A 72,089-nucleotide genomic window follows, 5' to 3' on the forward strand; every position below is an offset into this window, starting at 1 on the left:
TAAACTTACAAATTTCATTTGCAGTCATTATAAAATAGAGAAAAACAAAACTCAAAAACGTCCTTAACGGAAGATTTTAAAAGGGTTGAAGGATCGATTGCATTGAGCCGTGTTGGGCTTTCTTTCCGGATCCTGCTTTTTCAGGAAACCAATTAAAATGACTTTAAAACCGTGCTCCATATTTTATCGACGACAGTTATAATTGGTGTAGAAAATGTTGTTCTAAGGACTCTCCCGACTTAATGAGGACAAACAAATCTTACACCCATTTAGCACCATTAATTAAGGCATAAATTATTAGCTGCTTTTGATAGCGTACACGTTACTTATAATCTAGAGCCTTCGTCAGACATAATGTACGATAATCGTGAGAAAATTCTCACCTGGTGCCTTCATGCCAATAATTTCCTTTCAATATTTATATCCAAATACTAGTAGACGTAGTTAGTGTACTGGATAACTTTAACCAGAACTTATCATTGAAATAGTTTATTGTAAACAATGGTACAATTTTTAATTTTGTTACATCGGTAAATGTGTTCATACGTTGGTTGACATTGAACCTTAAATGTGACACGGGTATGCCATTCCGTATTATCCCCGGAAAAAATTACTTTTGCCCTTAACAAAACACTAGATACAAAGTGGAACTAAAAAAGCAGAAAAATGTTTTGATAAACAACAAAATGTGTATTTTTCTTTTAAGAAAGAGTTTCTTTTATTTCGTTTTCAAGAATTTTCTCTTATGTGGCAAAGTGTCTGTACTTACCTATTTGTAGATAATTATTTCTGAAGCACATCTGACAACAACATTATAATAATGACCCAAAGTCTTATTAGTCAGATTATTCCGTCGGTCTTTCTATTCAGATTTGATTAATTAGGTACTTTCAATGAAAATATATCTGACAACCATTTTTAATATAAATAAGCCCACTGATGTACAAATATATAAACAAATCCGACATAATGTCAACAGGTAAACATTTAGTTCTTTCGGTTTCTACAACCATAACAATATATAAAGAATGAATGAAATTGAACAGTTTACTTTCATATCTATGAATTTGACTTTTACTTGGTAAATAGGAAAAAAACTTGTCAACAATTCCCAATATTGAAATACTATTCGTTTCGTAGCAAAGGTTAGACCGAAATATAGTATCCGTTCTAGATTCGTACTACTGTGTTCGAAGTCAATATCCAAAGACTGATGGAAAGGGCCGAAAAGGATGTCTTTTCACGCAACAGTATCATCGAAGAGAAAACTGGATCCAGAATCGCTTAAAAACACCCAAAACTGCAATACTGAACGGAATATTGTGCATACACTGCTAAAGCTTTTAAAAACCGATTGAAGCGGAATGCAGCATCTTTAAAACCTCCTTCATAAGGAATAGAAAAATAAAATAATGTTTTTGTGTCAGTGTGCAGTTTGTAACGGCATTGAATTCTCTTGTTTGATATTATTCTTGGCTTCTTGTACTTGCCGGTGGTCCTGTGTTTGGGGATGCGTTCATTGAATACCGCCCTTCCTTGTCAATCTTGTTCTTCATACTTTGTTAACTTATTAGAAATTTACACTTTACAAACAAATGGCAAACCTTTCAATATTTTTACTTGCCAGTTCTACACTATCTTCATCGTAAGGAAATTAATAAAATGAAGCCAAATATGATACTTGTTTTCAGACGTTACAAAGAAATCTAACAGAAAACAATAAAACTCAAATTTAATCAATCCCCAAATTCTCGTAATATCTGTTCAATTTTTAACTTAATGATCACAATGCTTCACTAGATTGCTATCTGTCCTTCATTAAATTCAATAAATAATGGCACTATGATATCTGTAAATGGATTCACTTTCCACAGATAGGAAAAAAAACAAACAACCCATGATTTCGTGCAGTTTAAATTGATGACAAATTATTCAAAGTAATCTTTTATTTCGATATAAAAGACCATTTTCTTATTTAGTAATTTAATTTCATTAAGAAATGAATGCTGGGCTTTCTTAAGGGATTATTATTTTCTATATTTTATTGTATATCACCCTTTTTTGTTTCCATATGTTAGCACTGTATGGTCCTGATTATAGGTGGTGAATCCTTTTTTACATCTAGGTTGTAAAAACGGTTTATGAGAAAGTGTAATAAAATAGTACATATAGACGTATACATTGTACTTCAAATTTGTAAATAACTCAATAGAAGCAATTGTGACATTACATATTAATTTGTGTTAAAATAAATAGTTGAACTTTAGTTTCAATATTTGACATGAAGTTTGTAAATATATTTCCTAATAACTCATGCATGAATCCGCATGCGACTACTCAGCAATAGCAATGTTTATGTCACTGTTCACTAATTAGTTGAGATAGTGTGTAAACTGCTTGATAGCTCAGTCGGTAGAGTTGCAGTACGGTATTCCGAGGGTCCGGGCTTCGATTCCCGGTCAAGCTGAAAAAATATTTCAGAATTAAGTTAATATATATTTAATTACATCTGTATAAAAAGTGTCTTATTTACCGTTGAATTTATGACATTGATTAAATCTTCCTTTCATACAAATACTTTCAAATAGATAATAATAAGAGTACATACTTTTAATTATATAATTTCCTTTTATAAACATTGTATATTTTAAAATAGTTATACAATTATAATTGTTAAATTAAATTTTTGGAGTATGGGCACTGAAAGAATACTAATGTCTCTGTTCTTTGATCAATATATCGTTTGCACAAAATATTTTAAAGCATCAATTCCAACATTTTTATTCCGTACTTAAATGTATGTCAACGTCATGTTCTCAAATAAATACAAGAGCCTTCATTAATCTATAGAAAATCCACGTATGTACACACGCTTGCATGTACGTACACATACAAACACTCGCCTAAAACGAATGTTTTTAAACAAGCATTTAATGCTGATTGAAATGATTAAGTAAAAATTTTACAAAATAAATAATTAAAATATTTCTTGATTTCTCAAAAACCAGTAATTTTCAATTGATAAGAAAAAGACCGTGGCAGCTGTTTTATAATTAAGGCAGATTTATATTTCATTCCTAATATTTTCAAATATCAACTATTGGTTAATCACCATTAAAACAGTCATTTAAAAATATAGTCAATTTAGCTTAGTATCTTGACAAAGAAAAGTGAGCATAATGGCACTTTAAGTTTGCTTTTAAAGTGGCTAAAACGGTGCTAGATCTTACGTCGCCAGAAAGAATGTTCCAGTTACCAGAAAGAATGTTCCGATCGCAAGCTACAGAAGACATAAGTGAGTCCTTGTACAGTTGAGATCTAGCACGAATGTTCTTAATATCCTTCGTATTTCAGAGTTGATTTCTTGTTTGTGTTTGTTGTGGAATAAGGTGTGAAAAGCATTCCGGTCTGAGGATGTTTTCATTTGATCAAATGATTTCAATTTATTTTTTGCTACGTTCTAATAAAGTTTCCCATTAGAAATCATTATATAGACTGCATTGTTTCCTTGCACCAGTGTCTTTTCTTTCAGCTTTGACTTGTATAGCTTCGATACTTAGTTTTCCAGTATTCGCACAATTGTCCCATACTGTGTTGCATTATTCAAATTAATAAAAGTAAAATTTTCAAAGATTTTCTATTTACTAGTTACAAATTTAATCGATCGTAGAATTCCAATACGTTTCCATACTTTCGAGACAATCAATGATATCTGGGTATGTCATTTGTCCTTAAGGTCAAAGCTCAATCCAAGATGTTTATGTTGGCTACAATTTTGTATAAATAGTCTTGATACATGCTAAAAACGATGCAAAAGAACGATAATATTCTAAATCTGTCACTTTGTACTTGTTTTGTTTGTTTGTTTTTCTGTGTTTATCACCGATATAAATGCAGTTTTTTGTCACATCTCGGCAGTTGCTCCACTTAACCTCCTTCCCTGGCTACTTAACCATTATTTACCACTGTCCGCAAGTAACCAGCTACTTATCCTGAATAATTTATGAACAAGCTGTGAAGGCAAAGGACTAGAAGTATACTATGTTTGCGATCAATTTCACTATCAATTTTCACGAAGATATTACTCCTCGCTCGAGGAGCTCTACTTAAGAAGTACAAATTGAACAAACCGCACTGTTTGAATAAAAAACTAATTAGCAATTAGAAAATACAGTATGTACCTGATATCATACAATGTTTGTACTTTATTGTTACGTATGTGACAGCGTTTTGGTATTCTATGAAAATATGAAATAAAAAAGAGAATAAGTTTTGTTATACGTTGTTACTTTATTAAATCCGGAGGTTAATGGTTTAAGTACTTGTGTACCTATACTATTTTAATAAACTGTTCAACAATATGCAGTTTTAATAATGCAAATGTGGGACAAAGAAAAAGCATAAAAACATATAAAGCCTTATGTTAAAAGGTCAGATAATACAAATTACAAAAGTAATTACAAAATGAGTGTGTCTTTATTAATATAAAAAAATATGAGAAAAGACTATCATTATCCTCCAAGAGAGCTATTAAGGACAACAAAAGAAATAAACTAATACTATTTTCGTAATTGACATTTCATTTTCTTCACAATGGACGTGATATGTTACTATGTAATAGTACCAATAATATTAATATTATCAAATAATACCGTTAAAGTGTATACTTTTAATTATTTTTTCAATAAGAGAAAACTTTTCATTTGTAGGTGAAGACTGATATCTAAGTGTTAATAAGCACTGTGATTTTAAATTCATACATTCTTAAAGATCTTGTAACTCAATTTTTAATCGTTTCATATCATAAATATCATGCTCAAATGAAGATTTGTCAATATTGTAAGTTCCAAAAAGCATTGTTTGTAAAGATATAACTGAATTTACCTTACATGTTTATTAAGGGAGGTAATTAGAAATGTATAATTCTTTTATAAAATCAAATCTATCATTTTTTTCCAATAAGAAATGAATGCATATATTAATGATTACATAAAATGTGGACAAATATTTGTGGTACATATATTTTACATATTCTTCAATGTTTGAAAACTGTTTTAGAAACATAATTATATACATGTATAAAATTTCACTTAAAGTGTGGAAACAACTTTAATTACAACATACAGGATCTTTAAGTATATTACCAGTTAAAGGATGTGGCAGAATTTGGCCAGGACCTGTTTATGTGAGGTTGCCCAAAGTATTTTATTATAATAACCAATTCATTTTAGGTTAAGACTAGTTTATTTTAGTTTGATTGTGTTGGAAGCTATTATCTTATTAGACCACTCTAGAATCTGTTCCTGGAAGCAACCGGTTCAGCAATTTGAAGCAATGAGTGTAACTTTCTTGCTCACGGAAAAAACGGCTTGCTCCTGATTGGTTTGAACCCACGCTGCCACTAGTCCGACATGTTAACCACTCCGCCATGCCGCCACTCTTTGGCAACAACTGCACATGTTGCAATAATAAAACAATAACATCAACCAAGAAAACCCCCAAAAATAAAAACATCAACAATAAACTAACAAACAAAAACAAAACAACATCAAAAAATATAATCAATAAAAAAAGCTAAGTGGAAATTAAAAAAATTTAAAAAAAATCAATTTAATAAATTAAAAAAGAAAACAGAAAGAAAAGAAAAGAGAATAGAAACCTTGGAAAAATGTTAACATACGTATCATCTTTTCATCGAAATTCATTTTAAGCATTTTAGGTTTATTTCCAGTGATTACAAAGTTCACACTATGTTCTTAATGTCGCAAAAAATATTTGCTCATTCCCACTTACTATACAGGTACACTATTGTTACAGAAAAAAGAATTCAATTACTTCTTTTATGAAAAGTTGTTAATAGAATCCATCCAATTAGTAACATGAAATTTCATATTGAATTATAACTAATTTGTATTCGTAAAAATGGTTTCAGTATCTATAATTTCTATTTACTCAATCAATTGCTTAAAATGCTACATTCGAGTGACAATATACTAGTATTTAAATACGTGGAGGTTGTATTGTTAACCTATATTGTAACAAAAGTTTGAAAAAGTGTTATTTCTATCTAATCGGTTTTGGTTAAATCTAGAAAAAAGCGCAAAGCGTTCGTATTTAATTGCTATTTTGATGCACTGATTTTATTGCTCTTTTTCGAAAACAAGAATCATATTATATTCATTATTATTTTCGTATTAATTGGAATGTTTTGTATTCAAAAATGTTTCCTAATCATCATAAACCTTCACTTTTTTCGTTTTGGTTTGGATTGTTTAAGAGTCATTAATTGAAATACTCAGAATTTACTGGAATATAAATCTAGATTAATTGACGCATATGTCATATAATGATATTTGTTCAAAAAGCACGAAAATAGCAATGGCTCAAGAACACTCCAATTAAAACTGTATTTCTATTCTATATGGAATTTAATTTTATTGTGTCGAAATATCATTTGATTGTTAGTAAAATGATACCACGCCTTAAAAGTTTTTTGATCGAAATAATGACATGAAAAGATTAAATAATTTAACATGTTTTGCATTTAATTTATTTAGTTGTTAACAAAGGAGATCGTTGAGTTTTGTTTTTAAATTCTGTTGTATACATTTAGTTAATTTTTATATTTTTATGTCTTTGTTCTGTATGTACATGCGTTTGTGAACAATAAGTAATAATTTATTATCTTTGATACTATACAGTAACTTTGTTGAAGTAGCGAAGTTGCATAGCTGTAATTAAATAAACCAGTAATTGAATACATCGGCTTATGAAGGTGGCTGAAATAAATTATCTGAAGAAACTAAGTTTAATGCATATCTTATTGTGTATATGTATTTAGTAGGTTTAGTTTCCTTTAAATGGCCTATCTGGAGCCGGTATGTACAGAAAAGAGCGAGGATATATGAGTCGCTGGGGTCAAAGGTCTGAACGGTGTTTATCGTCTTTTTAACACCTACACTGGTAGACATTCTCAATTGTACATAGTTAAATGATAACTGATTATATATGTTTATATTTTTCCATGCTCTTCCCCAATATTGTAACCACCGTCATCATATTAAAGGCGACGAACATGTTATTGTTCAAATGCTGAGTAAATAAATTGAATCTTGAATTGTCATTGAATACTATATCGTTTATCAGTGCTTTAAGAACTTATTCAAACATAGTTTTAATAAAAAAAGGCATAATAATAACAAAATAATAATGAGCAAAATAAAGATACTTCAATATTATATATTTTTATAGGTTCATGCATAAACTATTAATTTTTTTCTGATAAGCATTTTAGGGTTGGAAGTTGAATGTAATGAAAAATGCATGCATAGTACCGTATACTTAATTAAAACTGGTCATATAATTTGACTTAAAACTTAGATTTTTGACAAGAAATGGAGCCTGATAATTGAAGACGGTAACTCAAGCCATAGTTTGCAGGCAACATGAGCAAAGGATATTTTACCAAAAAACCTTTGACCCCAGCGACTCAAATACCCTCGACACCTCGTATTGTGACTGTGGGTATCCTAAGTTGGAATGAAATGCTTACTCATATATTCGAGACCATGCCTGCTATAACTTTACAAAACTTGGGTCAGAATAATCCGATTAACTCACTTGGACAACAATTTAAGAACTAACCTCACTATGAACATAGTACGAGAAAGAGAAAATAATACTTCGATTGACTAATTAAAAGAAATAAACTTATATTCTAATATTTAACTAACTAATTAATTATATTGCATGAACCGTTCGTTAAGTTTAACAATTTTACGTTAACAAATATAGTGTCCGACGCGGTAAAGCCAGTACTGTGTCAATGTGCCGTTAAACAAAACAAACAAACAAAAAAACAAACTAATTTACAAAAGTTAAATAACCTGAAACATCTACCAGATGCTGTCGGTCAGTAAGGTACGACTTGAGTCACCCTAAGACATCAGTACAAATACCTTAAGCTTTAATTTTCATTATTTTATACTATGATCTACAGAATCAAATGCATTTGGAAGACCTTACATGATCACACTGACTCGATCACCTAGATCCAGGTAAAACCTATTAATAGAATCTGATATATGAACAAGACATGTATCAGTTGAGAAACCTCGTCTAAAACCAGACTGCAACTTATGAATTATGATATTGTAGTAGGCATTGAATGTTATAACATATATAACATATATAACAATACCGTACCACCTATTATACAAAAAATATCAGTGCATAATATTTTGTTATATCTAATGTATTATATTTTCTTTTCACATTTTCCGTAAAAAAGTGAGTAATATTTTCAAGAAAAAATTCCCTAGCAATATTCAACACTGTAGTTTATCGCAAATGAGACGCTATAAAGATTGATTTACTAACATTAATTCAAACCACATGCCCCTCACCGATGTGGGTTCGAATCCCGACAGGGACCTTTGATTATGTATGGAAGCTATCAAGCTAGCTTACGGAACGTCGGTGGTTCTACTCTACTGAGGTGCCCGTTCGTGCCTGAAAAATGCACAGAAGGGCATCTGAGATCCTCCACCAGTAAAGCTGGAACGTCGCCATATGACCTATACTGTGTTGGTGTGACTTAAAACCCTATTAAACAAACAAACAAACTAACTAACATCAATTGTAGTTTCAACAGAGGTTAAATTTTTAATCATAAGCGTAATAAACCTTTGTATTGAAAGCCAATAAAAAAAACTAAAGGCTGAAAGAGGTTTTCTTAAATCGTTGTATTTTGGACACAAATGGACATTACATTACATTATATTACATTACATTATATTATATTATATTATATTGAATCATTGTTACCAAGATTATCATAAAAAACTTTTCCATAAATCTTAGAAATAATACTAAGTTCAGATCAATAGTTGTCAACTTAAGATTTATAATTCGTTTCAAAAGTTTGAAAGGTACTTCTTTTGACCGGGATTTATTTTTTGGATAAAAACAAGAACATTCTATTAACGTGCTCGCTTGAAGTTTATGCTATATGCATATGTTAAAACCAGTCAATTAATTTTGAAAAAAATGGTAATTATAGATTACAAAAAGAAGATCATTCGTCGAGTATTCTATTACAAAAGTTGTTGCCTTCCTTTTATTAATACGATCGTACAGTGGGTATAATCCGTGCTAAAAAAATATAACAAATAGTTTTTATATACGTCCGGCAAATTTCTTCAAAACCATCACTTTTGAAGATAATTGTGTTACCGTAATGCTCACTTGGAGATCCCTAATAATAATGATAATGATAATTTAAAAATCATCATCCAAAAGAAATAGAACAAGGAGTCAAAGATGAAAAAAGGGAGAAGAAAAATAAATAATTATAAAAGTGATGATGATGGTGATTGTGATAAATAATAAAAATAAAAAAAAAATAAAAAAAAGTAATGATAATAATAATAATGATAAATAATAATAATAATAATAATGATAAATAATAATAATAATAATTATAATAAAAATGATGATGATAATTAATTATAATGATGATAATGATGATGATAAAAATGATGATGACGACGATGAAGATAACGACGACGATATGTTGATAGCAATATAATAATAATAATAATAATAATAATAATAATAATAATAACAATAATTATAATAGTAATAATAATAATAATTATAACAAAAAAGTAAAAAGTATGATAAAAATAGTTGTAATGTTGATGACAAATAAAATAATGAGAATTATAATCATTATTATATATAGTACGATAATAAAAATAAAACCATAGTTGTGATCATTATAATGGTACTGATTTGCCATCACACGTTATTTTGAGATAATATCTTATTTTGTCATTAAATACCACTCCCCCTTTAATACATATATAGTTAATTAATATAAATATGATAAGGTGAAAAATGAGCATACAGTTGTTGTCCTTGTCAGCTGCAGCATAAAAACTGATAAAAATCATAGTCAATAACATTAAGACTCAAAAGTGGATAAAGTTTTATTTTCAGTTGAAAGGTCAAACATGAATTTATATAAATGCATGTAAAACGTTATAATAATGGATAAAGAACATGTTAGATACCTATCATCTTAGTAATAGATACATATATATGAATATGAAATGATTTGTGGTGAAGGTAATTATAACTATAGCACTAATTATAAATGAGTCTTTACTAATTTCCAAATGCAACAGAAATAATACATGTAATAATAATAATAATAATAATAATAATATAATATAATAATAATAATAATAATAATAATAATAAAACAACAAATAAAAAGGCTTTAAAATAGCATGAATTAGGCGCAATAGGCCTTTAAATAAAAACAACAATATGAATTGGTACACTAAAATATAATATGATAATGTATGGTATTGTGTGGTGTGGTGCGGTGCGGTGCGATATGATACGATGCGATATGGTACGATACGATACGATAAAGTACAATACAATGCAATACAATATAATTACCACCAGGACACAATTCTTCTCTGTAGAAAAAAAGTAATTAAATGTGATAAATGATGTATCGCTATATCTTTAAAAGGTTTGCTTCCATGATTGTTTTACATATATCATTATATCTATTATTCATTGTATGTTAGGACTTCTTTTCAAAAAGATGTTTAACTTTTATTTTTGCTTAGCATGCACTCGCGTCTCTTTGTGTATCTAAGATTGTATTTCTATATATCGTCTGCAAATAAATATCGTCTGCTAATGACATGTTTTGAAAGCAGAGTATTGAATGTCCCCGGTTCCGATTCACCTTGTTACAACTTTCTACATCCGCGGCGCCAGTGATGACTTGTAAATTTTAGCCTGGATAATTAGTAGATAAAACCCAATATAGTTCTGCCAATTTCCTTACCGCGTGCGTTGTACACTTGTTACTCCCTTTATACCAACAGGAATTATTATTAATTAGCACCCAAAAGCTAAATAACATTAGCTTGATCCCGTTAGAAAAGGAATCATCCCCGCTAATTACGTTTAATCAATTAAATCCTGTATAGAATTGAATCCGATTCCTCAAGGTATAAACCTTTTATAGGTAATTTATGAGAACTTATTCTGTATGGGATGAGCGTATTAATTTAGGATTAAATATCATCCGTTTTTAAGGGAATAATCTTAGACCGCAATTACATCAGAAAACGCGCATGCGCAAAGAGAAAACAAACCAAGAGCTGTTTGATCATTTTCCTTATTTTGAATTCATCTTTCATTTATGAAACTATTTACTTTATGCAGTGTTGAGCATTTATTGCTTTAGAACAGTTTATATCTTTTTTCCTTATACTTCAAAGTTTGGTTGGCCTATAAAATGTATTTTATAATGAAAAGAAAAGAAATACTACTTACAGAATAATATTAATTATATACTTATAAAACAAATATTGAGAAATATTGATGAAATAAAATAAAAAGCGTCTTTTCATTTTCCGTACTTTAACTATAAATGTTTACTTTTCACTGCAGTGAAACATATTTTCAGTATTTTCACTGGTGTCTTACAGGACTGCTTCCTTCTTAATTTAGCCAAAACACAACATTTACATTTTACGGGAAGTCCTTCTAATTGTACTGTCAGAAAAAAAGAAAAATTCATATAATGAACAGAAAAGTTTTATCCTATAAATACAGGATTTCTTTTCATCTTGCGGTATGAAAATTATCATATTTCACTCGCAGAGTTCTTGGAACTCGCATTAATAACTTTCGAATCTGCTTCCTCTAGTATCATACGAGGAAGAAACATATTCTTGAATTAGGCTCGAACCCATGTTCCTAGCGTTTAGCGGTAGCCACTAAGCTACCGCAGCTCTTAAATCGTAATAACTTTGTGATATTGTTTGAAAACTCTATACATAGTCATATATATCATTACTCTAAATAGATAATATCACTTTGACATAAAAACACCCTTAGAGATTTAATCTAAAAAAATACGCCAGCACAAAACCTTTTATTAGACTTCAAATCAAACGACTTTAGTTTGCGTGCTGTCATGTTCCTTTGTTTCAAATTGATTGTTTTGTATATCAAATATTCATCGTATTGGTTTCCTATGCAAACATGCTCCGCAAAAGCATTGCTTTGTACACGCTATTTATTGCTACCTGAAGCGGTCTTGGCTCTTAAATAAGCGAATGAGCACGTTGCTCTGTAAATCTTATCTATACCAAGAAACGAGAAAACAACCTCATAAAAATCACTATCATGTTTCGTGATTGTCTCACCGAAACTCGCGATCTATTTCTATCTTATTTTCTACTATTCCTTCTGCAGCCAAATCGGAAATGCTTTTAACACGGGCCGCGTTGGCCTAACTACCTCCGCCCGAGAACATACGAGAGGGCATAATTAATTTTCTAATTATAAGTCCTTTTAGATGCTGCTGAAGCGTATTGATGTAATTTTCCGAAGGAGCCCACGTGGTTTAACGACTCCGCCTTAATTGGAAACACGTCATTTTGCGTTATGTTTTATCTGATATTTTGAAAATTTCATCTGCAAACGACATCTGACGGTGACTCTGGAAGAGCTGTTGGCAATATTTTTGACATAAACTGGATAATTTTTAATCAGGTAGGACACTTTTTCAGCTTTATTATTTTTATTTCTATATTTTCTTAACAATTGTGTTTTCTTAATGAATGAAATATTTTGCGGACTAATTAAAACTAATATTTTTTCAAACATTTTCGTAATCAACTATATTCCTTTCTTTATACAACTGATATAGAAATATAACAATGCGTGGACTATATATATGTGAAAAGACGCTAAGAAAATTAAAAGACAATATGTTTGATACCGATTTAAAATATCTTGTTATCCATTTTTAGCTTATTTCTATTGTATTAGTCTTATTATTACAGTTTTCTATTATATACTTAAAATGTATAATTCTATAGGAACCAATTCTTATCATAATAATTCATAATTCATATAAAATAAGAAATATTTCATTAAAAAGTCTTTCAAATATCTTATACTTTTTGTGCGTGAGTGGACAGTATTTTTCTCATAACGTTAGGTCTAAAATAAACCGTAATAAAATGGATTCAAAAGGCAAATATTAGGCTCAAACGAATATATTAACCTAATGTTCAAAAAGTAACGTTTTATTTGTAAATTTAATTAAAATTTATGGAAGTATATTCAATAGATTAGATTTTATTGGTTATACAAATTTAACAAACCCCCATATTATACCAGTTTAATGCATATTCATTCAAAGTACAAATTAAAATGAAATATATTGAAGCAAAATTCTTTAAACTATCATATCACCATATGAATACTACTTTCTTCTTTTATATTCATTTGCTTGCGCTAAACATATTTATAACGTATCGTATCAAATAATGTATACAATTTAACAAGCATATTGTATACGATGAAAGCTTTTCTGTGTAGTTATTTATCCAAGCAATAATATGTCATGCTTAAAAGTTGAAATAAATAACTTTAATGTCATTTAGATATGCCATTGCTCAGTAAATATCACTCATATTGAACACATAACTCCTTGTCATCAAATATGTTTTCTTGAAAATAAACCAAATTTTTATTCTGTAGTTTTCAAGCTTAATTGCATGACTACTTTAGGGGAATCCCGTCATTACTAAAAGCGAACCCACACTGTTTCTATGATTCAACGTTTTCTTAACTGCCATGACGTAAACTCATATAATTTTTCCGCAGCAGTTTCTTTTACGTCACGCTAGTTGTCGAATTTAATGGTACAATTATTTTCAGAATCGGAAATTATTTTGTATTATGTTTTTTTTCACATCGAAAAAAAATATGTGTTTTTTTTTTCTTGTTAAAATGCATTCTTAACATAACTCATGTTATGCTATTAAACGCCGTGATGTCATTAATCTTATTTAATACAGTCAAAAAGTGCCATTTTCTTTGCTTGTACCATGATAATATTGCCGTTTTGGGACGGTTGGGACGCTATCATATGATACAAGTTTGGTTCGTTGTAATTTCAAATAGATTAAGAGTTATAATTATATCGTAAAAACAAAATAATAACATTTTGATGTACATGAACTCTATTTGATATATTTAACTGTGAAGATCCGAATTAGTCCTTCTAGTAAAGGGGTTTAAGAGATCTTTATTGCAGTAACAACTGGTAGCATGTAAGCAGCGCAATCGGCAAATTTTCGACTCTAATTGAGGGAATTCCGAGCTTACACAATTTAATACAAATCGTCAAAAGCTTGTAATTGTCCTTTCACTGCTTCTTAACAAGGTAAACATTTCCAAAGAAATTTATTTTGTAATACCGACATTGTCTAATTCCATACCATTCTCCTGTATTAGAGTGCTATGTCGTATTTATCGGATAAAGCAAGCGAGATTAAAACAAGTAAAATACATAAAAGATAATTCACAGATATTACAAGAGCAGTTTAAGTAGGGTAATTCAAACGGAATTACGAGGCAATTACTGTGAAAATTGTTCTCGGGAGAGTACAGATTAATAACAATTAAGTTCCAAAAAAAGCTTCTGTTATATTAATCGTATTTAGTAATGTGCGGATAACAAAAACTGATATTAAGGAATTGTTCTCGAATGCTGAGATATTACAAAAATATCTCTTTTATTTCACTTGACTATGATCAATTAAATATAAAGACATATTATGAAATATATTGATAAAGGCATAAAGTACATTTAATGTCTACTTTCGTGGCCTTTCCTGAATAGCACCTGACCATCTACTCAATGCATTTTTCAGAATGATTTACTTATTGTGAAAAATGACCCGAACACCTCAAAGCGGGATAAGAACGGCACAAAAAAACGATTTATAACTTTCTTAGTATATTTCATAATAATATAATGTATACCTTTCTGTTTAAGTGCCCAAACTGATCTGATCTGTCAGAATTTAAAATTTATGTTTTTTTAGGCTTTTGGACCTCAGTTGAGTTCCTTTAAATGTTAACTATATCTGCTGAAACCATATGATGCAACTCAATCTTTTCAATATTGATAGTCATAAAAATGTCCAATGTAACCACGTTGTAACATTGCTTAATAATCGCCATTTTTTACCAAATGATTTACGACATTTTGTCGTTACCAAACGTCTATTTGTTCAGAGGGGAACAAAGAATATAAAGAACAACAATGTGGACTTTATGTGGAAATAGCCATAAAGAATATTGTGAATGGTTACTATATATAATGCAATGCTTTCCTGATTTGTAAGACAAATATAAAAGATCTATCTATGTATGTCTAATCTGGCATTGATACCAATTTTAAGACTATTAGCATTCTGCGTGAAATAATACAGAACCCGTCTCAGATTTTTTCCTTCGAGAAAAACAAGTCCCAAGACGCAATAGTCTTTAGCCACTTCAGTCTGAAGTTATAAGACTTTATTCTTACGGACTGGCGGAGGAATTTGACCTTCCTTTAGTTGAGAACTTCTTTCTGAATGAACAAATGCGAATTCTTTATCTTACTTTTTAAATGTCGCTTTTATTTGAAGAAAAAAAGTTAATATATATATATCTTGCATTTATGTCTCGGGTCAGAGAAAATGAAAGCAAAAGGTCGCTTTTGCTGTTCAAATACTATTCCTGTTAATGGCATGAAATAATAACAATAATAACATTTCAATTTCTTCATTTAAAAAGAAGAGAATTGTCAAGTATGGCTTTTGTGAAATCTCCAGTATTAACATGACGCTAAGTTCAGCGAACAACAGCTATGATTAAAGAAATTTTGCACAATTTTCAATAATAAAACACACTAAGAAATGTTATACTGTAATTTAGAAAACGTTAAAGCATTTCTTTCTTTTATGGAATGTATTGCATATGGCAAATGAACCCTTCACCTGCTGGTGATTACATGCGACATACTTTTCGTTAAACCTTATTTTTATAAGAGAAATAAATGTTTTGACTGATACTGGAAATTTATTCAACCAAGATTAAAAAAAAACACATGGTTTGTACCATGCGTACGATTTAGATTGATATTCAGAAAGTACGCACACATTCATTTTGTGCAGATAGCTTTAAGAAAGCTTTTGGCCCTTTCTTTATATTTATAAATAGATTGTTTCTTTATGTACATAACGGACTGAGTCGATTCTGCTTTCCTATCGCACTATATGTAGCACTACGCATGTCGTTATCTAGTCTTCCTCAACCAGTAATTACTAATTTCTCCGCGATTTTTTACTACTTTAGTAATTAGATCCTTGGTTAATTTTACTTGCGTCCGGTCTGTTCCGATGAGTTCATCTTCAACCGTGCCAAATATCCCTATAAGACCTAAGCATTTCGGAAATAACATAAAATCGACTACAAAATATTCACGCTTGTACTAAAATTGATGACAGTTTAACAATCAAATAACATATTTGCTCGTCAAAAATATATCTTAATTGCTAAACTCCTACTCTTTTTGTGAAGTACACAATGTATCTAAATTGCTACAATATTTGAAGTAATGTAATTTGTAAACACAAAACTACCATAAATTGGACTATAATGTGTCTAATTATTATTTTGATAATTACAAAGGACATTATTTGTCATTCATGGATCTTCTATTTTAGCGCAGAAATTTGTTTGTTTAGATAATTTCTAAAACGATAGAAAAAGAAATTAAATCGAAGCGTTTACTTCAAAGTTTCAATTAAAGTTACACTTTAATTATTTATAAAATATAATTCATCACCTTTTCTCAAAAGTACCTTAATTTATTCACGGATAGTAATTATTACAAACAGCATTATAACTTCAAAGTACTTTTTCAACAAAATCCATATCTCATCAATACATTGTGTTGGTGGTTAAAGTTTGAACAAGAAATTAATGTGAATGAGAACATCACGAGATGAACACCTACGTCTAATTTTAACTGCGTCTCAATAAATGCCCATTTTATTTGATTGTCAAATATCATAGGGAGTAATCCTCCTCCGCACTTGTGTTTTAAGCAATCAATGGTTACATCACTATGCCCATTTTTCGCCAACAAAGCATCAACTTTAACCCTGTAAAATTTTCAAGTAAAGATTAAAGTCCTACGACAAAAAGAAATCGTTTTCCCGTTAAGACAAAATGAAGTCGACGTTTTCTTTTTACAATTATAATAGAAAAAAATGAGTTTCCGCATCGACCCATAAGATTAAAAAAATTATATCTTCGACATCAAGTCAACACTTAATAAAATTAAGTATTTCTTGTCTTCCAACAAGAAATTGCTATTGAATTTGATATGTATTTTCAAAAGTAAAAGGTATAATGTAAATAGCTTTTGATCTTCTATGGACATTGCACATCCTATTCATCAACGGTTATAGATTTGATCATGTCGGAAACACATGCTAGCTATTAGCTAAATTGGTTATTAGCAAACAACAAGTCATTACTTCAATGAATTACTTCTTAATCATATTGGCAGAATGCATGGATAGTTTGAAAGGTTTAATGTACATATTTATTTATCGTATTTAGTCAAGTTTATTTGTTAAACCATTACGATTTCAAAAGTCTAAACTGCCTAAAACATTTGAAGGTAGCAGAAAGGTAGAAATATTTGTACTTTTACTGCACCCTCATCAATGGTCAAAAGTATTAACTTCGGAACTAAAATATAAGATATGATAAACTAAGGCGTGTTTTGAATTGAATCTAAGAAACAAAACTTTAATTTCTGGAAAGAATAAAATGTCAATCCATTATTACCGGCTAATACATCATAGCTGATTATATTTGACTACTTCATAAAACTGAACCGCTGTAACAGGCGTGTTTAAAATTACGTTATACATTTAAATTAATTTATTTTACTTTACAACTGTTACAGAGGCAATGTACGAGGGGTGATTCAGAAATAACCGGACTTACTCTCTAAAAATCTATTCTCTATGATTTTTGCATGAAGTCTGCACCAAACTTAATTTAGATCAAACTGATTCTGTTGGAAATAAAATATTGTTCTTCAGATGTATTCCGTTCTTTTATGCCCAGTCCGGTTATTTCTGGATCACCCCTCGTACTTTTCGTATCTAGAATCACCACATATGTATATTCAGAGGAGCAATAATTCATTCAAACAATGTAAATTGAAATGTTTTTCTCCAGACATAGACCGACAATGTATGTTTACAATATGTCTACCATTAACAGATAGTAATAAAATAAATGTTTCCGTTCTAAAAAGACTTAATATGAATACGCGAATTCCCAAGGTGGCTTCCATATTTTACCGTTTTTGTTACTGAATTTATTCTCTCTTTAATTTTAGTTTCTGTAATTTGGAAAGGTTTTGTTCTTTAGTAAAGTATGTAAAATGTTATGATTAAAAAAGAATAATAAACATTTAAATGCATTTCTTTGATATAATTTTAAAGTTGGTCTCAATGGACCTGCGGTGGTTCCAGCAACCTACTGCCGACGCCCCTAGTGTCTTTTACAGACCTCATCATGTCAATATGCATATGGTTTGTAATTAAAAAATCAAAACGATCTGCACACTTGTGTTTGCATATAGGACACTAATTTGGATCGACTGCTACTCGTACACATAAAACACCTCTAAGTGGTACACATACAATTATACATGATATTTTAATATAATGAAAATAATAAAATGAAAAAGCAGGACTGCTGTAGATTATTTTTCTTAAATAGCTGCAACGAGATTTATCTATTAAATTTTATACATAAACAACTATATAACCTTTCGTATTGATTCATTTCTTTTATTCATTTTTTTTTGTATAAAGTGTTTACGTTAAATATTTATAGATGTTTGTTTTATTTGCTTAACTGTTTAAAAACTTCTCTCGGATCTCAATATTGTTTTGTTAATCATTTATTTTAGTGTTTTTTTCTTTGTCAATTACCCATTTATAAAAGACAAATTAACTACTATTATGTCGCCCTTGCTGATTAAGAATCAATCATGTTATAAAATAGTAAGTTTGTCGGAGAGAATAACGCATTTAAGTTCAATTATATGCTTTGAAAAAACAATTGTTAAAACATCGTTTTGAAAGAAAAATAATATAATACATAAAATGAATTCTATAAGCATCAAGGAATATAAAAATCTAAATCTTATTGGATAAAATGTATCATAACCAGTACATCAGATTTGTTCTTCTCCTCTACCAATGTTTCTTCACATAGTTTATTTCCCTCTTATGCTGCGAAGAATTTATTTATGTGGCTTTGCAAAATAAACACTTGCCGCTATAAAAAAATCCCTTTCCATTCTTCATGCCATGTTTGAAGGTTAAAGAATATATAATTGATAAATCCCCGAGGAACATTTTAATACAATTTAACAATCAATGGACAATAAAAGAGGACACATTCATCATATTATCAACAAACAATTCGTTAATCAAGCAATATGTAGTTAGCAGCATATTGAACTAAACGCCAATGCTATTCGGAGAGACGTGGTCTTTGTCGCGCTTTGTTTTGTACATTACATGGACGTTTGTCACGCTATTCTCTAGCAGGGAGTAATAAATAGTCTGTGTTTGCAGACTGTTGTAATATTAGTCACAGAAACGTCATTTGTCATAAACTTTACAAACACTACATTTATCTTGTGATCTTTGTCACTACTGAATAAGACAATTGTTAACATACATAAAGCCAATACATAAACAAATTAATAAGCATTAACTATTTATTCCGATTTGTGCACATATTACGTAAATAAGTGTGAGCCTCTCCAAAAAAAGTATGTTGAAATATTTTTGGAATCAGCACTCCTGTATAAGTGTTTGGAGCTATAACTATTTTTCATTAATTGAAATAACCCCATTTAATGAAAACGATATCACACTCTTTGCATTATATACAAATATCGCATTAAAGCGCGCTTATGTTAGCTTTTCACTATAGGCGCGTCGACGAAAAAGTGCATTTTTTAAAAACTGTAAACCTTTCTTATTTTGGATATATGATAAATAGAATATCATATCCGTGTAGATTAAATAATCAATTTATTATTCTTGTTGAAAATAAATTGCTCGCATATTAGTATGTTTTTCCACTCGTTCAATAAATAAAGTATTAATTCTACACTCATTCATTATCCGCTATATATTTTATTTTTCATTTATAAATACATGAAACCAATCATATCAATATATATTAAGTGAAATTTTGTTTTGTTCTTACATTATCGATTCCAGTATAAAGAACATCTGACAGTTCAAAACGGATTAATCAGAATGCTTGCTCATAACTTTTGACAAATGTACAAACATCTAACAATTAAGTATACACATTCTTAAATATTGAATTGATTAAACAAAAATATCTCAATACAGTGTTTAGTTCACCTAAAAAGGGAATAAAGAATAAATAACCTGAACAAGCAGGGTTTCTTGTAAATGATAAATGGAATCATGCAACGGGGCAGAAATGTCTAGTAAAACAATGATTTCGGAGAAATATTTTGACATATTGATTGTTCGGAATACAACCCTTGTAAAAAATATTATGTTTTGTGGGCGGCTTAGAATTTGATCGGTGCCCGCAATAAGTTTATGAGACTTCAAAATATTATGTGCTGAATTAAGATAGCATTTACAGCTGTTTGTTTTTCATATTATAAGGCTTTTAACAAACTATTCGGAGGCGACCTATCCGAAAAAATTCATTTTAAATGTAGCATAAACGTTTGGATGACATGCGTAAATTTACTTTCTTTGGATTTTGCAAGACATATCATCGAAATTTTAAAACGAAAATTCTATCTACAGTTTTACTTTACTTCAAGCTCTGTTTAAATGATTCCATTTTCAAATTCGACCGGTGAGCAGAACCAATAAAATTTAATGTCTCCATTATTTATGGAATATGCTGCAAAATCTTACCATATTTACAATAACAATAATCTGATTATGCATATCATTTACCGGATAATAATTGTCCTGCTCTCTTTTTAATGCAACCAACAAAATCCTTATTTGTAGAAATATCTATTTAAATATATCAATCTCCAGATTTTATCTACAGTTTAGCCTTTGTTAATTTGTATAGAAAATAATAGCTCTTTGCTTGCTTGACTGGCTTTAAATTGATCAAGTTAATGGTAAATGTCATGTTTCATTTGTGCAGTAGGAACCCGAGTGCTACTTAATTAATTATTTCAGGCACAAGCAGCTTTCCGATACGGATGTTGTATCAAAAGCAATCAAGGCAAGTGTTAAAGCGACAACACAAAAAAGCTGCAACGTTTACCATTTATTCCTTTTGCATTCAAATGTTGTTTACTTATGATTGATCTCTAGCGCTTTTTCCTTTGTACACGATAAGTTTTATGTCTCTAAAGCTGTTTATTCAAAGGATATTCCACAAGCGATGATGTTTGTTCCTTTTATGTGAAAAAAATCACCTATGTTTGTTTTGTTATTTCGTTTTAAAACAAAGCTTTGATCTTCCAGAACTTACATATAAATGCATATTTGATACAAGCCTTAAAACAGATTTTAAAGGATTACTTTTCGATTAAAGAAAATTATATTTTACTAAGCAGAAACACACATTAAGATATCTATAATAATTATTTCCATTTGCCTTTGTTTTCCAATGTCTACGTTTAAAAAAGGCTGAAATTCTATGATTGAATACATTGAATTATCAACAAATAAACAACTTGGTCATATTTTCTACATTATAAATATCAATAAAAATTATCAAGTCATAAAGACATTATATGTGATACCTAAGTAGTTAATACTTTTCAAAGCTAAATTAATCTCAAAATTTCTTCTAGAAAGTTTATATACATGTACTTTTATCTACAAAATATTTGAACAGCTGCCACTGCAAAAGTACTGAATCTCAAGTGTGATGATATACTGAAGCCACAATATGAACCTCCTTTTTTTCGTATGCTTCTTTGGATGCCTGAAATAACAAGACCAACAATAACAAAGACTCGTCTTTTTCAATACATTTTTCACAACATTGCGAGAAGATCATTAAAAAATTCTCTTTCTTTTAAAAGGCTGGCAAGTTTTCAAGTCATCCAATGTAAAAGTCATGTTTATAATTCAATTTTCTATCGTTCGTCTCGATTTAAAGAAATGCCTTTTCAATACTTTTTAGTACATAATTAAGCTACTTGAAGGGAACAAAACATATTTATTTTAAGATTGATTCCCCTTCAATTATGTTATACTTTACATTCAAGTTTTCAGTTATTTTGACAAGGCACTTGCCAATGTTTTATTTATTGAACACAAATAAACGAAAACCACTCTTTATGTCTCGGAAGATGTTGTTTATTATAGTATATTCGCACTGAATGTTATTTTACAACTTTCTTTTTGTTTATTCATGTCATTAAACTAAAGAACGTTTTAAAATAAGAAAAAGATTGGTTTCATAGATAAAGTTTTGTTTTTCATTTCAAATAAAAATAAGATAAAAACATGAAAAACAGTATCACATAGGGTCAAGAAGGGGGAGATTTGCCAAGACTTAATTTTAGAGGATATTTATTTCTCTTAAAATGGGTGTGAAGTTAACTTCTCAAATGAGTGCTTAAGAATCGCTATAATGTACTTCAATAAAATGATATTGATGTCGTTACCTATAAAAATATGTTTCTAATATTGTCTGTTTTGTTGTAGATCGTATATCTGGTTTGTCACTTGGGAGTTATTGTTAAGAAAATCACATTTCTATGTCAAGTTCTCTGTTACTTTATTGCTTCAGAAATAATTCTGGAGAGAAATCTCAGTTAAGACAAACAATACAAATAGCCGCCTCTGCTATTTAACCTTTAGTGTCTTTGATTCTAAATGTTACATATATAATATAGTTTTTGAGTGTGACTAAAAATGTGTTTGAGTAACACACCAAATACAGTATTCCGTCAAGGCGCTTGAATGATGAATTGCTAAAATCTCGCCTTTTCACCCACCGATAGTACATTTAGACGTCAAAGTCATATCTTCACGCCAATTCATAGTGAATGAATGAAAAATGTAAGAATCGGTATAAAAGCGATATTTTTTCTCTTCTTTTTGTGATAATGATTTCTGAAATCGTCTAGTGCTGCTGCTCAAACACTGTAGTGAGTTATAGTTTATGATCATTCATATAATAAAAAGATTGAATACTACGTAAGTTGATATTACTTTTTTATTTTATCTGGTATCTTATAGTTAGTGTTTGACTTTTTCATGGTTGTAAAAGGGGTCTAGGGGCGGTGTTGGGTGGGGTGACCAAACACTGATACCGCCACATGTGATCTTAGCGTTTATCATTCTCTTTTTTTATGCTTGTGACGTTTTTTTAAACATTTGATTGAACAAAACACACGTGTAACAAGTTTTTTTGTTGGAAATGAGTTGCTGGTTTAGCATAAATTTTCAATCAGATTATGTATATACTTCTTCTTCTTTTTCAAAACAAAAATAAATAAATGAATAAAACATATATAGATAAATAAATAAATAAATAAATTAATTAATTAATTAATTAATCAATTCAAATATTGTCTTTTGTACTTTGGTGATGAGGTACAACTTAATTTATTTATAGTTAACAGAACTGTCTCTCTGTGTTGTAATGTTTTGAACTTGACAGCAATGATTGAAATAACAGTTTTTACGGTTAAGGTCGTTGAAAGCTCACTATGCTTGAACTTATTGAAAAGCTGCCCTAAATTACTTTTCTTATGATCGAACAATTTATCAACAATTAAAATTATTGAAGTACAATACATTTAATAGCACTAAACTAGACAAATGACTGATTACACTCTTTCTTCAGTTTTATGTTCGAATATAGGGAAATAGAGAGAAATAAAGAATCCCTAAAGAACGCACAAAACGACAAAATTGAAAATATTGCAGGCGCGGATTGATCGAGCCTGTTCAAAGTCTTGATAGACAATTGAAATGTTGGTTGCTGTCATCTTATCGTTTGCTGTTAGTATTGTTAGAAATTGTGACCTAGGGCAATTTTATGTCGTTTATCGAATGACTGACCATGAGGAATATTGTGTCAGACAGGGCTATTATAGACTGACCAATTAAATGATTAGGAAGCAACCACATGAAAATGTATGGGGCAAAAACTTGATTATATTCTGAATAATTGATCAGAATTTAGAAGAATTTATATATCAATAAATAAACTGTTATTTGTATTTGTTCCTTTTGAATATATACTAAAATAAATGAAATAATAATAGTCTCGCAAAGATTATGCGCAAAATTGAATGGATAATACAGTATGTATCAGGGATTGTGCAAAAATAATGTAGCTTGTCTATGAGCAAACTTATAAGCAATGTTACTATATCATTGATTCCAACACTTTTAAGTATTGAAACTTGTGTACCGCTCAAGCAGATGCTAGGGGGCGCGAGTGAGATGTTTCACTTTTTTATCATCCCTCATGTACAGGCTCAAACCGAGTCTGCAATTTTCATGTATTTTTGGTGTGATGAATGCTTCCGAGGGATACCGATACATACTGAACGACATTTATAGAAATGTCCGTAGGTCACATGGATTAATGATTTTGTTTTCATAGTAAAATAGAACGCAATTATTGAAAAATGTTAAGACCTGTTTACTTACTACGATTGCATAGGCATTACGCCACTTTAACGTTTTTGATACCTTTTATAGACAATTGATATAATGGCAGTATTGTGTTGACGTTTGATGTACTTTCTGTCAAATAAAAGAATTCTTCAAACAAATCGACCTTTAATCTCTCTTGTTTAAGTAGACAAATCAAATGTTAACTTTTTATAACGCTAATGGTAGATGTCAGCAGTAAATTGTTTCCTGCAAAGATAATGAGAGTAATTTACAACGCCGCGTAAGTAATTCAAACGGATTATCCGTATACTGTTACAGCTCTATGAAAATAAAGAAAAACATAAACAAAACAATCAGAAGATGTATCTGCTGGTATATTCTAGAAAAGGTCAGCTTAAAAAATCAAATGTTTTCGTCATGTTTGCTTGTCTGTGATTTATTTTTTGTTTCTTTAAGTTTTAAGTCCATTCTTGCTCTGAAAAAAGTGTGACATTTACGAAATATTTATCATGCATAGAACAAAAATAGTTACAGATATAATCATATACCTTAGCTATAAATATAAAGCACATTAATTTCTACAAAAAACAAAACAACATTATAACAAACAAACAAAATGCTTTTGTACCATATAAAACTTAAACATAAAAACATGGCGCACAGAAGGATACTTACAAACACTTAAACAAGAAAATAAAAGAACAAAACAAAAAAAAACCCAAACAAAACCAAAAAAAAAAAAAAACACGCACACACAGTAATTAGCAACAATGCCAAGCGTCAAATATTCACCCACAATGAATATCTAATTGTTCCACATGAAATATTTCTCTGCAGGCTCAAAAATTCAACGTCTGTCTTTTTGTTATGTCAAAGTCTTAGATATTATCACATACTCTTTATTCAAATATTATAGCATTACTATTTTATGTTTCTTACAGTATTTAAGCAGCAGGCCTCCAGATTGAAAAAAATTGAAAATGTGTTTAAAAAGTAATATTGTCAAAAAACCAAAAGGAAGCAATTTACACATTATCAATGCTACTAACAACCCATGTAAATTACCAAAAACAGTTAAAATGTGCTAAAATAGCCCTTACTGTGTAACTTACGAAGTAAAAATATAGTAAGAAAAACTATATATCAGTAACTAAATGCACAAAATATGTAAATAATTACTTGAATCTGGAATATTTTTACTTTTCCTAAAATCTAAGTACATCTTTCTCAACCTTGATTTTATTGTAACATTTAGGCTCAAAGGGAGGCATGTAGCTTTAAGTTAGATCAAGTCGATAATTTTACAATGTATTTACTTTATTTTCTTTATATACTCGTTACAGATTCCGTCTTTACAGACATGTGAGAGTTCTTCACGAAACCAAGGTTAATGAATGTGCATGAAACCAAGGTTAATGAATGTGCATGATATAGAAACAAACGACAATAAACTATAAGACATATACATTTTTACGTTAATATGTTCATGGCAACTTACATTACTTTTATAGACAGCTAGTGTTTCAAAAGAAATTAACAAGTTCATTTATCTATGTTCTTTCTGACTTCGGATGTAACTATCTAAAATTTTAAATTATGTTCACACACACACTATTTTTGGTCAGACTAAGTTGTTCAATAAATCATCAAAATTACACAAACCTGTACAAATTAGACAAGTACGTTCACTCAGAAGAACCCTATTTGATACAATTTGGTCAACAGACATTTGACATACCAGTACATTATTTATAACATTACAATGTACATCAAAGGTTAAATAACTTCAAGTCTTATGATCTTAACTATATTATCGTAACATTTCTTTTTCTCTATGAAATAATTTGATCGCAGCAAATATTTGCGGACGAAAATGTTTATCATTATAATCTATGCTACAAATCAAAAATGGTTTACATGTATGTTAAAAGAAACTATTATGAAAATTTAAGTGATTATATTGTCCGTGCTCTGCCTTGCGCTCTGTTCTGTTTTTGTTTGTGGTCCTCCTGAGCTCTTTGCCGCTGGCTCTTGTTGCAAGGTCGTGTGGTGGTTGCGTTCATTGAACGCCGCCTTTCTTGTGGATCGTGTCTATCATATTTTATTGGTTACATAAATACAAAAATGTTATATATCTTTTGTAGGCTTACTCTCTGTTTTGAATGACAAGCCCCTGTGAGCTGCTCCACTGAAGTTCAAAAGCCTAAAATGTGAAAAGTTTACACTCTTACATACATCAACGTAAGAAGTTGAAATATCTTTAAATTGTCTTTATTATATCGAAATCATTTATTGAAACATTTTTAAAATAGGGAAATGTTCATCTATAAATAATAGTCTCATGTAAAACATTTGATATGTTTTCCAATATTAGTTTGTCCTTTTCTTTTTTATATAAAAAGGTTTACAATTTTGTGTAGGTAATTTATAAAGAGTAAAAAGAAAAAGTTATTGAAATTGTTTTAAAAGTGTAACCATGTTTTTCTACCAATATTAGACAAATGAACATTATAACCTCATACATATAGTATTATATCCGTTTTTGTCTCATTTGGAAATATAAACCTTGTACTAAAGAAGGTGAACTTAAATTCCATATCTTGAAAATATTTTACGGTAAAAAAAGAACAATAACGATCGTAATATTTAAGGCGTTTACTTGAATAAATTCGGTTGCGATGAATATTTACACAACTAAGAAGTAATCTGAAATTTAGTATTAATTTGAAAACGTTAGCGTCAAAAATGTAACAGAAAATACTTACAAAACCTCTCCGTCAGATGTAGACAATGTCATTAATAATAGAAAAAGCCCGAAGCGTAACAAATGACACGCACTAAATTTGTATAATCAATTGCAAAATAGTGTAACTCTTTGCGTGATTCATGTTCAAATCATACAGCTATCTTATTCAAGATGACATTACATCCCCCGAGATGTTCAATCAGATACTTAAGGAAACAAATAAACTGAATTTGCTTGTAGACTTTTGTTTAATATTTGCAATGATGTCATGTAGTATTGCTTTACGCACATTTTTTTATTTATATATAACAAACATAACTAGACAAAAATGCAGAAATTTGTTTATTGTAGTTAACTTTACTTTTTCTTTCTCTAAGAGTGCCTTATTTGATGCAGAGAATAGAATATTGCTGTATTTTCAGGTACAAACCCTGATTCTAACAACATATGTTACTTCATTGCCATCCTAATAAAGATAATTCCCTGTTTTAGACTTTTATAAACAACAAGACATTACTAAAAGGTCAATGTCAAACATTTTTCTTCAGTCCCTGTGTCTGATTGATTTTGATTCAGAACATATCTTCCATCATGAAAGAAATGACTAAATACTAAACATGACATGTATAGACGTTTAGTGCATAGTCCACCTCGTGTTTACCGTTAAATATTGATAATAAAACAAATTGAAAAAATTGTATTACAAAACAGTACTTTTGCTCTGTTAGATTTTAATTCCTTCTAATAGCTGATAAAAAATCATCTTTTTGCCTTATGTTCTATATATATTTTTAAGTTATCATATGTCTTAGATTTCGAAACGGATGATAATGATTAGCATTGAAATTTAATTTAAAAAGGACATATAATGTATATAATGACAAGTGACCAGAGACTTTAGTTTTGTTTGACATTATGTGTAATTTTACACCAGATATATCTTTGATTTTTAATCTTATTTCGACAAATATACTAAAACTAACACGTTATTTGTTAAATTTTTGAATTCAATTTCCTGATGAACACTTAACAATACTTTCGCGTGCTTTAGTGCTGATGTACATTTTGTTTTGTTTTATATTTTAAAACAAAGACGATGGAATCGTTTTGAACTGGCTCAATGAAAAGAAACCTCCAAAATTTTCTATTTTGCCGTGTTACTTTTTGCCTTAAAATATGTAGTATAATTATACAAATGTTAAATATTAGCGAGTTCAGTTAATTGCTTTTTCTATTTAATTCTGTAAAATGCGTCCGGTTATTAAATAAAAGCTGTAGACAATTGCAAGTTAAGTTTTGAATAGATAAAACTGTTTATTAGCTATATAAAATGATATACATATTGGCATATTTCATAATCTGATAAATTAACCAATTGTCTTCTTATCCGGCATCTTGTATATTAATTGACAAACTTCATGTTGATAGAATCGAAATCCGTTTTAGAAGTTTTTATTCTCTTAGTTATATCATGAAGATTAGTTAAATGAATTGTAATGTCCCATGTGACAAATTAAATGAAGATTCCAGTTTTGATTAGTGAAGCATAAATAGATCACAGATAGTGTGTGACGCCTCGCAAAGTCTTCCCCACTGTCATATGGTATTCATATAATTATCAAAGTTATTCAGACGAATATTTATGAAGAAACGCATAAATTTCAAAGATGTTGTCATAGTTTTTTTTCATCCTGATATTCCTTGCAAGAAAACAACATGTTTTGTGATAATGAAATAGCATTCAATTGAAAGCTATTTTATTATCACAAAAAAATGTTGTTTTCTGACAATAAAACACTTATAAATAATAAATATGTAACAAACATATAAAAATGCACATTTCCCCATTTTTTCAAAATCAAAAAAGTAAAATAAAAACCGTTTTCAAAAAAAAACAAAAACAAGCATGTATAGTTTGCTACAAATTGTATATACAGACTTGTATACAGATTTTAGGTAATTTATCTTTATAAGCATATCTAAACGTTTTGTGTCAACTATTTTGCACGTCAGGTTTACCAAAACAAAATTAAGCTTTATTTTTGAGCCATTAAAATAGCTATATACCGAATATAATTGACTGAAACCGGTTTTTAAGTTGAACTTTGTTGTTTTGCAGTTAGCATGTCATTAACACAGTAAATTAAGTGAAGTCTGCCAGTCTCGTTTATTGTATAGCCCTCTAGAGAAAAGTCGCGACTAAACAGTGAACGTGTTTTGAAGCCCATGATATCTAAAACAGGGTTTTATTTGCTGAACATTTATCTTGCATCACCTATTTTTATACGCTGAATGTCACACACGACCTGAATTTTAGTGCATGGCCTCTAGAGTAATATGTCATTCAATATTCATGATAAAACACTAATTATTTTTTCTTCTGTAAGATTTAAATTGTTTTCTAATAGGAAACAACGATATCATTTTCTGTAATTAAACAACCGAGAAACTAAGGAAGCAGTAAAACATACGAAGTGAAATATTTATAAATGAGAATTGCAGTAGTTGAATTTAAAGTAAAGTTTTCAGGTCATGTGCGTTATTAGTACATTGAAGGTTCAAATATATTATTCGTTAGTGAATTTCCTAACTTGGGTTTATTCCTGTAAAGTTTCATGACTCTAGGTCAAATACTTTTTGAGTTACATGCAACACAAGATGAAAATTGCAAAATTTTACTAAGTCAAGGGCAATAACTCTAAAATACTAAATAAATCCAGACAAAAATACCCAGGTGCACAACTACACATGCTGATCAACATTCCTGTAAAGATTCATGACTCTAGGTCAAATACTTTTTTGAGTAACATGCGACACAAACTGAAAATTGCAAAATTTTACCAAAGTAAGGGCTATAACTCTAAAAAACTAAATATATCCAAACAAAAATACCCAGGTGCCCAACTACACATGCTGATCAACATTCCTGTAAAGTTTCATGACTCTAGGTCAAATACTTTTTGAGTTACATGCGACACAAGTTGAAAATTGCAAAAATTTACTAAGTCAAGGGCAATAACTCTAAAAATACTAAAATATGCAGACGAAAATACCCAGGTGCACAACTACACATGCTGATCAACATTCCTGTAAAGTTTCATGAATCTAGGTCAAATACTTTTTGAGTTACGATGAGATCCTTAAGTTTAGTTTTGGGCATAAATAATAGTTATAATATGTTAACGTAAAATTTGATCTTGTCACGAACCAATATAATAATTATTTCAAAGGCACATTATGCCTGAGAAAACTTTTTTTTTAATTCTTAAGAAATGTCAATCATGGGTTTTATAATGTTTTGATATTAGATTCAGAACACGTTATATGTTTAAAAACGTAAGGACGATGCGCTTAACTTGCGGTTATGTGTCGTAAAGGTAGGAAAATGTAGTAAACAAGGTAGTATCTTGACTTCCATATAAAATACTAATTAAGAATAATATACATACTGTCATAAGTGCAACAGAAGCAAAAATAATGTATCTATACATGGCAAATGATTTAGTGTTTGGAATCTGTAACAAGATATCAGACATAAAAAAATCTTTAATATTTCTGTTTTCTTTGATACAAATTTGTAAAAGAAGTGTCCGGTTTATTATTATCGTAATAGTTGTACTAATAAATTCGAATATCCGATCACTTCTGAAATTCATTGAAATGTGCTATTCCGGTAATTTTACATTGGAAAGAAAATAAATGAAATAATAATTCACTACTTCAGTACTATACGCTCTTAGATTTCACATGACGTCTACTTTCACAATATCTTCATAAATATTACATGCAAGCGAGATACATAATATTATTAAACATTATGGGCATTAAATGGATACTAACTTTTCTTAGATTCCCTTTTGTCCATCTTGAAAATGTTATAATCTAATCTTATTTCTTGCTCATAATTGCAATCGTGTTTGCAGTTTTGAATGTATATATCAAAAGCAGTTAATGTCAAAATTGCTTTAATGACATGGTAATAACGAAAGGGAAATTGCATTCTGTCGTATAAAAAGAACTTAATTGGAGAAAGCGTTCTGACGGTATATATTTTGTTTCTATGATCTTGAACATACTATAATTGTGCACCATATTGCAAACATGTTTACAGTTTTGAATGTGTAATAAAAAGCAATTGATGTAAATATGTCTATAAATGTCATATTGATAATGATTAGAAAATTGCAAGTTTTGGTAAATGGAACTAAAAAATAGTTCTCCGATTGAACAGTTTTTGTACGATACTGGGAACTGTTCTTATGCAATAGATTAATTGTATTTAGCCATTTTGTCAGTTTGAAAATAAGAAATATGTTTTGAGATATCATTCATTCAATGTTTTATTTTTATGTCATGATGTGTAAAATGATGGGCTATCAAATTCATTTAATGTTACAATTGAGTATGTGTAAAACTTGAAATGATTTCAGTGGTTTCAAAATTTTACTTTCCTCTTGTCTAATCGCTTATGGAATTTACAATCCCTACACTGTATGTATCGTTCACACACAAGACGTAATTGACTGAAACAAATAAATATAAGAGCTTGGCCTTTGCTTCATAAAGCAAGGCTTAATGTGTGTTATGATCAATTCTTTACTTGTTTTACTTAAATGTATATACTTTTACGATGAACATTTAGTAAACACAAATAAATTATCCGTTACCTTTTTGTTTTTAAAAGTTCTTTTACAATAGGAACAGTGTTAGCAAAGGAAATGTCAACGTCACTTGATTTCAGTTTCTTAACAATTCAGAACAATGCAGAACAGACAGTATTGTAATTATCCTAAGACACAAAAATGATAAAGGTTTAAATGACAAAGAAAACGATGTCGCAATATTTAAGAAAATCATTTTTTCTGAAACGTTAGAATTCACTCTTATATCAGTACAGAAAACACTATTTTATAGGCGATATAAAAATATTTCAAGGTAACATTATTTTCTTTTTGAAATAAAAACTTTTTTTTTTAATAGTGCAGAAGTCTCAAGATTGAATGTCGTCACTCTTGAAAGATCAACCATTTGTTCACTGACATTACAATTACGCCAATCCAGTAAAAACATGAACATATGCATTGAATAAATCAAAGCACAGAAGGCGCTGAATTTGTTTGGGTCTCATAATGTCAGAAAGGTGAAGGTTGTGAGATTATTAACCAATTTGTTTTTGTATAGTGCCACCAATGCTTTCCAGCGTTTAAATTGTAGTAAATTGGCTATAAGACTAATTGCAACACTGATATTCAATTCAATGTTTATTTGACTTAAACAATTGAAAACAAATGTGTTACCTGAACTTGGATTTGAACTTCAGACCTCTCGCTTCCTAAGCAAACCCCCTCGGCCAATATGAATTTATATGTTATCGGCCTGAGGAAAACCATTTTATTCTATATTAAGGTTTGTAACCCTTATTATTTCGACGCTAACTGTTGTTTAACACAGATGTAAATAATCATGGAGCTTACTATAAGCATGCATATCTATAAAGAATAAAACAATATTAGAAATATTCGACCATTCGGGAACTATTTTGCTTGAAAATAAATGCGCCTGTCATTTGACCATCTTTACGCATTGATCTCCGCTGAATTTTTTGGCGTTAGTGTACATATAAAGGGAAGTAACCGCTTCAAAAAAGCGGACAACTTTTGTTATTTGCAATTAAAAGCATCAGAGTCTGAAATTTCGCTCCCATTATTTGTTTGGTCTGACGACCGAAACAAATAAAAACAAACAAAAAATCAACAAAAAAACAAAAGAAAAGAATGACAACAACTGAGGTTTGTTGAAAAATATCACAGATAGAGGTAAAATGCGAAATGAACAAACACAAGTACTTGCTACCCACGTATCTTAGAAAAATGAACAAGAACATGTTAAGGAATTTATTTTAGATATAGGAAGAAATAAATCAAAATGCAATGTTAATACATTTTACAATGTGAAAAATCGAATATGTTATTGAGTAATATCATTTATTTGCGACATATTTGCATGATATTAGCATTCAAATTTGAACCATTTATTGAACAACTATGACTACAAAACACAATAAGCGACAGATGAACAAAATAACAAGATTGGATGGTTCGGTTTGTAAAATCACATATTACTCACGCTGTCACTAGTAGATAATTAACAAATCAACTAAAACAACTTTGCTTTTCCGGGAAGTTCTTAACGTTGTCGCGGAAAACAACCTGATCAAGTTATGAACCATGTTTACATTTAGATGTTAACGGTCCGTTTAACATTTAGACTAGCTGTCTGTTAGACTCATCGGCATGTATAGTACATAAAAGGCAAGTAGCGTAACTGATTACATTAGCTAAATTGTAATGATTTCTTGAAACACCTTGTTACGCTTGGCAAAAAATCAGTGAACATTGCATTTATGTCTATAACCCCCAGGAAAAAATATATATGTGAATAGTTCAAAGGGTCAAAAGATGATTCAAACATAAGCAATATCACCAAGATTTCACATTACTTTAACTGTTTTAAGAACATGGGTAAATGAGGAAGAAATTTGGATGAGATGAAAACTTTATTGACTATAAAGACCGTACATGTATTTTGTTAAAAGATAACTTGAAACAAAACTTATACAAATATTTGGAGTCGTTAAAAAAGAAAGTAATTTCTATTGATAAATTGCTTCTAATTCAAGTCATTTCAGAGCTCAATTATTGTTCAAATATGCCAAATATAATAACAGAAACATACATGAAATGTGATGTTGTACATGTTTATGAACGGTATCGAAATGTCTAAAATGTATTTAATCAATTCAAAGTCGTTTAGACTTATTATGATAAATTAATCATTAACAAGCATGGTCATTGCCTTTTTAGTTTACATTTCAAACAAATAATTATTAACGACGTGGTAAATGCGTCCGACTAGTACTCTGAGGATTGCAGACAGTGTTGGTTCAAACCCCGTCAGGGGCAAGCAGTTGTTTCCATAAGTAAGGAGTTAAACATTCCATGCGTAGTACTGGTTGGTTCCAGAAACGGATTCGAGAGTATTTATAAAGCTTATAAATTTAAACCTAATTCAGTTAAAATAAAAATGATTCGAATAGAATAAATTGAATATAAACCAAACAAATAAAATATACTTAAACGTGTCTATCAGCGATTGATCCTAAGGTTCGGAAAACTCGTCAATTTATTTTCATTGGTCCACTGTATTATTAGAAACATTTAGTATTTTTCTTTTCTTAGAATGGTGCACTGATTGAATATTATTATTGAACAAACATACTATAGAAAACATGTTTATTCTAAATAACAGGAAGAATAAAAAGAACAAAGTGAATCGAATAAAGGTTAAAAATATTACAAAAGAATAAATTAACAAAGTAACAAAGTAACTAATCAATAAAGTTACAAATCAACAAGTAAAAAAACATGGCACGAATTAGTATATACTTAGGTTTAAATGCTCTCAATATTTTGAGCCTGCATTCATCACTTTAAAAATATAAAACAGTAAGTGTTTGTTGAAAAAGAGTCGAATGAGGTAATAAAGTAATAATTCATGAAAGGAATGACATACTATAATTAGAAATGCTTATCTATCAATAATTGCGCTTAAAGTTGAAACGCATTCTTAATAAGTGCTTATATTCTTACTGTAAAATAACATGTTTTCCTTCCTACTGAAATAATCACAGACAAATTGAGATAATGTTACCGGTCTAAAAGCATACACCGAACAGCTTTAGGAATTACTTGCAAAAAATTCTCTTTGGGAAGAAGTCATCATTCATATTGAATATGATAGCATCCTCAACTTAACTAACACAACAGTACGACTTTAAGACGACCTTAAGTCGCAAAACGAGCTTGACGATTAAAAATAATTTTAGTGTCATGAACCAGTACTTTTGCACCCTAACAATAATATCCTTTCTTTCTCATGATCTATCAAATAATTGACCTAGTTTTGTTGTTTCTTTATATTTCTAGAAATTGCGTTGCATTGTTTGTACACCTCAGAATAACTACAGACAATTAATTTCCACTGTATCTTATTAATAATTCAATTTTATTACTTCCACCTACTTCAGTGGTCGTTCACATTCGATGCTTATCCAATGGGAATACATAAGCCTGGTTAATTTATATTCATATTGACATTAAATGAATGCTTAAATGAAACTTGGCACCAATTCTTCATATAATGAATGATCATAAAATATGATAAACAAGATCATAAAGGAAAGGTGGCTTTCAATGAACGCAGCCCCCACCCGACCCAGCAACAAAAAACAGTGGCCAGGGGCCCAGGGAGACCCCAAACAAAACCAGGACAGGGCACAAGGCGGAGCACAGACAGGATAATCATTAAATTATACATGATTGGACATTATATTTACCGATAAGGAAATCACATACAATTGATTGATTAATAGGCCCACAAAGAACAAGGGCACAGGGGAAGGGGACTTAGAGAACGGGGAACGGGAACGGCAATTTTGAAAAACATAAACCCCGAAAGATGTTCCATGCGGTACGTCTCCATCTTACTTGGATAATTTACTATACCAAAATCAAAGTCATTTTTTTTATCATAGATTTTCGTGTGAATAGAATTGATTTTGATATTGAGATCCAAAAATGATAAACTTAAATTTCAAGAATTCGTTTTATTAAGTCGTAGCTCATTAGGATAACTATTAGTCACCATTTGATCAAACTAAGAAAGTTTGCACATACCCTTACTAAACACTTAACAAAACATATAAATAAAAATCAATAACACAATCGACGTGGAATGAGAAATACAATTTATCTTCATTGTTCTATTTTCTGCACAACGGTCCTTGCCAAAAGATGTTCCAATATGAATTAAAATAAATTAAATTGAGTAATATATGTTGAACGATGTTGTAACTGTTGTGTCTGACTCTTAAGAGATTGTGGTAAAAAATAGGCGAAGCAGGAAAAGCAAACATGACAGAAAGTTCGGAATATTCAAAAGAAGAACCAATATATATTTTTCCATTTAGAAACATCTACAACAAACAAAACAATTGGACAAGTGCAGCGCAAAAGGAGTGATAAGTTTTCACGATATTTTTGGGTCAGATCGACAACGGAAATCAGTGTCGAAAATTGTTAAGACATATCCGAATAAAATAACGCGTGTTCTCGGTTCGCCTAAATAAAACTAAAAACTAGAACTATTATTACATTTTAATTTAAACATGTGACAAATTAATTGCACTATCAAGTTTGAAACTGTTTGACAAATATTGCCGGTTAAAAGAGAATTCAAAGTTAAAATTAATTACCATTTGTCGTGACCAAATATCAAAAACTTGGCAAAATGTGAAATTAAAGAAAGCCAACGCACTAAATTCCAAGTCAAAAGTCAATTTCAATATATAAGACATTCTATTGGAAAAAATAAATTGAGGATATGATCTAAACATTTTCTAAAACATTATTGTCTGGACCTACATCAAATGGTACATAAATCTCGAAAATATATTTTCAGTTCCATCATGTCAAAAACTCTCAGGTGATTACCTTTATTGAAATTATGATACTAAGTATGTAATAAAAAGTGATGAATCTAAAACTGTTAACATAAACATAAAAAGACTTGAAATATAGAACTGGTATCAAGTTTAATAATTTAGTCAGTCTTTGTTCACAACTGCTTACAGTGTTTTATTTTTTACAACGCTTTTCCTTTATTTGAACAGATACGGCCTCTTTTCCATGTGTTTTATTGAAATCTGGAGGGTGCTGTTGAACTCAATTGGCAGTTTCGAGTAGTCATTTGTTAAACATAGTGCATTCATTAATTGCTCCGTTTAATTTGAAAGTTGCATGACATCGACTTCCTTTAAAACTTTAAATAAAATTTCTTTTTTGCATGTTTCGATTATGATCCGGATATTTGTTTCTGTGTTTTAAGTAGGTCATTATCAGTAACACATTGCGATGTATTGCAAAGGAAATGACCTAGTGTTCATGACGTCATGATGCATTCCCGCGCTCCAAACATGAAAAAGACGTGCGTTCCTATTGGTTTACTATTTACGTAAATTGAATCTCTGAATGTTTGCCATTAATAAATTTGTCTGATATAGAACATTTAAGACGTTTTTGTTTCGTTTTTGAAATAGCAATTTAATGACATGTTTTCAAATATAATAAAATTGTTTTGCTCATAAGTTTTTTTTAAAGGTTTTTATGACGTTATGTTTAATCACATATAGGCGCTTACAGTTGTTTTTGTTATTTTATTGTCTTTAGATATTCTCAGGTTATAATGTAGAATATTTTATATAATTTTCAACATTTTAAACAAGGTTTTCGATGATTATTAGATACGGAGATATTGTATTAAATGCTAGATTTAGATGGAAGGATTAATCAAAAACTATTTTCTTCTTTTAATATCATTTAAAGGCACGTTATGCATCAGAAAAGAATGATATTTTATATCTTCAGAAAGGGCAAACATGAATTTAATAACCTTTGAATAATGGTTTAGAGCATGAAAGATGCTTGTTGCCTGATGAAAGTAGCCATAAATGAGACGACATTTCTCATACAAGTAGAAAAGATGTAAAGATAGTAGCATTTAAACTCCATACAATATAACAGAACACATAATCTGTACTAAATGAAAAAGCAACATTACAAAAAGATGGTTATGGTAATTTGCTAATAAGTAACTTTTAAAAAAAACAATAAAAGTACACCAAAAATAAGAAAAAGCTTTTGAGAGATAAAAATAAAAGCATTTCTGGCGCATAATGGGCCTTTAATGACAAATGAACTATAAGACAAAGAATGTTAAATGTTAAGAGATAGTCTACTACATTCAAAGGTTTATCTATTTATAGCCATTTTCATCACAACGTATGTTTATTTAATTTCCTTATCCTGTTATATCATACTTTTTGGTTTTTATTGGCCCGATATTCCCAGCAGGAAAGTCCTGCCTTATGTGAGATGAGGTTTGTACGTAATGTGCATGTTGGTAATCGTTAATAGCATCTTGTTGCCACATGTAACTTGAAAACAAAACACTAAAGGTACATTTTGTGTTTTATAGAAGCTTTTAGCGCTACACATTCATTGCAGGGTTTGCTCTCCTCTGAAGTATTATTGCCAGACCGCGAATGTAATTAAACAGGTAGTTTGTTAATTAATCAGACAATCAATTTGCTGCAGAGTAGCATGTGGGGCTGATCAAAAACAAACTGAGATAGGTCATTAAAGTCCTTAGGGTTTGGTATAGGAAATATTGAATAGAATTTCGTAATAACAGTGTAAAAATGTTAAAAAACTAATGACTGCAATTAACTTGATCTGATAGTGAGAGCTTACTAAAATTTTAAAATTGATATGAAACCTTCATTTGTTTTTATTCGGCTTTTTCTAGTTGGGTGGTTAAAGTATTCCTAATGAATTTTGTATAGTCATCCCTGTGGTATGTCGTTTGCTTTTTTTAAAAGATAAATGTCTTTTTCTGCTTTTCTGTGATAAACTGGCTTTATAACCACTGAACCCTCTTTTATTCTCGTGAAAGGCACATGCATTTTATTTTTGGGAACATGCGCTGCTTATCATGGAATGATCATACGTGTTACACTGAAGGTTCCATTATAACCACTGTATGAACACAGCTGCTGATCTTTTCTAAATTCAAAACTTCACTATTATATGCTATATGTTGAATTCTGCTTAAAACTTAGCCAGTACTTGTACTTTCCAGGACCGTATGAACAGGCCCAGTGTAACCAATTTTGCCGTTTTGAACTTTCATTAGGGATTTGCTTTTTCTCCTTTTCTTTATCAGTGTCAGATATCGTTGAGCAATAATTTCTAAGCAATAAAAATGTAGTACATTTTGATAATATATACACATTGTTCTGGTGTTTCTTGGTAATATCGACAGTTTTGTTTGATAAACAATGTTTTTATATCAGTTGTAACTACTTAAACGGGCATGATATAAACAAAGATTATTTTAATATACTATGTTATTTATATAAATTTATTTTGTTTTCAAGAGTTTGTATTTATACCGACAAAGAGTTTGTGTGAAATAAATTTGAAAAATTACATAATTTCATATATCTAGTTTTGTGTCTTCAGATTGACCTTTATAACAAACGAAAGAATGAATTACCTAAAATGTATTGATTAAAAATGAACAAAAAACCGACAGATTATATGCATCTGTTGGGGAGTGCATTGTTTGTTGTTGTTTTTTTTTCAACGTTACAAACGTTCTTTTTGCAATTAAATCTTAATTATAATATATGTTTATCATCTCTTATAAAAAATTAAATTGTTATGGTAAATTTTGAATGAACTTTACATAAATAGATTGTCAACAGGTCTTTAAAACATTTTTTGTCACTCGTAAATTTTAATAATTATGTGTGGTTATATAAACATGTTTCTAAACTATTAGTGTTACGTTATTTTTCTTGAAATATTTCTATATTTTTGTAATTTACCACAGTTAAATTATCAAATAGCTGTGGTTTTGATTGGTTAGACGCGTTGAAAGCCACACGCTCGCACATTTGCTGTTCCTAACTGTCCAATAATTCTGTTGAGCGATATAAACTGATATTTGTTATCATTTCTCTTGTCTATTACAGAAAAGGTAACCACTGAAAGATGCGAATCAACACAAAGTGCCTATGGACATTAACAATTTCAATACTTGTTTCTATTTTATCGGATAATTTTGGTCAATGCAAATCAACTTTTATTGATGGGGAAAATACCTTATTCGCAGGCGATGCTGCAGAACAGGATTTAACGGGAGAAAGACTTAATAGTGAAGGTACGACAAAGTTAACAGCTGAGGGAAAGCGCGGATGGGATGGCAATTTTGCAGTGTGGGGTAAAAGGGATTACGATGCATTTTCTGAAAATGCTCGAGAAAACAGTTTATCATCTGCTCAACTTGATCCCGAGAAACGCAAATGGTCAAAATTTGCATCATGGGGTAAACGTGAAATACCGCTTGATTCCAGTACAGGATGGATAGATCAGGATATTGATAATAAAAGAGACCTAGAGGTTATGACAGAACCATTGAAAATTGATGACTCGGAATGGCCAAAACATAGTACAGATAAACGGAGATGGCAAGCTTTAAATACGTGGGGGAAGAGAACTATTGCCAACAGCCTAGACGAGGATGCTAAAAGAGGTTGGTCAGGGTTTACTTCTTGGGGAAAGCGAGACAGTGAAATCGATCAACTTAACAACATAGAAAAACGAAAGTGGCAAAAATTCGCATCATGGGGGAAGAGAGATGACGAACAGCTTATTGGCGATGCTGACAAAAGAAAATGGTCGAAGTTCACGTCATGGGGCAAGAGAAACTATGAGCCCATTTTGGCGGAACTTAAAAAACGAAAATGGGCAAAATTTACTTCTTGGGGAAAAAGGTCCGAAATAAATGATGATTTAGAAGCTGAGAAGAGAAAATGGGCAAAATTCACGTCTTGGGGAAAACGTGATAATGGTGTAGACACTGATGAAGAATTAGATACTCCCGATAAAAGAAAATGGAATAGACTAGCAGTTTGGGGCAAGAGAAGCAATGACGAGTCAAACTTAATTGATAAAAGAAATTGGGCAAAGTTTGCGTCATGGGGAAAGCGACCAAGAAACCCACAGGCCTGGCTAGCACTTAATACATGGGGAAAAAGAAGATGGACAGGGCTGACAACATGGGGTAAACGGTCCGGTGATGGTTTCAATGCAGAAACATTGGCACGTAAATTGCTCCACTTTTTTGACAATAATGGTATGTTTTCAAATACTTTTGTCTAAGTATTATGATAGATAAAATATTCTTTTCAAATATCTTTTTTGTAAAATTGTGACGTGTTTTAATTAGTGAAATCAAATTGTTTTATGCTATCAATACTATAAAAATCTTTTCAACGGGTGTGCAAACTTTAATAATATATAATGTTTTCTTAGGAGTTAATTTTCAAACATAATGACCACTTTAACGTTGAAAAATAAATATTAGTTTTACCAAGTTTGAAAAGCTAAGCTTGAAAGTCGCCATATGGCCTATACTGCTTTGATGTGCCACCGCCTATCCTAAAACAACAACAATAACAAACGAAAAAAAGAGCATTTTCTTAAGGTAGAGGAAATGATTCTCATATTTTATTAACCCTGTCAACATTTATGTTTTAGAAAATATTCGTACTTATATCGGCGTTGAAATTCACTTGGTTTATACAGAATTTATTTTAGTTCGATTGTGTAGGAAGCTATAAGCTTATAGACACACTTTCGAATCCGTTCCTGGAACCAACCAGTACTGAGCAATGAGTGTAAAGTTTTTTGCTCAAGGAAACAACGACTTGCCCCTGACGGGGTTTGAACCCATGCGGCTAGCGATCATTAGATAACTAGTCCGACGCGTTAACCACTCGGCCATGTCGCCACTGAAATTCACTTAAATTATTTTAATGTTTTAACTCAATTTATAGCCAGATTTCATTTTACGTTGTCATCGTATTGCAATGTTTTGCTTCTAAGATTTTGAACACTTTTTTCGAGATCAAACAGCTGTTGTGACAACATTTCTATTTCGAAAAGATTAGGATGTGGTACAGTAAAACGAGTGATGCCTTTGTTGTAACTATGATTCGTAGCAATTGTAACTGTGGACTTTTCCTATTGTCTGCTTTTGAGAATCCTAGACAAAATCATTTAATCAAAAAGTTAACTTCAATTTTATTAAATTGATTTGTTAAAACTTTGCATTTCATATAAAGGTTAATGTTGCCTTCTTCTTTCTATGTATTTTTTTAAATTCTATCTTTAACTTTAAAAGGACATTTCTTAATTTCTTAATAAAAAAACGACAATTTATAGATCAAAATATTATATATTTCTAAAGAATGTATTTTTTTTTCGATTGTTTGATGTTTTGTGGACGGCAACTAAGACTTTGTGGGCGTGAACACTTACTACTACCGTCCATGAACAACCGTCTATGTTTTTCATTTTGCCATTTTCGGCGTTTTTTATAGATTCCGTTCCTTACTGTTTTGTTGCCTATGTTGATGCTCTTTTATTTCTCAAATTTGAGTTAAATATTCTTTATTTGTTCTTTATTGCATATATAAAAATAAGATTTTGTTATTTTCAGGCGACGGGGCCTTAGACATAGACGAACTGACGAGCTATATCAGAACTCTGATGTCACTTCCGTCCAAACTCAACGCGGAAGAAACGCTTTCTGATGTATAATAACGTCAAAACACTAGTAACTTTGATGAAATAGTGATATATTAAAATTGAAAACCAAATTTACTAAAAGATTAAGTCATAGATTCATAAATGTTTTGGCATATCGTACTAAATTTTCGCAAATAGGACGGTTTTGTATAAATCGTGTGTATTGAAGATCATTTATAAACTTTATTTTTGTATGCCGATTAATGGAACGGTATAACTGTGTTCAGTAGACAAATTCACGCACCCGTATATAAGAAATTGTTTTATTAAATATACAAACTAAACTTCATTTCTGGATTTTCTATCAATAATTTTCGAAATCGACACAAGACTGTTAGCGCTCAAATAAACCACGAACGCTCTTATTTATGTATGAGTTGTAAAATTGTTTTGCTTTAATCTCGTAATACATTCCTTATATCTACTTGATTTAAATATGCTGCTGAGAAATTTATAACAGTATACTTTTGAAAGTTATATTTACAGCTTAACATTATATCAGTTAATGTAATTTCAATATTTTGGCTCACATTGTTTTTTGTTATTTTAAAATGTAGCTTTAGTTAGAAAATGTTATCGGAAATTTGTTACAGTTCTATTAAAATTACATTGTTATTAAAATCAAAATGTTTTCAGTGAACATGGTTTATACAAAATATGGTTAAAATGTTACAATGTTTAAGATATTTAATAAAACACCGACTATGTTATATTAAAGTTTACAGGTTTCAATAAATCCGTTTAAAGGATGTTTTACAGCTGTTGTTTAAGTTATTTTGTTTACCGTTTGTAAGCACAAAATACGATACGAAACGTACATTTTTACGTGTGTTACGCATTCAGCAAATACGAAAAATAAGAATTCTTAAAGAACGTCCAAAAAGGCAAACTATATAATTTTTGCAGTCTCAATTTGATTGAGGCTGTTTACTGACGGTTTAGGAGATGCAAACTACCGTCAATGCAAAACACCGGCGAATTTCAAACAACAAGTTCGTTACTGCGCTCTAACACGTGTATAAGCTAAGTCTATTTGAATAAAATATATTTCTAATGTAGCAATTTCATTCACACAATATTATAAAAATGCAAAAGTGTCATTGTCACAGGTACAATCTTTTAATAAAAAAAGCATTTACAAAGGGGCATCGGGCGTAATCCTTCATCAATAAATGTAAACAGACGCTATATAAATATTACTATCAATGTAATATGAGACAAAAACGAATGAAGAAAAACTAATAAAGGAACTATTTTTAATCGTTTAAGTTTTATTTCATAATAACAGGTGTATCTTCTATTAATTCGAAATAAACAACTACCACTCTCTTTGATTAAGATCAAATATAATAAACAGTATATACGGCGTTGCATGGCATAAGCTGTTTATCATATATAACAAAATTATGACATTTTCACATTAATATATTTAATGACTTGAAGATTTTGCATTCCGGCTTCAAAACTTATAAAAGCAAAATAATAAGTCTGAATCTGTATTGAATTTCAAACATCATGTCAATTTGTTTACGAAGAATGTGGAAATATGAATATACCCATATTTCATTTAATAAATGATGACAGTTTTGAATAAAGTATTCGTTCGAATGTCCAATTATTTAAGTTTCATCTGGATAAATTAGAATATTAATGGTGATTTGTGCGAACCGAACAAAAAACTAGAATGAAAATAGTGTGTTATGATTAATGCTTGCACACATAACGATCTGGAAAGAGAGATGTAACTTGTGTGTTTCTTTAAAAACTATCAGCACAGTTGTTTTCGTTTGAAAGTAAAAAGTAAGAATAAATCGTAAATCGCTTTATCGTTTGAGGCTTTGAATATCTGTATTAAAAATGGAGCAATCAACAAAAAACATTAACCCACATACGCAATAAACAACAACGGGAAAAAAATCTATTTATTACTGATTTAGCTTAGATTTGCTATTTTCATCTCTTAGCCGTTTGATACAACAAATCGGATGAATTTGTGGGTTCGAGCCTGCGACATTTTCAATGTGGCCGTTTAGGACTTTTCCTTATTTATTCCATTATGTAATGATGTATGAAGCATTAAATACACTAATTAATATAATAATACTTACTGCATGTTTTAGTAAACAACTGCATTAAAACCGTATCAGTTTAATCCAGAAGGACACTCGCTTCATTTTTATAAGGTGTTGGCATTATTTTACGCTTTTTATTAGTCGAGTGATGTTCTTTGTTTTCCTGGTTTTCCCTATCAAAACTAACAATTTGAAAACTTTTGAAGATTTTTAATCGTTTAAGTGCATTAGCACTTTTTTAATAAGTAGTTTTCCAATGATAAGCAATGAGAAAATGAACAAAATAATAATGTTCACTAGTTTCATTTAATATTTTAAATAACTGACCGAGGTAAACAAGCCAAAGAACATATATTCTTCAAGAACATCGTTTCTTTTTATCGGAGCAATAAAAGCCAGGTTTATTTTCAAATCACACACACTATTTTTCATTATAAGACTTTTTCTAAATAAATTTGATTCTATAGTTAAATGATTGAAATATTCACATTAAACTAATTATTGAAAGGTTTAAATGTCATAGCCTGTCTCTGTGGTCTCCCTGGTCTCATTGCCTTTCAACTGATGTTAAATATTCAGACGATACTAATATATATAAACACAATGCAATGCCCTTGTAAAAAGCAACACATAAAACTATTGCAAAGAAGGATTTAATCTAACAATATTAGTGTATTGAGATTATATAGAAACTTCCCTAATGCTTTTATTCAAACACATTAAACTTTAATAACAAATTTATACTCTCGAATTTACTGAAGAATATAGCTTGGACGTAAAATAACGCAAAAATGTATGTGCCCTAAACGAAAAAACAAGTGGAAGAGCTAAGGAAATGGAATTTTGAAAGGGGATCAGAGGTTATGAAACCTTGCATAACACGGAAAAGCTGTCAAAAGGCAAATTGCAAAACTAAGCAACGTATCCTGATCAAACATTGTCCTTTTAAGTATGCTTGAATCGCCAAAGTACAACAAACATCAAATAGAAATGACTAAACTAAAAGCACTTATTAATTAAATTACAGTTTTACCGATATTTAAAGAAATCATTTATAGTTTTACACGAATGGTCTAATCGTTTCGAAATTATGTCTTAATAGTAACATGCAATTTGAACCTTTGTTTTCAATAATTATCTGCTTTTGTCATGAAAGACTTTACTCCTTTAGAAAATTTGATGTTTATTTGCGTTCAATTTTTTTCCACTACAATAGTGCAGTGTTATTTTATTTAAAATATTCATATATAAGTTCGCTTGACACTTTCTTCTCAAAGCTAAACAACGATTAAGTATCTAGGTAATGAATATAATAAAATGAAATATATAACAAAGCTAAAAAAAACAACAACAAAAAAACAAACAAAACAACAAAGGCAACAAAACTAAAAAAAATAAAGAATCAAATTTTGTGTTTTTGAAAATTTAGTTTTAAGGTACCTTTATTATTTTTAAACACAAACACTTTGGAACTATTCGGGTTATTATTTAAGACAACTCATACAATTTTGAAAATCCATTTTCAAATTATAAAATGTAAGTAGCAAAATATTTGCATTAGCTGGGGTCTACTGATGTAATGGCAAACATTTTTTGTACTGCGTCACAGGATGTTTTCTTGTCAAAATGTTTTTTCTGTCTTATCATATCCAAAAAAAAGGACAAAATCTTAATATTCCAGACAGGAAAAGCAAATGGCTATGATTACATTGCGGAAATGTTATGCTTATTATTGTCTAAGGTAGACAAATAAACGTAATTGTAAGTTTAATAGTTAATTTCATCGGCATTTTTACTTTAATTTTATTATCAAATATACAAGGGTCATGGTAATAAAGCTCAAATAAAAAGTAAACTTGTCTTTAAATTTAATTGTAATTTGCTATGAATGTTAAAGGCATATTATGCCTCAGCAAAATGTATTGTTTTTTCTTCTTCAATATTGGATTTAAAGCATAAAATGTTTATCAATAGCGCTGAAAGTAAAATATTTTTTCGAAATAGTATCAAAATATTAACAAAGTGGAATAATGACTTCTATACAAATTACTACATTTTTTAAAATCATGGTTTTGTGTACTTACTACCAAAAGCCAAAGCTGGTTTAGTGGTTCAGTTATATGGACAATGAATGATTTTTATATGCCCGAAAGGGCATATTATGTTATACCCCCTGGCGTCCGTCTGTCTGTCTGTCCGTCCGTCCGTCCGTCCGTCCGTTAGCAATTTGGTTTCCGGAGCATAACTTAAGTTCCATTTGGCCAACAATGTTCAAACTTCATAGGATGATTGCCCATATTGGGTAGAAGACCCCTATTGATTTTGGGGTCAAAAGGTCAAAGGTCAAGGTCACTATGACCTTAAAACTGAAAACAGTTTCCAGAGCATAACTTAAGTTCCAATTGACCCACAATGTTCAAACTTCATAGGATGATTGTCCATATTAGGTAAAAGACCCCTATTGATTTTGGGGTCACAAGGTCAAAGGTCAAGGTCACTATGACCTTAAAACTGAAAACAGTTTCCGGAGCATAACTTAAGTTCCATTCGACCCACAATGTTCAAACTTCATAGGATGATTGTCCATATTGGGTAAAATACCCCTATTGATTTTGGGTCACAAGGTCAAAGTCACTATTACCTGGATACTGAAAACAGTTTCTGGAGCATAACTTAAGTTCCAATTGACCCACAATGTTCAAACTTCATAGGATGATTGTCCATATTGGGTAGAAGACCCCTATTGATTTTGGGTCAAAAGGTCAAAGGTCAAGGTCACTATTACCTTGATACTGGAAACAGTTTCCGGAGCATAACTTAAGTTCCATTCGGCCCACAGTTTTCAAACTTCATAGGATGATTGTCCATATTGGGTAGCAGACCCCTATTGATTTGGGTCAAAAGGTCAGGGGTCAAGGTCACTATATCCTTAAAACTGAAAACAGTTTCTGGAGCATAACTTAATTTCCATTTGGCCCACAATATTCAAACTTCATAGGATGATTGTCCATATTGGGCAAAAGACCCCTATTGATTTTGGGGTCACTAGGTCAAAGGTCAAGGTCACAATTACCTTAAAACCAAAAACAGTTTCCGGAGCATAACATAAGTTCCATTTTGCCCACAATATTCAAACTTCATAGGATGATTGTCCATATTGGGTAGAAGACCCCTATTGATTTTGGGGTCACAAGGTCAAAGTCACTTTTACCTTAATACTGAAAACAGTTTCTAGAGCATAACTAAAGTTCCAATTGGCCCACAATATTCAAACTTCTTGGGATGATTGTCCATATAAGGTAGAGGACCCCTATTGATTTTGGGGTCACAAAGTCAAAGGTTAAGGTCATTATTAATAACTTAAGTATTAATCAACCTACAGCTGTAAAATTTTATAGGATGAACAGCGAATTCCCATGTCTTACAAATGCTTCATCCTTACTAAAAAAAAACACTTTCGGGCATATAATGCTCCGCCTAGCGGTGCTCTTGTTGGATATTGTAACAGGGCATTAAAAATTAAATAAAAGTATTTTGATCTATGAAAATCAAAGCATTTTCGGTGGCTTGTTGGAGTAAGGTGACACGGCAGCAGCCTCCTGTCGTTTTTCGCTACTGCCTCATTTTGTACGATTGTTCAAATCAGCAAATCTCTGACAAATCAATTTTTAATATATTATGATTGAAATACGGTTATTTAAGTCATTAAATGTTCTCTATAAAAAGTATCAAATAGTATCAAAAAAGTAAGTAAGTAAAAGATTAATTTGTTTTTATGCGACTATTTTGCCTAGACTCTTTTTACTATAAAACAATGCTACCATTGCCAACTTTTGAGATAAGAAAACAGTTTTTGTAATAATTTGATGTTTTCCTCCGCTTTATTCCTCATCTTTAATAATAACAATATAATGTGATTTCATAACTTGTAAACCTTTCAAAATATATGTTCTAAACATTTCTTAGTCAGCTGTCAAGGATTGAAATAAGAGAATTAAAGTTTGATATCGAATTGATAGATACGTTACTATTATCACCAGATGTAATTTCTTTGAATTGTAATGCTATCATTTTACTAAACTTTTATATTTTACACATTCAATGTAACATATCATGCCATCACTAACAATATGAAATGTCAATGGGTGGGTGATGACATTCTACAAATGCCTGTCACATGATATATTCGTCGCATTTGGACATTCTTAACCATGGGATATAAATATTCTTACAAGAAAATCGGCCCACTAATTATTGTTTTAAAGATTTGATTAGACGTTACCTCTCGAGTACAATGAAAAGTACTATGCGAAAAAGAAAACAAAAAAAAAGGCAATGAAACAGATAAACGAACAAAAAATGGTATGTGTTACTCTCAGGGTTTGTTTTATTTAAGTAGACAGTAGAATGTGTTACATCTTTCAAGCCCATTTTCACAGTCTATGAAAATATTTGATCCTAAACAATAACACATAATTTCAATCGTAGGTCCAAAAGGGATATGAAGCACGGGGGAAAGTATTTACGGCTACATCATATCTCTCAACAACTTAACGACCAAAAACCTCAAAGTACGTTAAGACTGCAAATATTTTATGTTTGTATATTGTCTTAATTGAATGCCGCCTTTCCTTCTTGATATTGTTTACCATATTTTGAACAACGCAATTCATAGACCCCTACATGACCATAATCTGTATAATTCCTATGAGAAAATAAGTGGATTACAATTAAAATTTCACAATTTGTTAACACGCGAACGAAGGCTTCTGATTAAATGAATTGTTATACAAAAATAAAAAAGTCAGTAGAAATCTATGAATACTTCATGTCAAAGTTTTGAAGCTGTCACCACTACCCAACAAGAAAACAATAAGTAGAATATAATGAAAATGATGTCATGAATCAACTACACAATTGTCCGCTTCCATTTGAAAGTTAAGTTATTGTTCAAAACATAATGATTAAGACAAATCAAAATATTATTGATAATAATATGTATATTATCAAGCGAAATTACATGACAATCCTAATGAAAATCTAGTTCTGCAAAGAACAATTAAGAAAATAAGCGCCAGAGTTTTGAAATAAATTGATTGCTTTTTACGACGTTATTACTGTTATGGGTAGTATTCAGAACAAATACAGAAAAATAAAGAGTGCGAATGTTTAGACAAATAATACTACATTTCTCTAATAAAAGCATTGAACCTACATTTCGGTATGGTTATAAGCTAGTTGATTAAGGCATATAAGCAAAGTAGTTTTCTTTAAAGTATACACTATTTTGTATAATAACAACGGCATATTATTTCAGACTTTGTTATTTGAAATTTTGTTATAATTGAGACTTTTTTACAGCAATTAATCCGTCCAAAATGATATGGTTGATAATGACAATAAAACGTTATTGCTTATTAAAAGTTGACAGTTTTAGTCTATATGCGAGGAATTTTCTGAAAAGCATCAACCATTTATTATAATAATAGTACAATGTTATGTTAATGGTACATCATTCCATACGTCTACTTGCAAGCATGAAATACTGAATATGTTCGTATCATCATCGTTAAATGTAACTGTTTTGTAAAATAATGGAATCCAAAAAGAACGTATGTACAGGACCTAAAAACCGCATTGAGGTACTACATGTAAAATGTCCAGTAGAAACAATTTGGGTAACACCAAATTTAATGATGAAGCTGCCTAAACCGTAAACTTATGACTACCCATACATAAAGTTGAAATAAATATTTTTGGTCGGGTTTTACGTATCAACAACACTATTTAAGTGTTAAAATCAGATGGCTACTTTTCAGCTTGACTGGTTGAGAAAGACCTCGGGTGCCCCCTAAATCTACCATGAAAGCTTCTACACATAGACAAATACAAAGTCATTTGCTAGATTTGAACACACAGCGGTGAGGGGCAAGTGGTTTGAAATCAACGATTTTAGCAACATGAACATGGACGCCCCCTGAAACAAATACCATCATGCATGATTTTAATGTAATACTTTCCACAAAGTCATGCTGTATTTATAGGTTTAATAAAAAAAAACAGCAGTAATGTTACAAGGGTACTGAATTTTTACAAAATTGAGTAATTGAAAATAATCATATTATCAAACTCGTTAGCTTCAACAAATATTCTATGGAGGACTTTTGTGGTCATCACAATGTCACACAAAATGTTTAACGATGTAACCTTAATTCCATATCCATTAGATCAGAAGAAACTTTTTTCCACCAAAAAACATCAAAATTGTATAATGGAAAAAAAATGAACGTTTGATAAAATGTTTATAAATACATCTACAAAAGCAATGAATAGTAAATACATACATAAATGCATCCTGGTTTGTAATACAGTGATATAATCTTTCTGAGCCAATTCTAGTAACAATTTCAGTTTGAAGTATATTTACACTTCACTTAAATAATACAGAAGTCGCTGATTTTATTTTTTTCTTGAAATACAAGCCCCAAGGCGGAGTAGTCTTTTTTCGGCGATTATGTCTGATATGATAAAAGTGTCTTGTTTGGCGTTTGCAAAAAGAAATGTCTAAATATTATGGCGTCTTGTCTGAAAACAAAGCGTATTATTCACCCTTTAAGATCACTATAATAAGTATAGTTTACACCTGGCCCTAGGCGTTGTTAAGGCCTGCTTTCGTTAGCTGAAAAGTTTTATTTTGGAATAAATTGCTTTATGACAAGGCTTTTGGAGTGTTTTTAGTGCGCGATTCTTGTTTGTTTATTGTATGAATTAGTATTTCATTGCTTCACCTTTAAGCTAAAGAATATAGTCGTTTATGGATATTTTGATACCTTTAATCATAAATATCTAAGTTAAACAATGTCTCGATAATGACACTTTAAGCTATATGTTTGTACTGAATACTAGAGCTTCCACCTTTCTACTATGAACTGCAAGGAAGTAAGAAACTATGATAACATTATTTTTATTCATGGTTTAACTGCTGCTTTATGTTTGTGTTTTATAATCTCTTCCATAATATTAATCATATTACGCTGTTGAAATGTACCGAAAATGTAAAATTTAAATAAATTTAGTGCAAGTTACGTAAATTTCACAGCAAGGTATTCATGATTGCATAGAACTGATGATAGCAATTTAATTGTATAACACGTGCTTTGATCAAAACTAAATGTTGATTAGTTAAATCATACCACTATGGCGAAATATCTATATTCCTTGAATATTTGAGGTAATGGTCAGTGTCAATAAAATATTACTAAGAATTTTTAATTTGTGCTTCCTAATTATTTTCTGGTAACAAAGGGCATTATTTGTATTGAGAAATCAATTTTTCATGTAGGAAATTGTTTGTCTAGGATCGAGTTATTAAAGTTGAAGCGTCAAATTGAATATTTACATTCAAGATTCAATTAAAGTAACAATGTAGAAAATACAATAACCTTTTAATAGAACTTTTATTATTAAAAGATAAAAATAAAAAGAGTTTAATCAGTTTAATTAATTATAATTTCAAATTACTACTTCAATAGAAACAATTTATCATTTCAGAACATTTTGAATATGACTCATGAGATCAACGAAACAACACTTATAACGAATGTCTATTGTTCAAACAAGATATTGTACTTTAAATTTGTTATATTTTCAAAACAGTTAAGATCTTAGCGTGAGTCGCATTTACAATTGTTGTGAAAAATTGCTTGTCTGTTTTTATTATATTAGTATAGATTTGTCTATGACGGAAGTGTACATGCTAGCCATTTGCTATTAGCTTAAGTGATTAAAATGATCAAAGAAATTACCTTATGTTGTAAATTTAAGTCGTATGCAGTTGTTCTAAAATTAATTATTTGAAACAACGAATGTTGAAAAGATAGATTTTAACAGCTAAAATGTCCTAAGTAAATAGAACAAACAGACAAAAAACAACTATAACAACAACAACAACAACAACAAAAACAACAAATATTGAATAAAATGGTTAACTAATAGGCAAATATGGCCTATTTTTCTTTTCGTAGAAAGGCATTTATTTTTGGTGTCCTTAAACGAAATGATGTCTATTTAGCATTATGTTGTGTTAAGTATTGATTTATTAAATACATATATACACAACATTGCAGTATGTATGACCCTTTGCATTTTTGATTCAATGTTGTGTTAGAGGAACATCCGACACAATTACTCCTCGAGTAACATATAATATCATAATATCACTTAACAATAACTTAACACTTCGTTAAACAAACAATATATAATTTTCAACAAAACGGAATACAAGCCAATGTATCTCGGGATGAATGGGTGTTTGTCCCTTTCATTTGTCAATTTGATGAACATTTATCACGCTATCGTGCAGTAGGGATAGTAATTTGAAATATTTTGTATTTGCAGACATTTGTATTATAATACACAGAAACGTTATACACACAACATTAATCCAGTGTTCTTTGTCCCGGCGGAATCCAAACTTGCACATAAATAAAACAGCTGTACATCACTTTGTTACTTTTGTCTTGTTTTACGCTGAATGTTGGTCTTATCCTGGCGGCCGGTCAATCTAAATACATTCCCTGACTTATTTACCAAAAAAAACCGACTTCGAATCTAATTAGATAACAAGCTTGTGTTTTCTCGAGCGTAAGACAAAATGGTTATAAGAATTCACACTTTGTATGTTTTACAAATTTCTCGATTTGTAGCTTCATTTTCATAATTTCAATACTGATTTTACCTGCCATGTGCTGCTGTTCAGATTATTGAATCCGACTCGGAATATCCGCCCCTTTTGGCTGTAACAAGGCTTCCCGAATTCTGCTGAAATTCAAACAATTTTTTTTAGATGCTGTTGCGCACAATTTCATCAGTTGTGCAGAAACAATAGTTATGATAAATACGTTTTTGTCATATAATCATTTAATATTCATATTTCAAAATGTTCTTACATTTCTGAAGTAACTCAACTAATTACAAATGCATGCATAATCTTTACAAAGAACATTGGTTGCCGTAAAAGTTGATGTGTTTTTGCTTTTAAACAAATTACGAACTTTCCATGCGGTGCACTTCATCTGACAAAAACATCTTATTTGAACTTAACTGGTACATTTTTAAAATAACAACCTTAGATGAGTTAATTAGATTTACTTATGTCAAGGCACCCCGTATAACTAACTGTACTTGTATAGAAGAAGACTGCAAATACCTGGTTGATGTTGCAGTTAAACTTTTAAAGAAATCTTGATATAATTTCTATACAACACCTTTATATTAAATTTTAACAAAGGTATTACCAATAATCACAGCTACAGGTTGTAATGGAATGACAACAAATAGCTACAGAGGTATAATCTAAACGCTTTTTCTTCCGTCGTTACTTTAGTTTTTCTACGGTACGTTAGCGTTGAGGTATATATTCCAAACCCGATGCAAATGCTTAAAATCTAGTCGACATGAAACAAAGAATAATGATCAGGCTGAAACTGTAAAATAGAGAAAAACAGAAACCCTAAAGAAAGCCCAACACGACAAAGTTGAAAATGTTGCAGGCTCGGTTTGGTTGAGCCTGTTCATGGACGGTAATGGAAAGTGCAATTAATTGATTAAATGTACGGGAAACTATTTACAGCCGCCACACGGCACAAATAACATGGATGTGATAATGAAATAGAGAAAAACAGAATCCCTAAAAAAGCCCAACACGACAAAATTGAAAATGTTGCAGGCTCGGTTGATTGAGTCTGTTCATGGACGGTAATGGAAAGTGCAAACTACCGTCCACGACCCCTATAAGTTCCTGTCAAATGCAAACTATTGCGATAACAATGACACCATATCCTGTCTATTTTTACTTAGTCTAAATCAGACCGACATTTTGAATGTATTATTTCGGTATTCAGCTTTACTGGTCAAGTAAAAGCCGAGGTAACCCCCGGTGTGTTATTATAGAACCTTATGATTGTCTGATTAGAGCCACTAGTCTTCCAGAAATTATTTGGATATGTGTCAAATGAGAAAATACATTTGGGCTGATCACAACAAAACCAACGCAATGCGTTTGCGACCAGCATGAATCCAGACCAGTGTTGTGCATCCGCGCAGACTGATCAGGATCCATGCTGTTCGCAATCAGTTTCTCTACTTGTAATAGGGTTTGTAGGCGAACACCATGGATCCTGATCAGACTGTGCGGATGCTCAGGCTGGTCTGGATCCATGCTGGTCGCAAACGCATTATGTTAGTTTTGTCGTGACGCGGCTCATTTAAAGTCACTGGCGGTGTTCAAATCCACAAATTAACTGACAATGTAATAAGCAAATGTAGTAATTAAAATGTATTGTGTATTGATATTTTGAATAGACTGTGTAACGCTACTTATGTATTTTAGCATTCTATGCTATTAATCTAACGTTTCTAAATCTGCTTTTTCAAAGGAAATGATAAACGATGTAAGTTTTTTGAGATTGAAATATTAACTTTGTTTGTCCCCCTGTTTCGTTTTATAAAACACTTTGATTTACCATGATTAATGCATCATATATAAACACAATATCTATTCATTTACCAATGCGTGAAGAAAGAAAATTTAAAAGTTTTATTTCCGGTCAATAAAATAATTGAATTACAGCCTAGGAGAAATCTTAACATTGGTGCCAATAACGATTTACATTAAAAGATTGCAAAACCCTATGTTTATATTAAAAAAGAGCATTGAGTTCAGTTAGTGACTTTTTATCTTTTCCGTTATCTGATATACACTACCTTTGATTTAAATAAGGATTTCCGAAGATTATATAAAAACAGGAATAAACAAGATTCATATTCATTTACAGCTAGTAAAACAAGAACATGAGAAGCAAAACAAGAAGATAAACTGAAAACGTTACTCTTTTATCACAGCATGTTACTCGTATATAACATGTGATCTTCATTGAATTCATTTAAAATGTGTAAAATGTAATTCAAAGCAAAATACCAATTATAGAGTCAGAATAAAGAAGGTAAGGTTAGTAATTAAAACGGACTTATTTCTTTTTAAACAAACTTACATAGAAAATAAAATGAAAAGAATATCACTCATGATCACATTTTAATCTTATCGTATTTTAGCATCTTTATGACAACTTTTCGGGGGGTTTAAATGACATACAAGTGTGGTATATTTCGCATGAATTCTGTTATATAGCAACTCAATAAAATCTCATTGGTGTATTAACATATACATGTTTGATTTTTTATTTCTGAAAACGTTTAAGGTTGATATTTATCTGACATTCAGTTTGTCACCTGGGAATAATTGGTATGACAATAGAAGTTATTTGTCTTGTCTTCAGATGTTATGTATCACTATAAATAAATCAGGAGACAGATCTCACTTTAGACAAAAGATACCAAATGACTTATCTACACTTATAACCTTATATTTTCATTCTAAATTTTACAGTTACAAATATACCACATCGTACTTTGTTGTTTTTCTTTTTGTTTGCGATGATTGCAGAAGAAACATAAACAAATCATACGCACACTATAGAAACTTAAGGTACATTTTATTGCTCTTCACGAAGTCTTTCATAAACATAACCATTTAAAGTACTTTGTGCCTCAGAAATGGAACGAAACAAAACAACGCTACTTCTGTGGCAAAGGCAAATAAGTATGTGTTTTAGGATAACGAGATGCATTGAGGAAAATATCACCGCAAGCGAAATAAATTGTGATAAACATATCTAAATGTAAGCGAAATGGAAATTTGATCTCCTTTTAAAAATACGATGTTACTATAAATGTACCAATTATCACAGGTACACGCAGAAGAAGGACATGATGGATCAAGCACGTGTGTGCTTAACACAAATGCTCCCAGCCCAGATTTTTGTCGGTAACAATTAAAAAAAAATTACCAATTTATTCAGGTATGGACATAAAAATTGCCAAAGAATGTGAACACAGTTATATATTTTGAGAGAGTCACGACCTCAATTTGTTTAAAAATACATTTTTGACATTGGGGACTTTGACCTTCATCCAAATGACCCCTATATACTGAAGGCATCGGATCTTCCTTCGCACGTCCGATTTAATTATGACAGACATCAATATATTGGCTATATGAGCATAATGTTTAAATATTTTTTACATAAGTGCCCTTGATCGTGACCCCAGTTACCCATTATTCCAGATCATTAATCGTATCCATCTAGCAAATATGGAATATATCATTAAATAAATGAAGTAATTGATATAAATATATATCCAAATTAACGGTTTAGGTTAACTACATCTATTTTGTAAGTCCTGAAAAAATTGAATTATGTTACTTCTGAGATCATAAAATTTGTATTGATCAATAAGTGTGTAAATTTTAAAGCCATCGGTACAGGTATATCTTATAATAAGATAAATCCGACTTGCCGATTCGTACGAACAGACTGACGGACGGTTCAAATACTATATGGCGCATAAAATATTTTTGAGGCTTAACATACCTTAAACATGTATATCATGTTCAGAAATTATAGATGATGTTACCAATAAAAGTACAAAATCAATTACTGTTTTCCTCATCTTTTTCGAACATATGTAAAATCCTTCAATAATTTGAAAGCAATACATTTGTCGTGAGTCTATGAAGCAAGGAAGGCCTAAAGCAACTGTATGCCGTTTATCGAATGACTGACTATAAGTAACAATTGTATCCAACAGGCTTATTGATAGGAAAAAAAACAATAACTAATTAGGGAGAAAATACATTAAACGTTATCAGAATTATATGAACTGTTTTTGTAATTGAGTTATAATTAATTAATCAGGACCAAATCAGAATTTATTTATGATCTTTACAATAAGTACATAGTTGTATGTATATCTGGGTTGAAATCGGACCATTTTAACTATATCATGACAGAATTTAATCAGAAATGCGTTGATAAGATTAGTTACAAAGTCAGATTAGTTATGCATGCTGTGTTTCTTTATGTATTCATACATGCCTTAACATGTATCCTTGTTTCTCACACCTTAAGAAAAGCTAACGGTTGATTTGTAAATGATGGTAAAGGAATATCTCTCTCGAGAGAGAAAATATATAAATGCTTTAAGAGGAAAATAGCAACTTATGGTTCATATAGCATCTAATGAGAGACAATATGGGACATTTATCAAGTCTCATAGTACCGGCTGGAACATAATCCAATCTTCATTAATCTTTGGTATTGATCGATGAAACTGACATTTCTTATACCTAATTGTTGAAATAGCTGCATATGGTTGGCTTTTGTGTCTTTTGATGTAGAAAAATGTAAAAATAAATAACATGATGTAAACATTTCAATCATTTTTTAACCTTGGCAATTTACTGAAAGTTTCCTGTATCCATAATTGTAGATGTCAGTAGTTAATTTTGTTCATATAAACGTTATAAATGTCACTTAGAAATATGGCGTGTATGATTGAAATGGATTTTCTGTATACTGTTACTATTGAAAGCTGTAGAGGTAAATAAAACGTGCTGAGAAGATTTGTCTGTTGTAACATTCTAGAAAGTGTCAGGTTGCAATGAATTTTGTTTTATCAGCTGGATTTGGCTGTGGTTCCATTTAACTTTGTGTTTGTGGTTATATTTTCCTCTGAAATGACATTCAAGTTTTTTATGCTTTGGGAATTTAATGGATAAATAATCTCCTGTAATTGTACCTTGGCAAACAGCTTTTATAGAGCTTAATGAAAATTATAACACAATGAACGTGTCAACAAAAACACCTATGAGATTCTGATTAAATAATTGTTTAGCAAAATTTACTATCTCAAGATGAACTCTACTTTCGTATCGTGAATCATATGTAAATTTTCGGATATGAAAATATTTAACTAAAAACTTGGCTTTATATGATGACGCACCGATAGTGATAAGTTAAAAGTAATAAAATCGCAGATATAAAAAAACATATCTTAGAAATTAATGTATGGAACATGGATTTCTATTATTAGGAAATAGTGTGCACTTGTATAAAACGATTTCGTCATATAAAAAAAGAAAAACTAAGAGCGAAAAGTTCTTAAATAATTCTTTTTTTCTTGAATATCGTCTAAAAGCCTCACACTGATGTAACAATCATACCTGGCGTCCAATCTACACCAATAAATACAACGCGAACAATTTGCTTAACTCAGCGTTGCTCTATTTGTAAAATCCTTTCAATTTAACATCTGTTTTTCTGTTTAATCAAAGTAGATAGTTTTTCCCACACACCTTTTGTATTTTGTCCCGAAATATATAAATATTTCTATGTAGTCTTGAAGTTTACCATTTTTTAAATTGGTAAATTAATAGAAAAACCAAATACAACAACAAAACAGACAAAATCAAAAAACAACAATAAAATTGAATGAGGGGATGGTAGAAAATATCGGTCAACAGTATATTTTTCAAATTTTTCAATTCTTTAACATTTCATAAATTAGTTTCACGAGCTTGATATTACACGATCGTATCTAGATATTTACATACTTGTTTACATTTGCTGTTTGTATACACTTTCATAATGTGTTAAAAAATAATATTCATTTATTAGCTTCTATTGTTTAACTACATTTTTTTCAACAGGATGTCCAAATTTGGAAAGAAAATTGTTTAAAATGTACCACTATAAAATCTAATCGTTACAAAGGACGGCTACACTTTTGACCAATCCGAGTTTGTTGTAATTTCAAGTTTATCATTTGTGATTAACTTTTGAAGACAGACAAGTACTATAACAATAAGAATATAGACTTTTATAAGTTCAACACAAGTCACATTTTATGGTAATTGCTCAGTATAACACTCGTATTTCCCCTTGGAAATAATTTAATAGTGGTTTATATCAAGGGAAGAATTATTTATCGTCATAATTGATGACACAAAGTAATTAAACTAATTATGATGTCAAAATTAAATGAAAGCTTAAACTTGTTAACATGAAAACTGTAACATAATAATGGTATATCTGAAAATAATGGTGTATTTTGAAAAGCTTATCTGTCTGTTCTGAGAAAAAGGTGTAGCTTTATAAATTTAATATGTTTAAGCTTGATAAAGTTATTTATTTAATAGAATATTTTATTTTTAGAGATCATATGTTCGGCAAAAGTCTGGGTACAATTATAAAAATAGGCAAACATTGGTGTTGATTCGGTAAGCATTGCAGTTAATGTAGAATATTATGTAGCAAATTCCTCCCTCAGACGTAGACAATGTTATTACTAGCAAAGAAAGCTAAAGGCATAACAAATGACTAGTACTTAATTTGTATAATGAATGGCAAAATGTTTGAATCCCGTTCAAATAATACAGCTATCTAATTCAAGATGACATTACATCCCTTGAGATGTAAAACAAGATTGTTACAGAGGCATATTAGTGTATATGCTTGCAGACTTTTGTTAAATTTGCTTTGACATCACAATAACAGCAATGCAAAATTTATATGCATTCTAACCTTGTAAAAATTGCTGTTGCTTTTGATGATTATTTTACATAAAGGTTTTCTTGTTTAAAAATATGTGCTATCATGATTAGTATTAATATAACAACAACCAATTATGTATTTGATAGGATCTATGATATGGGTAACGTGTCTCTGTTTTGGACTGAAGATTGATGTTAACAAAACAATTGTTAGTATAATCGTTGACTGCATAACCTGAAGAATAACCGAAATGCTTATGTTGAACTTCATACTTATTGTTCTGAATAATTGAATATACAAAACCAAACAACACAAAAATACGTTCCGGTGATTGACAGCACCATCGTTTTCTTGAGAAAGTGTTTACTTTGAAATAACGATGAATAAAAACGTAAGAAAGGCCGATCCGTACGACTGTTAAAGTTATAAAGTCCTGCTTTGAAGTATCATGAACAAAAAAACATTTCACACAGTTTATAAGTTTGACATTATTATTGAAATTTATATATATCTGATCTATTAAACCAATGTTATCATACAATCATGCATATTAATTGAGAAATTTTATGCTGGTAAAACTCAAAAGCAACTTGTGTGAAGAGGTTTGTCTTTTTAAATTGCGTCCTGAGAATAAATTGATTTAATAGTTAAACCCCACGGGATACATTAGGAACGATACTTATCTTGTTTGGCTGCTAAAATATGAATAAATCATAAATACTGTCTGAGGTTTATCTTTGCTTTTGTCTATAATGTAAATGATAAATTAAATTTGATTCGTATAAATTACTCCTTTATTGTTCAATAATTCACCAAGCAACTAAAATTCATCGAAGGTTATATAATATATATTCAAGTGACATTATGCTCATAATTTCATAGTCAAGTTGACTTGAATTGACTTTATATTTCAAAAGATTGACTGTTTAAATGATGTTTGACCAACAGATTATATTGGAAAATGTTTAGGATAAAAATCTGCCCAAAATATAAAAAGACTGCCCCACTCTTTTTATAAATTGAACGTCACAGGTAAATTCTAAATGATATTCACTGAAATTTCGTCCGAATCCGGTGGTTATTTATTGTTTATGCGAACTAATTATTAAATCAAAAGGAATGATGGCAAAATAGAAATTAAGTTTGACTCTCACCTGTTCACTATATATCTTTAGATGGGCATAATGTCACTTTAACACGCTGTTAAAGCACATTTTATCATTATTTCAATTATTTTAGTTTGGAAAAAGTAAATGATATCAAATTAGGTTTCACGTTTTCTGGTTATTTAAAGCCATGCAAAAACGAAATATAAACGTAAACATAATGAATCATAAATCAATAGTGCACATGTCATTAATCAATATCAAAATTTATATTAATTTGAAATTTGGATTTGAGGATATATTATTGCTCACTTTTTTGCAAATGTTCGATTTCTTTTGTATGTTAAATGTTGCAAACAAAGTCAATCTTATCCAAAACCCATATTTAATTCATGTGTTTTGGTGTGCCTAAATACATGTATTTGTTCATTACAAATCTAAATACATGTGGTTTACTAAAACTTAAATGCGTGTTTGTTTACAAACTTAAATGATGTACAGGTATCAGACTCACAATTCATGTAGTTCAAACAAAAAGCCTCAAAACATGTGGTTTATATATTTTAAAATATGATAAACAAGATCAACAAGGAAAGAAGGCGACCAATGAACGCAACCCTCACACGACCCAGCAACAAGAACCAGCGGCAAGGACCCCTGGCAAACACCAAACAAAAACAGGACAGGGCAAAGACAGAGCACGGACAGACAAACCACCAAACGACAAAACAAAGAATACAAATGATTAATTTTATAAGAAGGTGAATTTTATGGTTATTTTCATTTTGCTATAAAGAGTTGAATGTGTGTAAATGCAAGATCAGTTGTTTGAGTTTAAAAGTTTAAATTGAATATTTCATTTCTTAATATCTGTTTTTATGTTTAAAGTGTCATCCTATCGGAGAATCTTGCATATTAATTGACTAGCTATGTTGATAGAAATCCAAAACATCATATGGAAAATAAACAGGTTTCTTAAATTGTGTCATCATACTCGGTTGATTGATTTGTTATCTCCCATTTGACAAATTAAAGAAAGATACTAATCCAGTTCTGCATATTAATATAATATGAATATTAGAGGCTTAACAGTGTCTTTGTCATTAATGCTAACGATTTGTAGTACATTAATTGAAATAATAGCTAACAAGTTATCAAAACAAATATTCCTGGTGCATATTTGAAACTAAAATCACAAATATGATAAACCAGATCAACAAGGAAGGGCGCACTCAATGAACGCAACCCCCACAAGACCCAGCAACAAGAACCAGCGGCAAGGAACCCAGGAGGACCCTAAACAAAAACAGGACAACGTGCAAGAGAGAGCACGGATAGGCTTATCACTAAAATGATACATAAGAAGTAATAAAAGTAACCGAAAAGACCTTTCGTTGTAATAGGATTGATATTTTTCCAATATTTCATGAATATTGAATCATTATATTTTAGTTTTGTTTTTAATCGTTGACCGTGCAAAAAAAGATAATAAAGCGATAACATAATATGCATTCAATTCATTTAAAAGTAGTTTATCCTTTTGTTAAAGATGGTAGAAATAATACAATATTTAGCATTTTCTTACAACTCAAAGGTTTGATTTTATAGTACAGATTACATGATTTGAGTTTTATAAAGTTTAATCTGTGTCGCAACCTTAATAAACTGTAAAAAACAAGAAATTGAATTTTAAATCAAGGGAATATAGTACACAGTTTCTAAGGAACAAATGTTTATAAGTTTTTTCTGAGGTCAAATATGATAAACAAGATCAAATAGGAAAGGCGGCGTTCAACTAACGCTACCCTCACAATATACAGCAACACGAACCGGCAGCAAGAAACCCAGGAGGATCCCAAACAAAAACAGGACAGAGCACAAGGCAGAGCACGTACATGATAATCACTTAAATGATACTTAAAAGGAAATAATAGTAACCACCTAGGAAGTTTAGGAAAACAAATAATTGATTGATAAATAGAAAAAAAAACAAAGTTAAAGGACACACCGTAGATGCCTCGAGACTCGGGGAAGGGAGGGACAACTATGAGACTCGGGGAGGGAGGGACAATTCATAGATAAAACATAAACTGTAATTTAAACAAAATGTAGTTGAACTTTATTGCGTTATTTTTGTCATGTTGTTACACAAAACCTGTGTGGTTTATTAGCATGGTCTCTAAAGAATTGTTCAAAAAACATTTACGATAAAAGACTTATTATCTATTCAATGTTTCTGTAATAAAAATGACATTAAGCTCATTTTACACTGTCAAGTTAAGTTAAATGAATTGTGTATTTGACAAGATTGATTGTGTTAAATAGAAGCAATTTTGATAAATTGGAATATATGTTATTGGCGGGAAGTAATTGATATGTCTTAAAGGATATAAGGCTATATCTAATGAAACATTTTTACCAAATTTCAGAAGTTTAACGGAAATACCAACAGATTATATATTTGTATTGCTCGGAAGTACTTACCAATTTCACAGACACAATCATGGCCATTTGATGCATCATATTAGCATTACCATGTTTACAACTTGTTTACCGCTTTGTTTAAATGTCAATCGCGGTTATCAGGCATGTTAAGTCTATAAATGCAAGTAGCGTAACAAATTACTTTAACTCAATTGAAATTATGTCTTAAAACATGTTGTCACCTTTCGCAATAAATAAGCGAGCATTGTATTTACGTATAAAGCCCTCAGGAAGTTTTGAAAAGTTCAAAGGGCCATATTTGGACTTTTATTGTCAGTACCATTACCAATTTATGATTTAAATTACTTTTATTGTTGTTAAATTTATTGGATTTGTTAACCTACATTTTGAAATATCCACATTTTAACATTCTCAATTTGCAATATACATGATATAAGAAACTACACTCTTTGACAAATCGAATTGAAACCAAAAAAAATACATATTTTGTTTCTAATGGTTTCCTTCTCCGTTTGATATATCGCTGCTAATCCAATAACATATGCTAAACAAGATCAACAAAAAAGGAGGCGTTCAATGAACGCAACCCCCGCACGACCCACCAACAAAAACCAGCGGCAAGGAGCCGAGGAGAACCATAAACAAAAACAGGAAAGGGCGCAAGGAAAGCACGGACAAGTTATTCTGAATTATTCTGAGATTAGATATAACAGCAGGAACATACTACGAGTATGATGCCATTTATGTTCATTCTTTGCTTCATTTGTCTGAACTAGAAAGAAAGAAAATCCAGTGTGTATTTATTTGAGTAATACACATTCTACTCATTCAAGTCTAACAAAGTTTAAATAAACGTCGGATAAAATGTACGTATGAACAACTTATTAACCTTTTGTTTAGATACAAATAATTTATATTAATTGCAAATAGGAGGTATAATATCAAACTTTCCTCGTTACCTAGAGTTTTTATCCATCATCTTTTATACAATTGAATTTTAATTGATGTTTACAAACACGTTCGCATTTAAAGACGTTTTAGAAATAAAAGACGATAGCCACGTTTCACAATTATTATTTCTACAGGGATTTACTATATGGAATGATTATGCTAAAATTGAGAACTAATATGTTAAATATAAATTGAAGATGACGAAAAACATTGGGAGTAAAATAGTTGATCAACTATTTATTTCCTATTACAACAGGTTTTTTTTTTTTTTTTTTTTTTTGGAATACGATGAATTTAGGATGAATCTTTTAATATTGCAAACTGTATGTCTTGTTTATAATGATAATTAAACGTGTTAAAGGTGGAAAAAACTTTTTTAGTCAAATTCAATATTTTTCAATATCTGTACTAACAACTTAGATTCACAATCAGAGAGGTAGCCTGTCTATGATTGAAAGAAGCGGGTCGAATTTTGAACTTCGTTTACATAGAGTAAAGACATCCCTCACGTTGAATTTAATATAATTCTCACCAAATAATTCCGGAGTAAATTGGTTTTAAATTTTCTTAAATGGTATAATAGTGAGTTCCGTCTCAACCGAGAACATCTGCGAATTATTATTTGATGTAGAATCCAATTGCACCAATTTAGTGGTAATTTATACCAATGCTGATCTGAAATCTGGACTAGTTCTCTTAAAACGATACTTCTTGTCTTTCATTGGTTACACGAGAAAAGCAAAAATTTCGTAAAATAAAACTACTTCAATTTTAATGTCTTTCATTGTTCGATGAATCCATTCTGGCATATAATTTAAGATTGTAACAGTCCCCTGGGGTTGTAATGCTAGAAAAAAATAGAACAAATAAGGCAAATCTTATAGCACGAGTACATGCAAGTATTAAGAACGCAATAATAAGAGAAAATAATTTGTTCTGACAAATAAACGAACTTACACATCGCTAACTTATTGAATAATATATGAGAATATAAATCATACAATATTACTCAAAGGTCTATAATGTGCGAGGGAAGCTGTTGTATATATTTCAAAAAATATTTTATCTTTTAACATTCATCTATTTATCTTTTGCTTCCTTCGCCTATTGGCAATATGTAATATATAGTGAACATTTTTCTATTTTAACGACGAATTATTCTAAATTCAGCATCTCTTTTATTGTTATAATTCTATTATAAAGCCACAAACTTCAATAAAATCTCATTGGTGTTAAACAATATACATGTTGGGTTTTTTATTTCATTGAAAACGTTAAGGTTGATATTTATCTGACATTCAGTTGTCATCTGGGAATAATTGGTATGAATTAGAAATTATTGTCTTGTCTTCAAGATTGTTATGTATCACTATAAATAAATCAGGAGACAGAATCTCAATTTAGACAAAAGATACCAATTGACTTATCTACACTTATAACATACACATTATATATTTATTCTAAATTTTACAGTTAACACAACAATATACCACATTCGTACTTTGTTTGGTTTTTGTTTTTTTTTTTTTCTATGAATTGCAGAAGAAACATAAAACAATCATTACGACACTATACAGGACTTAAAGTACATTATACATTTTAGTTTATCTTCTCCCTTAGATGTTTGCGAACTTTGATAAACGTACTTTTGTGCCTCAGAAAGTTGGGAAACGAAAAAAAAACAACGCTACTTCTGTGGGGAAAAGGCAAATAAGTTGAGTTTTTTTGTTGTTAGAAGGGATAGGAAGAATGCATTGGAGGAAAAGATTCAAAACAAGGTAAAACTTAAATTGGTCAATAAATGTAATCTAAATGTAAGCAAAATGGAATTTTTGGCTTTCCATAACAAAAATACAATGTTACTTTAAATGTACTAAATCAAAAAGGCAAACAGAAGAAACAATGAATGGATCAATGTATATGGCTTTTAAATGATTTAAACAAGAAAAATGTGTTTGCTTAACACAAATGTCCCCCAGCCCAGATTAATCAGTTTTAAATTCAGGGTTGGACATAGAAAATTGCAAAAGGGAATGTTAACAACAGATATATTTGATGTCACCGAAAAATATAATTTTTGAACAAATGAAAGGAATCGACCTTGATCCAAATGACCCCTAATTAATCTGAATGCACAGGACCTCCCTTCGCACGTCCGTTTTAATCATGAAAGACATCAATATATAGGCAGTATGAGCATAATGTTTAATTTTTTCTTACTTTTACATAAGTGCCCTTGACCGTAACCCCAGTGACCCCTTATTCCACAAAAAGTTAAAAGACCATTAATGGTATCCCCCTACCATATATTGAATATATCATTAAATATATGAAGTAATTAAGAGAAACGTCTATCCAACTTTACGGCTTAGGTTAACTATATCTATTTTCTAAGTGCTGAAAAGGGCAACAACGTAATAAAATGAAATATGTCACTTGACCAAATCATAAAATTTGTATTGATCTGTAACTGTGTAAATTATGAAGACATCGGTAAAAGTAGAACTTATAATAAGATAAATCCGACTTGCCGATTCGTACGAACAGACTGACGGAAGTTTCAAATACTATATGGCGCATAAAATATTTTTGAGGCTTAACATACCTTAAACATGTATATCATGTTCAGAAATTATAGATGATGTAACCAATAAAGTACAAAATCAAATTACTGTTTTTCTCATCTTTTTCGAACCATATGATAAATTCCTTCAATAATTTGAAAGCAATACATTTGTCGTGAGTCTATATGAAGCAAGGAAGGCCTAAGCAACTGTATGCCGTTTATCGAATGACTGACTATAAGTAACAATTGTATTCAACAGGCTTATTGATAGGGAAAAAACAATAACTAATTAGGGAGAAAAATACATTAAACGTTATCAGAATTATATGAACTGTTTTTGTAATTGAGTTATAATTAATTAAGCAGGACCAAATCAGAAATTTTATTTAATGAATTCTTTACAATAAGTACATTAGTTGTATGTTATATCTGGGTTGAAATCGGACCATTGTTTCTATATCATGACAGAATTTAATCAGAAATGCGTTCATAAGATTAGTTACAAAGTCAGATTAGTTATGCATGCTGTTTTTTCTTTATGTATTCATACTTGCCATACCATTTATCATTGTTTCTCACACCTAAAGAAAAGCTAACTTAATTTTTTAATCGGTTGAATTGTAAATAATGGTAAAGGAATATCTCTCTCCAGAGAGAAAATAAATAAAGAAATGCTTCAAGAGGAAAATAGCAACTTAATGTTCATATAGCATGTGATGAGAGACAATGAAATATAGGACATTTTTCAAGTTCCATAGTACCGGCTGAAATATAATCCAATCTTCATTAATCTTAGGTGTTGATCAATGAACCTAACATTTCTTATAGCTTAATTGATGAAATGCTGCATTCTGTTGGCTTTTATATCTTTTGATGTAGATAAATGTTAAATCAAATAACATGATGTAAACATTTCAATCATTTCGTAACCTTGGCAATTTACTGAAAGTTTCCTGTATACATAATTGTAGATGTCAGTTGTTAATTTTGTTCATATAAACGTTATAAATGTCACTTAGAAATATGGCGTGTATGATTGAAATGGATTTTCTGTATACTGTTACTATTGAAAGCTGTAGAGGTAAATAAAACAAGCTGAGAAGATTTGTCTGTTGTAACATTCTAGGAAGTGTCAGGTTGCAATGAATTTTGTTTTATCAGCTGGATTTGGCTGTGGTTCCATTTAACTTTGTGTTGGTGGTTATAATTCTTCTCTTAAATGACATTCAAGTTTTTTTATGGTTTGTGAATTTAATGGATAAATAATCTCCTGTAATTGTACCTTGGCTTTTATAACAGCTTTTATAGAGATTAAATAAAATTATAACACAATGGATGTGTCAACAAGAAACAACCATGAGATACTAATGGAAGAATTGTTTAGCAACATTTACTATTTCAAGATCAACTCTACTTTCGTATCGTGAATCATATGTAAATCTTCGGATATGAACATATTTATCTAAAAACTTGGCTTTATATAATGACGAACCTGATAGTGATAAGTTAACAATAATAAAAAAGCAGATATAAAAAAAATATCTTAGAAACTAATATATGGAACATGGATTTCTATTATTAGGAAATATTTTGCATTTGTATAAAATGATTTCGTCATATTAAAAAGGAAAGACTAAGAGCTGAAAAGTTCTTTAATACCTTTTTTTCACTTGAAAATCGTCTAAAAGCCTCGCACTGATGTAACAATCACATCTGGCGTCCAGTCTTCACCAATAAATACAACGCGAACAATTTGCGTAACTTAGCGTTACTCAATTTGTGAAGTCCTTTCTGATTTTCTGTGTAATGAAAGTAGATAGTTTTTCCCACAAATCCTTTTGTATTTTGTCCCGAAATATATGAATAGTTCTATTGCAGTCTTGAAATTTACCTTTTGATTAACATGCACATAATAGAAAAACCAAATACAATAACAAACAAGAGGGCCATGATGGCCCTGAGGTCGCTCACCTGTATAGAGCCCCGCCCCCCCCCACACACACACACCCAAAAGAAGATATTTCATGCTAAATATCTAAGCTCTAGCTCATTGGGCTTTTTAAAAGAAGATTTTTTTAAGTTTTTACTATAAACATATAGTTAAAAACAAGGACACCCCTGGGGCGGGGCCAGTTTTGACCCCAGGGCTTTTATTTGAACAAACTTTGTAGACACTTACTAGAAGATGTTTCATGCTTAATATCTAAACTCTAGCTATTTGGGTTTTTTCAAAGAAGATTTTAAGTTTTTGCTATACACATTTAAGGAAAATCAATGACCCCCGGGGCGGGGCCAATTTTGACCCCAGGGCTTTTATTTGAACAAACTTTGTAGACACTCACTAGAAGATGTTTCATGCTTAATATCTAAACTCTAGCTATTTGGGTTTTTTTAAAGAAGATTTTTTAAGTTTTTGTTTACACATATAAGGAAAATCAATGACCCCCTGGGGCGGGGCCAATTTTGACCCCAGGGCTTTTATTTGAACAAACTTGGTAGACACTCATTAGAACATGTTTGATGCTAAATATCTTAGCTCTAGCTCTTTGAGTTCTTTAAAAGAAGATTTTTTAAGTTTTTACTATATGCATATAGGGAAAATCAATGACCCCCTGGGGCGGGGCCAATTTTGACCCCAGGGCTTTTATTTGAACAAACTTGGTATACACCTATAAGAAGATGTTTCATGCTAAACATCTAAGCTCTAGCTCATTGGGTTTTTTAAAAGAAGATTTTTTTAAGTTTTTACTATACACATATAGTTAAAAACAATGACACCCCTGGGGCGGGGCCAGTTTTGACCACAGGGCTTTTATTTGAACAAACTTTGTAGACACTTACTAGAAGATGTTTCATGCTTAATATCTAAACTCTAGCTATTTGGGTTTTTTCAAAGAAGATTTTAAGTTTTTGCTATACACATATCAGGAAAATCAATGACCCCCGGGGCGGGGCCAATTTTGACCCCGGGGCTTTTATTTGAACAAACTTGGTAGACACCTATTAGAACATGTTTGATGCTAAATATCTTAGCTCTAGCTCTTTGAGTTCTTTAAAATAAGATTTTTTAAGATTTTATTATATGCATATAGGGAAAATCAATGACCCCCTGGGGCGGGGCCAATTTTGACCCCAGGGCTTTTATTTGAACAAACTTGGTAGACACTCATTAGAACATGTTTCATGCTAAATATCTTAGCTCTAGCTCTTTGGGATCTTTAAAAGAAGATTTTTTAAGTTTTTACTATATGCATATAGGGAAAATCAATGACCCCCTGGGGCGGGGCCAATTTTGACCCCAGGGCTTTTATTTGAACAAACTTGGTAGACACTCACTAGAAAATGTTTCATGCCAAATATCTAAGCTCTAGCTTATAGGGTTTTTTAAAAGAAGATATTTAAAATTTTTTCTTTCGGTTGCCATGGCAACCAGAGTTCTGCATGGAATTAAATTCTTTGAACAATTTTTAAAGGTGACCACCAAAGGAACATTCCTGTGAAGTTTGGATGAAATTGGCCTTGTGGTTTATGAGGAGATGTCATTTAAAGTAAAAGTTTACGGACGACGGACGGACGACGGACGGACGACGGACGGACGCCGGACGAAAAGCGATCACAAAAGCTCACCCTGTCACTTTGTGACAGGTGAGCTAAATAAACATTAAAAAAACAACAATTTAATTGAATGAGGGGATGGTAGTAAAATACGGTCAATAAATTATTCATTTTTTTCAATTATTTCACATTTCATAAATTAGTTTAATTATTTACTAGAGAGTTTGATTTTACACGATCTTATTTAAATATTTACATTCTTGTTTGCATTTGCTGTGTCTATATACTTTCATAATGTGTCTTAAATATGTATAAAATGGATTAAGCTACAGTTAAAAAATAATATTAATTTATTAGCTTCGTATTGTTCTTTAACTATATTTTTTCAACAGGTCTGAATTTGGAAAGAAAATTGTTTTAAATGTACCATTATAAAATCTAATCGTTACAAAGGACGGCTACAGTTTTGACCAATCCGAGTTTGTTGTAATTTCAAGTTTATCGTTTGTGATTAACTTTTGAAGACAGACTTGTACTATAACAATATGAATATTGACTTTTATAAGTTCAACAAAAGTCACATTTTATTGTAATTGCTAAGTATTACAATCGTATTTCCCCTTGGAAATAATTTAATAGTGGTTTATATCAACCGAATAATTATTTATCATCATAATTGATGAAACAAAGTAATCAAACTAATTATGATGTCGAAATTAAATGTAAGCTTGAATTTGGTAACATAAAAAACAATAATGGTTTATATCTTAACAAGTTTCTTTGTCTGTTCTGAGTAATATGTAGGAGTTTAAATTTAACATGTTTAAGCTTGATAAAGTTATCAATTTAATAGAATATCAAATTATTAGATCATACTTTTTGCAAAAGTCTGGGTACAACTATAAAAATAGGCAAACATTGGTGTTTATTCGGAAACCATTGCAGTTAATGTAGAATATGATGTAGCAAATTCCTCCCTCAGACGTAGACAATGTTATTACTAGCAAAGAAAGCTAAAGGCATAACAAATGACTAGACTAGTACTTAATTTGTATAATGAATGGCAAAATATGTAAATCCCGTTCAAACCCGTTCAAATCATATAGCTATCTAATTCAAGATGCCATTACATCCCCTGAGATGTTCAACAAAATTCTAAGAGAGACATGGTAGTTATAATTGCTTGCAGTCTTTTGTTATATTTGCAATGATGTCGTGAAGACGATCTTTTAAATTGAATTGATGAAACGAGTGTCATTAAATTGATGAAGTATCTTATCACTTTTATTTTACGAGTTTAATAAATTCAATAAGGACAGACACGA

The 72,089-nt window shown here is 30.4% G+C and overlaps 1 protein-coding gene across 2 annotated transcripts; it reads left to right on the top strand.

The window, feature by feature from the left end:
* Nucleotides 1–12,438: 12,438 nt before the first annotated feature.
* LOC132758763 (uncharacterized) lies at nt 12,439–43,375 on the top strand. Of its 2 annotated transcripts, XM_060750459.1 has the most exons (4): nt 12,450–12,594; nt 26,741–26,837; nt 39,998–41,160; nt 42,529–43,375. In XM_060750459.1, exons 3-4 carry the CDS (start codon nt 40,017–40,019, stop codon nt 42,627–42,629), a joined length of 1,245 nt encoding a protein of 414 aa, XP_060606442.1. In that variant the 5' UTR covers nt 12,450–12,594; nt 26,741–26,837; nt 39,998–40,016; the 3' UTR covers nt 42,630–43,375. The 2 variants fall into 2 exon arrangements, with proteins under 2 accessions (XP_060606441.1, XP_060606442.1); XM_060750458.1 differs by lacking the exon at nt 26,741–26,837 and having other exon boundaries at nt 12,439–12,594.
* The last annotated feature ends 28,714 nt before the right edge of the window (nt 43,376–72,089 follow it).

Source organism: Ruditapes philippinarum, unplaced genomic scaffold, assembly GCF_026571515.1.
Source record: "Ruditapes philippinarum isolate M1 unplaced genomic scaffold, ASM2657151v2 ctg2051_1_1_1_1, whole genome shotgun sequence".
Lineage (NCBI taxonomy): Eukaryota > Metazoa > Mollusca > Bivalvia > Venerida > Veneridae > Ruditapes > Ruditapes philippinarum.

Bases quoted from the DNA above. Each gene is read 5' to 3' on its own strand.
- LOC132758763 (XM_060750458.1), top strand. From the start codon at position 40,017: ATGCGAATCAACACAAAGTGCCTATGGACATTAACAATTTCAATACTT. The intron at 41,161-42,528 runs GTATGTTTTCAA...TGTTATTTTCAG, and splicing joins CCACTTTTTTGACAATAATG to GCGACGGGGCCTTAGACATA.